The 57,578-nt window shown below is 32.3% G+C and overlaps 2 protein-coding genes across 2 annotated transcripts; both read right to left on the bottom strand.

The window, feature by feature from the left end:
• Positions 1–3,394: 3,394 nt before the first annotated feature.
• On the bottom strand, positions 3,395–12,023 carry LOC132719955 (protein dopey-1-like). Its single transcript, XM_060703916.1, has 5 exons — positions 12,006–12,023; positions 8,456–8,620; positions 7,814–7,979; positions 5,469–7,209; positions 3,395–4,292 (listed from the first exon to the last, which is right to left on the bottom strand). The coding sequence occupies exons 1-4, from the start codon at positions 12,020–12,022 to the stop codon at positions 6,817–6,819; spliced, it is 741 nt and encodes a 246-aa protein (XP_060559899.1). The 5' UTR covers position 12,023; the 3' UTR covers positions 3,395–4,292; positions 5,469–6,816.
• A 7,735-nt stretch (positions 12,024–19,758) lies between these two features.
• On the bottom strand, positions 19,759–45,479 carry LOC132719956 (protein dopey-1-like). The gene is made up of 19 exons (XM_060703917.1): positions 45,331–45,479; positions 43,640–43,850; positions 42,493–42,711; positions 36,379–37,003; positions 35,533–35,783; positions 34,783–34,935; positions 34,135–34,238; positions 33,624–33,776; positions 31,260–33,044; positions 30,399–30,609; positions 29,062–29,232; positions 28,431–28,559; positions 25,108–25,197; positions 23,172–23,312; positions 22,452–22,612; positions 21,623–21,828; positions 21,042–21,142; positions 20,473–20,582; positions 19,759–19,999 (listed from the first exon to the last, which is right to left on the bottom strand). Exons 1-19 carry the CDS (start codon positions 45,477–45,479, stop codon positions 19,759–19,761), a joined length of 5,211 nt encoding a protein of 1,736 aa, XP_060559900.1.
• Positions 45,480–57,578: the final 12,099 nt, after the last annotated feature.

Raw genomic sequence — 57,578 nt, 5'->3', positions numbered from 1 at the left:
CATTTGAAAAATGGATATGGATTAACCTAAACCAGCAAGAAGATATATCAGTTCTATCTAAACTAATGGCTTCATATTTTACGAATTTTAATACTTATCAATACAAAGTACATATAACAAAGTTATATAACTGTGCCATCCATTTTTCCAGTTATATAGGGCCTTTATGGTTAACCTATTCTGCAAGTTGGATTTATCTTAAATTTTAAAATAATCTGGTTTCCTTCAGGAACTTTGATTCCAATACATTAAGTGTTGAAGATTCAGCTGGTAAGGGTTGCAAGATTTACTTTTTTGAAAACACAGCAGTAACAGCCTATGATTTACTGCCACTATCACAGAGGCGACCTTTACAAATGCATTCCAAGAAAACAACAAACACAACCATACATAGTTAATGTTCTCCTTTATTTATGGTAACAGTATCATTATATAATCATCAAAATAGAATCCAAATATGAATAAATCAATAAATAAAATCTATGTAATATACACAACCAATCACCAGATGATTAATGTATATGTAAGCAGTGTGCCCAAACCTTGTAATGTTTATGTCTATTAAAAACCTTCGGCAATCTTTTTTATACTCGTCCTTGTACTATGTTCTTTCTCTTTTGTATCATAGGCAAAAATAAAAACACGTTCCTTGTCGTCACTATTAAACCCCCCCCAAACAAGTAACCAATGTACAAGCATCTGAATATGACTTTTCTATCGTTATCTTCTCTTTCCCTGTTGTCACGAGGGAGAACTAAAAAACGCCATCTCATTGCACAAGGTATCACCTCACCACTCAACTAAGCCATGTAGATTTACATATTTCAGAAAAGATATGCATATTTCAGAAAAGATATGCAGTCAATGGGAAAGGTATTTTTTCTACTATATTTCTAAAACAGACATAACAATCACATGGCATGGGCACACTAGTACTGAGCACATACAAAAATATGCACCATTCATGAATAATATTTACTCTTTTCAAAATAATTTAACACATATTACATTTTTTTGTTAAAAGACTACAAAAACAAAATCAAAAACAATAATTATTTTGATTTCAGACTTTTCTCCACAATAATTTGATGTGTTCTTTAATTCTTAAGTTCATAATTGCTTAATATTACAATCTATAATGTAAACATAAAATCTGCAAATTTGTATGGTTTTTAAATCTAAATTTGTGAAGCCTTGTTTCCTAGAATTATGTATTTATGTAAAATAAAAATTTATTCAATTTGATAGATACATGTACAATACTATTTCAGGAAATAAAGATGCCATTAAGACTAGTCTTCAAGTTTGACAAAAGAAGATAAAACAAACATTGAAAGATATGATGTGTTTCTGTAAAATTTAATGAAAGTCTGATATTTTGATAATACAGCAAACAAAGAATACATTTAATTTTTAAGCACAAAAACATTTCATAGCTGCAGAAAGCCCTTATTAAATTTCAAAGCAGAAATTTACTACAAGAAAAATATCTGTAAAATTTAACAACTACACATCACATTCAGGTATTTTCTAATGTTAATATGGTAAATAATTAATTCTTCATATGACATGAAAAGAAAAAACATTAATGAAACAAAACAGCACTTTAATGCATTTTACAGCTCACAAAACACTCAATATTGGTCCTGAAGTTCTAAAAATAGATAACATTTCTATAACTAGAACTATCGCTGAATGCGATTCATACCCCCACCAATGTCCTTGACAGAAGACAACTTGGAAAGGTGGTTAAGGGAATAACTTAAGTGACACAAATACATAAAAAGAAATTATCTCTGGTGAAAAAAAGACTAATTGTACAGGTAATAGTAAAAATATCTATTATCAAATCATGTTCGAAACAGTTACAAATAACCTTTCATTTTCCCCAATATACTAAACTTTTTATAAGTCAATTTTTGACCTTCAAGTGTGGCCTTTGACCTTCAGCTTGCACAAGGGTAAGATGGGTTCTGCACATCGCCCAATTGGAGTGAACATTTGAGTAAAAGTTTGAAGAAAATCCTTCCATTAGTATAGAATTTATAGAGCGGACACACATATTGTCTAGTATTGATTGTATGTAAATTTAAAGACTTAAAAAGGGGCATAACTTTGTCAAAATCCAATACAGAGTTATGAAACTTGACCTGCATATCGTAATTGTGACACCTCATATATCTTTCAAGTTTCAAGCAAATACCTATGCTAGTTTCCGGAATATTAAAGAACATGTTTAATCTAAGAACATTTTCCAAGTCAATTTTTGACCTTCAAGTCTGACCTTGACTTTAGCCTGCACAAAGGTGACATGGATTCTGCACATAACCTTGTTTAGGTGAACATTTGAGAAAAGTTTGAAGAAAATTCTTTCCATTAGTATAGGATTTATAGAGCGGACACAACATATTGTCTAATATGTGATTGTATGTAAATTTGAAGATTAAAAAGGGGCATAACTTTGTTAAAATGCAATACAGAGTTATGAAACTTGACCAGCATATCTTAATTGTGATACTTCATTTATATTTTTAAGTTTCAAGCAAATACCTTTTCCTAGATTCAGAAATATGCAGATATATGTTAAAAATTAAAGAACATTTTCTAGGTTCAATTTTTACCTTCAAGTGTGTGACCTTGACCTTAAGCCAGCAAAAGAGTGACATGCGGTTCTGCACATAACCTTGTTGAGGTGAACATTTGAGCCAAGTTTGAAGAAAATCTTTCGATAAGTGTAGGACTTACAGAGCGGACACGACATACTGTGTAATATTTGATTGTTTGATATTTGACCTTCAATTGTGACCTTGACCTTGAGCTGACACATGGGCAACATGGGTTCTGCACATCCCATTGTTGAAATGAACATTTGAGCCAAGTTTTGAAGAAAATCTTTCAATTAGTGTAGGACTTACAGAGCGGACACGACATATTGTGTAATATTTAATTGTTTGATATTTGACCCTTCAATTGTGACCTTGACCTTAAAATGACACATGGGCAACATGAGTTCTGCACATTCCCCTTGTTGAGGTGAACATTTTAGCCAAGTTTTTGAAGAAAATCTTTCCAATTATTGTAGGACCTACAGAGCGGACACGACATACTGTCCTAATATATGATTGTGTTTGATATTTGACCTTCAATTGTGACCTTGACCTTGAGCTGACACATGGGCAACATGGGTTCTGCACATCCCCTTGCCGAGGTGAACATTTGAGCCAAGTTTGAAGAAAATCCTTCAAGTGGTATAGGAGTTATAGAGCGGACACGAAAATGGAGACGGACGGACCGACCGACCGACCGACCGACCGACTGACCGACCGACCGACCGACCGACGCGACAAAGCGAATCCATTATAGCCCCCCCCACATTTTGTGGTGGGGGTATAATTAGATGGCATGTCTATAAATAGATGGCACTAAAGACTTCTGATGAACATCCCAAACTATATACAGAGAAACAAGTTACTATGGTAATGCATCAGGCATTTATAACCATTGGCTACCAATACTGAGTGAAGGGTTTACCTTTTGTCTGCCCCTACACTGCCATGTCAATGCAGTGGTTTTCTTTATGCGCTAAAATGGCCATGAATATGTCAAAACTGCAGTGCTAGATATTTTAGAGAGGATTTACCATATGACTGTCACTGGAACCAGGTACATTAACTGTATGTTTAAAAAATCCATTCCCATTGAGGAACTAACAGGTACATTCTGTCATCATGATGGAATAAACGTATATTTAGTTCTTACACCTACATTAATTTCCCAAATTTCTTACTTTGTGCTAATAATATAGGATAGGATAGGTGAAGTCCCAGGGTGAAGAAAAACATTAGTGGGTGGGTGGGTATAATATCTATGAGTTTATAGAAAGATATTCCCATGATGCAGTACTATAATGTTATATACCATACCCACATTGTCTTCTATATAACTTAGTTTGTTACAGGAGAAGTTTAAGTTTGATATAAATTCATATACATAATTACCCACAACATTAAACAAATACATCAATTTCTTTAACAAATAACAACTTTACTAAGTCAAAACATAGATACAGATTCAGTCATAACTAAATGTTAATATTTCCTTCCATAAAAGCATCACCAAACATATATGACTAACAATAGTACATATATAAACAAGAGCAAATAATTTGAAATAAGCCCTTTGTAAAAGTATGACTGGATGACTTCATTGAATAATGCAGACATAAAATTCGATTCTTGTTTGTACTTTGTAGCAAGAACTTTTGGCAACTGTTTGATAATGCTGGAATTAAACTAGAAATGTGTCCATAGGACACGGATGCCCCCACACGCCACTGTTCTGTCAATCTTAATACTTTAGGTCAAATTTTTTTTTTGGACTACATGTGCCACAAGTTGAAAACTAAAAATCAACAAAGGGCCATAATTCTGTTAAATTGATCGCAGCAAAAATTCCTTCCTTTACTACCATCTACACATGAAGGTTGTTCATCCCTGGAAGTTTAAGCAAAATCTGCCATCCGGTTTAAGAGGAGTTGCGTTCACAAAATTTCTGCATAGTATATAGTGAAAAAATCAACAAAGGGCCATAATTCTGTTAAATTTGGTCGCAGCAAAAATTCCTTCCTTTACTACCATCTACACATTAAAGTTGTTCATCCCTGGAAGTTTAAGCAAAATCTGCCATCCGGTTTAAGAGGAGTTGCCTTCGCAAAATATCTACATAGTATATAGTGAAAAAATAAACAAAGGGCCATAATTCTTTTAAATTTGGTCGCAGCAAAAATTCCTCCCTTTACTACCATCTACACATTAACGTTGTTCATCCCTGTAAGTTTAAGCAAAATCTGCCAACCAGTTTAAGAGGAGTTGAGTTCACAAAATTTCTACATTGTATATAGTGAAAAAATAAACAAAGGGCCATAATTCTGTTAAATTTGGTCGCAGCAAAAATTCCTCCCTTTACTACCATCTACACATTAAGGTTGTTCATCCCTGTAAGTTTAAGCAAAATCTGCCATCCGGTTTAAGAGGAGTTGCGTTCACAAAATTTCTACATAGTATATAGTGAAAAAATCAACAAAGGGCCATAATTCTGTTAAATTTGGTCGCAGCAAAAATTCCTCCCTTTACTACCATCTACACATTAAGGTTTATCATCCCTGGAAGTTTAAGCAAAATCTGCCATCCGGTTTAAGAGGAGTTGCGTTCACAAAATTTCTACATAGTACATAGTGAAAAAATCAACAAAGGGCCATAACTCTGTTAAATTTGGTCGCAGCATAAATTCCTTCCTTAACTACCATCTACACATTAAGGTTGTTCATCCCTGTAAGTTTAAGCAAAATCTGCCATCCGGTTTAAGAGGAGTTGCGTTCACAAGATTTTGGGACGTACGGACGGACACTCGGACGGACACTCGGACGGACAAGTGCAACGCTATATGCTCCCACTCTGTGGGGGCATAACAAAAAAACAATATTGTGTTTTTCCAAATAATGAAAAAAATCACTTAACAAGTATTACATGTATATATAACAAAACAAACCTGGAATTGAATCATAATTGTTTTACAATTAAGATTTGGGCAATAACTAAATAACAAAACAATAAGATATTTATAACAATTATTGGAGATACTGCAGTATTTCCACCTTACAGGAACATATATAAGGTATTTTCAAATGGAAAACAATCCCCCTTTTCCACTTTTTCATTATCAATAAATGTAACAATAAAAATTTAGTTTCAACTTTACATACAACATATTTCACAGATATATCATCTTTTTTTATCATAAACTTTTTACTGATTAACACGAAAGTCACACAAAAAATGTCAATAATTTTGAAGCTCTTTTTAAGTTAACTACATGTTATTTTATAACAAGCTTAAACTAAAAACTAAGCAATTTTTTTATACAAAATGTACATGCAGTCCCTTACATTTAAACTAGAGATCAGTTTGACACAATATACAAACGTCTTGACAATTAATTATTTACATATTAAGAATTGTTAGTGCGGTTAACCTTTAACCTTCTGAATTTCTTAAATGAACTTGTCCAACTTCCATTTTTGAAATTGTCCATTATAAACTTTAGGGATCTTTTGATAAAAAGTTTGTCAGTCAACAGTATACATCATAAATAGTCAGACTGGCCTAGCTTTATTCTAGTGGCAGATGGTAATCACTTTCAGATTCAGAATGACAAGTTTACAGTATCTTAGACTATGTTTCATACCTTCCTTTTCCTAAAATTTTTATTCCTGACCTGTGATTCTATTTCTAACAAGACTCATTTATCTCTCATAGAAATTTTTCATTGAGACAGAAAATGAAATAAACTTTATAGTTTATAGATATGTAAGAACACATTAAAGACTGTTCATCATAATTATGTAAAAACAATAAGAGATAAAATTGTATTATTTGACTATGAAGAAGTATATTTGTGCATTTGAAATGGAAATAAACATACAAATAGAAAAAAATAGAATCCCTAAAGAACGCCAAAAATGGCAAAAATATTAAATGTTGCAAGCTCGGTTTGATTGAGTCTGCTTATATTCCAAGTCTATTACTTTATTGTAAGAATTTGTTTTCTCTCAGAATTTCAAGCCATTTCCTTGGTTTGAACTTTACATATTGAAGTGTATTATGTACATTATTTTATACTCCTTTCATTTGACATGAAAGACTAAATGGGTAAAAATTAGGTGCATAGTGTCAAATAGTTTACAGATATTTAGAGTTTGTTAACTTTGGCTACCTGATGCCTTATATTCTGAAAGAAATATTTTTTTTTGTTCGTTTTTCAAACCATAGGTTCCAGAAAGTCTCTCATTAGAACTTCTTCAATATACTGCTGACTAGACTTGCTGTCCGATGATGCTGCTTCTATTTTTGGACTTTGACTGACTGGGAAAGCTGGAACTGATTTTGACTTGGGTATTCCTTGACCAATGGAATTCTTTGTCTCAAACTGGAGGGAAGTTGTCATTTCTCCATGCCCATTGGTTAAATTTTTAGACTGGTTATGTGAACTGCTGGCTCCAAGCTGCCTTACAGCCCTAAATAGATTATCAGTCTGATTAGCCAGACACAAGGTGTTAAAGAAGGGCTGTAACTCTTGTAGTGATCTCAAATGTGTAAAAGTCAGCAATGGTCTGCCTGGTACCATCTTCATCATAGGAATATCCCCCTGTAACTGAAATCAAAAGATTCATAAATCATTTAGGTCTATCATTAGTTAATACATTATAGATGTACATGTACTTTGTCTGTTTGTTTATCTTTTTTTAATGCTGATTTTAACAAAGTTTTTGTCATGCCTTAGCTGTCAGTTCACCTAACCAGCTTTCCTGGATAACATACCAGTAACTACTCCTTTCTTCAACTTCCTATCCAATATAACATCTGAATCAACAGTGAGAGACAAATGACAATTTGACTTAATGTCTAAGATCAATTGTCATGGCAGGATTAATTCTTGGCCAGGGATAGAACCAGCACCATTGGATTACAAATCAGATGTAAATCAATAAACAAAAAGTATACAACAATCCTAATGGTTCAAGTTTTTAAACTTCAATAAATTTTTGACTTTACTTTGTCAATTATGATCAAAGATAATAATGCAAAGACAACAATGGAGTCGACAGTCATACACTTGCATAAGGTTAATCGTATTACATGTACTTCTGGGTTGAGCAGTGTTTGCCTGGAAAAAAACCCTTATTTTCAGCTAAAGTTTAAATAATTTCCATCATTGTTTTTCTCTCCAAAGCATTATCGTCAATTTTAACACTTACCTTAGTATTAAGCAGTTTAGCTAATCGGATGATATGAGGTTTAAACTGCTGTCGTCCTCTAGGATTTTGTTTTCCTCTTGTTTCTTTCTTCTTTGTTTTGTCTTCTTCTTCCATGTCTTCTTCACCTTCCCCAGCTGCTGCTCCACCAATAAATGCCCAACGATATCTAAAATGTAACAATTATTGTGGCTTATATTTATTATAATAGTTGATGCCATCATAAATAATCTTCAAGATCCTCCCCTTTTAGCTAAATGACTTAATCTATATATCAATACCATTTTCAGAACAGATATTTAGGATTTTAAAATTTATGGGGGGTATGGGGCCAAATTTGGTTATTTTCAATGATTTTAAATACAACCTGCTCCAACACTGCTTAGGTTTCCCAAATCCCACCGAAAACTTTGGATTTTTTTCTTTAGGTTGTTACGCTATTTTAAACAGAATGTTTTTGGGTTTTTTATTTTGGTGTCTATCCTTGCATGAAATAATGCATGGTCACTTGAGATCTCCGCCAGTAAAGCTTGAAAGTCCCCAAAAGGCCAGTTAGAAATACATGAAATAATGCAAGGAGGGGCACCTGAGGTCTTCCTAAAATACTGAAAGCAGTTAACTTGAATTAAGTCAATGAACACTTACAGTTGAAACTGAGGGACTGTATCAGCTGGTAGAGACAAACATAGGTCCAGTAGTTTACAGGCACTCAGATATAACTGCATCCACGATGGATTATTGTGGGCATTTAACCCATTACCAAGGTGAGCCCAGCTCGAGTCCAAGGCTGCAATACGTTGAACTTGTGTCCTACAAATATATTAAAGATCTTTTTTAAACATGATAATCATCTTATTTTTTTATTTAGATGTCTTACATGCAGATTTAATATAATTATACATGGTTAACCGTTTAGAAAAGGGGTGTAACAAAGCCATTTATCAAATCTTATGCAAAAACATATCAATGTGGGTGGTATAAATAAAAAGAAAACTGCTACAGAAGGTTAATCTCTTAAACATTTAAGTAAAAAGATTATTGAATATTAATAATATTTGTGCTAAAATTTCTTTTAAAAGAGAAATAAGGATGTTAAAAACATTTTTTTTCTTTCTGAGGTAAAATGCGGAGGTAAAATGGATACGGAATCTTAGGGTGTGGTATTTAATTGTTTGTCAGTTGTTAGTGACTCAATCAAGAAATACAGGCAATTCAGCAAACTAATTGTTTCAGTTAGCAAAAACTAGCAAGCATTGCTGCCTCCTGGAAATTATAGTTAAAGTATCACTTATCACAGGTTCATGAAAGTCTGGCAAATAAATTCAAATTCTGTGCTTTATTGTTTTTTTTCCTTCTCTTTATGATCCAATTTTAACACATGTTTTAAGTCATATTACCTTAAAACTTTCCTGGATAACTATCCAGTAATTACCAATTTCTTTGCAAGTGACCGACTACTCATCCCAAACAATTTCTAAATCAGCAGTGGGAGATAAATGACCTTTAGACTCGACGTCTAAAACAATTGTCACAGGGAAATTACGCCTGGCCTAAGGATCTTACCAGCAATCCATGGATTACTTATCCAATGCTCTCCCTACTTATATAAGACTGTATGCAATGGTCTTAGAATATACATCAGCAATGGTCTTATAATATATGTCAGCAATGGTCATAGAATATATATCAGCAATGGTCTTACAATATATGTCAGCAATGGTCTTATAATATATGTCAGCAATGGTCTTAGCATATACATCAGCAATGATCTTAGAATATATGTCAGCAATGGTCTTACAATATACGTCAGCAATGATTTTAGCATATATGTCAGCAATGGTCTTAAGATTTATGTCAGCAATGGTCTTAGCATATACATCAGCAATGGTCTTAGAATATACAAGTATGGTCTTAGAATATATGTCAGCAATGATCTCAATGATCTTAGAATATACATCAGGAATGGTCTTAGAATTTACATCAGAAATGATCTTAGAATATACATCAATAATGATCCTAGAATATAATGTCAGCAATGGTCTTAGAATATACGGTCTTAGAATCTACATCATCAACAGTCTTAGAATATACATCAGCAATGGTCTAAGAATATACAAGTATGGTCTTAGAATATATGTCAGCAATGATCTCAATGATCTTAGAATATATATCAGGAATGGTCTTAGAATTTACATCAGAAATGATCTTAGAATATACATCAATAATGATCCTAGAATATAATGTCAGCAATGGTCTTAGAATATACGGTCTTAGAATCTACATCATCAACAGTCTTAGAATATACATCAGCAATGGTCTAAGAATATACATCATCAACAGTCTTAGAATATACATCAGCAATGGTCTAAGAATATACATCATCAATGGTCTTAGAATCTACATCAACAATGGTCTTAGAGTATACATTATAAATGATACATGCATCATGCAAACACAACATTCATCTTTTTATCTTGCCTGATTCCCTTCATAAAATGTCTGATATAATACTCTGGTTATGAAATTCATGAATACTGACAAGTGTAAACTTTTTTTTTTAGGGATTTTAACCCAAAAACTTTACACACAATAAATTTGGCATCAAGTGTGTTGGGCCTATATTGTCAGGGTTTAAACTGATGTATAATTATTTTGGGCAGAAAACTATAATCTCTTTGACCAGTCCTCCCCCCCCCCCCCACAAAAATTACACACACATTGTCATTATTAAAGCTGAAAAAATGTGGTTTTTTGTGAACAATTTACTTGTTCATTTGTGTTCTTTTCTGTTTTCAGAGTGTCATATATCATAACTTTTCTGACCAGAAATATTTGGATTATTTTCAAAATGACTTTTGGGGAATGGCCCATAACTCTATACATTGATACAAGTCTAGCTATTATTGTTTGATTATCATAATGTATTTAGCATTAAATTTATCCACATCTCACAGTTAAGGATGAGTGAAAAAAGATTTACAGAAACTGTTAGAGACAATAAAGCACCAATAGAAGCCAGTCAGTGATTGAAATATATTCAAACATTATACACAATAAAACTACTATTATTTTAATTAGAATATTAATATATAAATGTAAATAACTAAATATTTACACTGTTTCATGTATTTTCCTGTTAAAGATATAAAAATTATATATTTTCTATAAAATTATTATCAACTCTTGAATAAGCCTAGAGTTTTAACAAAATTTACATAGAAAAATAATACAATAACTAACAAAAAATAAAAAATAACAGAAAATTGTAAAATACTGCCAAAATTAATTATAACCACAAAAACAACATAAAAATACAATGTATGTACATTTAGTTGAGATCTTGTGATGGACAATACCTTGATTATATGTTGCAGTACATGAAATGTGAAATCATTTAACATAACAACTGTACAATTATACTTCCAGTCTTCAAATTTTCAATGAAATATTTTTTATTTTAATGTATGTCAATTAGGTAAAAGTAAAACAATTAAAGGTTTTATGCCTCAGAAATACATATTTTTTAATCCTTTTAGAAATGTCAGCAATGTTTTTAATAATCGCCATGCTTTTTGACATAGTTTTGTTACTCCAACAATGGATTAAGATAAGAGCATGTTTAGAAAAAGTAGCATTAAACCTGCAGTGATGTGTAATAAAGGTAGCAAAATGTGAACAAAGTAGTAATTTTACTTCCATACAAAATAATAATTCACTCTAATTGCCAAAAGAGCAAAATGGCATAGTTCATCTAAATCACAAATGAGTAATGTTTTGGAAACTGTACCAAGATACCAAAAAATATAAAGTTTTTGAGAAATACAATGCATAATGGACCTTTAAATACAACTTATATCATGAATTATTACAAACTTCCAATTCCTGGTAGTGTTTCATATCAGGATATGGGGGTTCAATTTACCCTTGATCTTTTTACATACAATCTATTTTTCTTACATAGTTTTACCGTTCTAATAATTTTTTCATTAACGCTAGTTTAGAAGTACAGTTATACATGTATATGATTTCACAGAGCATGTACAATACTTAATTGTGACTGCAACTCAGAAATAGATGGAAAAAAAAAAGGTGACATACTTCAAGGTTCAAGGTCAGTAAAATGGTTGTAAATAGAAAAAAAATGGAGAAAATAAAGGAGTAACTATTGACAACAGGAATCTACACATCTGTATACCTGGTACTTGCGGGCATAGAGCGGCTGTTATAAAAATGCAAACAACGTTAAATAAAGCATTCAATAAATCATCCAGAAGGGTTCTTTCAATCAAACAATTAAGGAAAAATTGTAAATAAACCATTCTACAAGAAATATGTCGTATGTTTAACTTTCAAACTCCTTAAATATCTATACAATTTATATGAACCTTTTTTTATATGAAATTCTATAATAAATCATTGTCAACACATACAAAAAGATAAAAAGACCCATTATTTAAACTGTCTTTACAGTACTGAAGCTTGTTTTTCAGATTCAAAATTAACACAAATGATAAAACATATTCAGTTCTATTTCAAAATACTTAAAGTTAAAAAAAGCTTATTGTTAGAAATCATACACTGAAAAGTATTGACTAAAAAAGACCTGTCTCCCTACTTTTCTCAATGCTGGATACTATATAAAGAAAGTAGAAAAGGGGGATAACTCTGCAAAAGAATTATCTGCTCTTGACAGCAAACAAGTTATATTTTATTATTTGAAGTGTATAACTGTATATCTGTAATGGTGAGGTTTTTGAAAAAAAATAATGATAAAATTCTAAGAAAAAAGGGAGATAATAAAGCAAAATTGAATTTCAAGGTTATCTGCCCTTTAGAGATGCATAGTGAACAAGTAATCTAAGTCAATGATAGCTTTTGATAAGTGAAACTTAACAAAATATTTACCAAGAAATTTAACGTTTAAAAGGGACATAACTGAGCAAAATTAATACCAAAGTTATCTGCCCTTTAAAATGGATTTAAACTTATCATTGAACATCTGACAGTGTTTGAGAAATGAACCATAACACAACGTTTGACCATGGCAATAACAAGAGCTGTCGGTAGGACAGCAACGCTCGACTATTCTAAGTGCTTGATAGTAAAAAAATGCTTGATACAGTTACCACCTCCTGTTTACAGGTTAGGGTAATGATGGTGAACAAGTGTGCAAAGTTTCAAAGCCATATGTCAATGGACTTTGAAAAATATTTTAACTATTACAAAAACTTTAACGTAAATTCTAAGTCGAAAAAAGGGGCATAATTCTGTCAAAATGCTTGATAGAGTTACCTCCTCCTGTCTACAGGTTGGGGTCATGATGGTGAACAAGTGTGCAAAGTTTCAAAGCCATATGTCAATGGACTTGGAAAATATTTGAACTATTACAAAAACTTTAACGTAAATTCTAAGTCGAAAAAAGGGGCATAATTCTGTCAAAATGCTTGATAGAGTTACCTCCTCCTGTCTACAGGTTGGGGTCATGATGGTGAACAAGTGTGCAAAGTTTTCAAAGCCATATGTCAATGGACTTTTGGAAAAATATTTGAACTATTACAAAAAACTTTAACGTAAATTCTTAGTCGAAAAAAAGGGGCATAATTCTGTCAAAATGCTTTGATAGAGTTACCTTCCTTCTGTCTACAGATTGGGCTCATGATGGTGAACAAGTGTGCAAAGTTTCAAAAGGGCCATATGTCAAATGGACTTTGTGGGAAAAAATTGAAACTTATTACAAAAAACTTTAACTTTTAAAATTCTAAAGTGAAAAAGGGGCATAATTCCTGTCAAAATGCTTTGATAGAGTTACCTCCTCCTGTCCTACAGGTTTGGGGGCATTGCATGTGTGAACAAGTGTGGCAAAGTTTCAAAAGCCATAATGTCAATGGAACTTTGAAAATATTTTTTAACTATTACAAAAAAAACTTTAACGTAAAAATTCTAAGTAAAAAAGGGGCATAATTCTGTCAAAATGCTTTGATTAGAGTTGGTACCTCTTCCTCTGTCTTAGCAATTTTGGGGTCATGATGGTGAAACAAGTGTGCAAAGTTTCAAAGCTCATATGGTTCAATGGGACTTTTTAAAATATTTGAACATTTTACAAAAAAACTTTAACATAATGTGGTTAGCGCCGACGCCGACGCTCTTGGTGACTGCAATAGGCTCTACTTATTCTTAATCGAATAGTCGAGCTAAAAAGGGGCATTACCAGATTAACTTTGGCAAAATGAAGGGATTATTTGACCTTGTATTATGGCATTCACATTTTAAGGAAAGGTAATAACAAGACATTGGATTTTTAAAGCTTTCAATAGTTTTCTAAGAAAAATGGACACAGACAAAAAAAGGTCAACTAAATCACCACTGGTAAGCCAAAGAGAACGTCATGATAATAGCTTGGCTTTTTGTAGAATAATGAAGGACTTTGACTTACGATTGTATTAGGGTTTTAAATGATAAAAAATATGATGCTTAAATATGTTATAATTAAACTGTCATTATTCAACTACACATTTAAAAGCAAATATGATTACATATCAGTCAACGTTCTAATTGAAATTCATACATCTTTTTAATACATGTACCTTATATTTCTATAAAAACCTTTGACCATTTTTTTTGAATTGACCTAATGATTCTTTGGATTTTTATATACCAGCTTGCCTGTTTAAATGTAAAAATTGTTAACAGTAAATTGTTTGACGAAAAAATGAACTTAGGGTTTGTATGGAAAAAGGATAAGAAATTAATAATGTTTTTTTCTCTGAATACTGGGTTTTTAAAAAAAAATGCCTTGTTATTATTAGCCATTGGGGCTAAAAATTTGAGGTTGGTGTATTTTTCCATTATTACTGCATATTAAGCAAAAGACCAACAATCAAAAGAAGCCCTTATCAATATTCTAAGTGTATATGTATTAATATTTGCTACAAGTCCAAAATGGTTAATAAACAAGAACAAGGAGATAACTTACACAAAATTCTTCTGTTTCTGTGGATAGTTCTTGTTCAATTTGTAGGGGAATTACATGGATCTGAAAATGGATGAAAACTATTTATAGGAACATGTATCTAATTTACTAGAAAACTAATTGTTATCTATTTATAGGGCCATGTATCTATTTATAGAATGAAATTTACAAATTTAGAATGTTTACTCACAGGGTTATTCACTTGCTGGAAAATATTCAATTAACAGCTAACTGTCACACAATTAACAATATTTTTTTTTTATAGAGAAACCATAACATGATGAAAAATCTACTCCATTTTTATTGTGATTGAAAAATCGGTAATCCATTTTTATTACTCCATTTTTTTGGAGACTATTAAATTCCATTTTTATTTAGAACTAAATGATGAAAAATCTTACTCCATTTTTTATTATGATGAAAAATCTGATCCATTTTTATATCCATTTTTATTGAGACCATAAAAATTTGAAAAATTTTTGTGTAATTGCATAAAAAAAAAATATATTATTAACTTTGAACTTGAATTTAATTTGAAAGGGAAACTTTAACCATACATCCTACATTTTTGTAAGTTTACGAAAAAAATTATAAGTGAATTAAGTAAAATTACATACCAATTCTGTAATAATTGTAGGCCACATGGGAATTGTGAATGGTTTGGGGGAGACTCGTAAACATGAGTACACGGAAACAAATAGAACACTTGTGCCATAACAAGTACCGGTTGCCCGTGTGGGTATACGGTTTAAACTTCTCAGCTAACTTCTCTACAAAATATTGTAAAAATTTCATGTAATATAAATGGTAGTAAAAGTATAAAGATTAACGCTTTTTATTGCCTCTTTAATTCAGGATACAAAATAAACGTTATCACATTAAACCATTTAAACATATTACACAAGTGTAATAACGATTCAAATTCCACATTGACATTATACAAAACAATTGCATTAAAAACATGCAAAATGTTAAAGCTTTACTGGGCAGGAAACCAAGTTTCCGGACAGAATTTCGAGTTTTTTTTAATATGTCTATTTTTTCTAATAATAAAACATTGCATTAATATAACTAACACACAAAAACCTGAGCTCTAACTACGTCCGATAACACATAATACTGCCTGGTGACGAAAAGCCAATGTACAAACTGAAGGATTAAAATTAGGTCATTCAAAAGTGTAAATTGTCACTTCTTGCCATAACCAGTTTCCGGACATATATTTAAGCGCTATTCAATCTGTTTTTAACTGATAATTATTCTTAAGAAAACAAAAAAATTTCTTTCTCACCATATTAGCTTTCTTATATAATTAAGCTGATTTACTGAAAAATATTTATAGATAGAAAAGATAACGATCACGTGATGGTCTCGGGAATGACTGAAAGGTGAAATGGTATTTTGTGTACTAGGGCAGCAAACAAAGTGCGGAAAGTGGATGAACCTAGCTAAACACCATTTTCCGATACGTTACAGATTTAGCTCTGCGGATAACACCCGATGAACTTAGAATGAAGTACATTTTGCATTAATTGCTACCCCAAAATTATATCCCGAAATAAACAAAATATTGCGCATGCGCAGAAACAAAGTTACATGCCCCAAGGGATATAAAGCTGTTTTTAAAACACAGGTAAGATATCCTCACGAAATTTAATGAATGTATCAACTTGGAAGGAAGTTTATTTTCTCAAACAATCAAACCAAGCGCATGTTCATGACATATAATACCGATCGTCATCGATAAAGAACAAAATTAAGCGTTATAATACTTGTCCGGAAACGGTATTGTCCGGAAAATGGTTCTCTCCCAGTACACTGTTAGGCCTTGCCAATGAAAAGTTATTATTTTTTTGTTTTTGAAAACATGCAAAATTGTTAACTTTAAAACTATAGGCATGGAAATTAGATTTTCTTCTTTATTTCATTGTAAATATTTCTTACTTTGGTAAGGGTAAAAATTTGAAAATTAGAAATAGTCATGTTATTCTTAACATATTTTTAATTTTTTTTCTCCCAACTTACTGATGACCACCTACCTTGTATTTCTGGTATAGATTTCTGATATTGGCAGGACTCGCTACAGAAACTGTAAATGCCAGTCTCTTCAAAAAATGCCGGCCTTCTGATCTATCTTTGTTCCTTATTGCTGAACAAATTCAAGTGAGCCAGTCTGCTGCCATTGATACCCTACGAATGTTAAAATTATTTTTGTTTTGTATATTAAAAGAGATTAAAATTATTTTGTTTTTGTATCAAACAGATTAAAATTGTAAAAAGACAAAAACTATCAACTTAAAGACAACGTATACTAACTACATTGTATCACTTATGTAAACCAAACAGACAATTTTTTTTTTTCAAAACTAGATTGAATAAGTTTGACCTAATCCTAAAACGCCTACATTTAAAGGCAGATCTTTTATCAACTTTCTAAAATAAGTCTTTTCTCATACATTCCTTTTGAGATCTTTATCATACCATTACCATGAAATCTTAGCAGGGCTCCACGCTGCGGTCGCCCATAGTCGCCATTTGCGATTATTTTATAACATTTTGGCGATATTTTTGCATTTTTGGCTACAAAATCGGCGATTATTTTTTACGTCCAACAGTGTATAATATAAATAAGGGTGTAAAAATCGATAAAAATGCAGTAGGACCAATTAAACACCTGCGGGTTGGAAATTTAATTGAGTGTCAACTTTTATCGGTCACGTGCTGCTTACTATATTGCCTTAAGGTGATAAAAAATTACATGCAAGATGTAAAAGTGTTAAAAACTTTAAAGACATTGTCCGCATATAATAGCCATTCAAAATATCCATCAATTGCCACAAAAAATGGTCTTCAAATTGATAAACTGGATATTGACCAACCCAAAATTTACCGTTTATTGCAGTAATGGCAAATTTTGAATTTTTTTGTTTTAAGCTGCTTAACTAAATCGCCAGTGGAAAACAATGATAAAAATATTTTAACAAGAGGGCCATGATGGCCCTGAGGTCGCTCACCTGTATATAGCCTCCCCCCCCCCCCCCCCGGCGCCAATTTTTACCCAAGGGCTTTTATTTGAACAAACTTTGTAGATATTTACTTAAAGATGTTTCATGTATAATATCTAAACTCAAGCTATTTGGGTTTTTTCAAAGAAGATTTTTAAGTTTTTGCTATACACATATAAGGAAAATCAATGACCCCCGGGGAAGGGCCAGTTTTGACCCCAGGGCTTTTATTTGAACATACTTGGTAGACACCCATTAGAACATGTTTCATGCTAAATATCTTAGCTCTAGCTCTTTGAGTTCTTTAAAAGAAGATTTTTTTAAGTTTTTACTATATGCATATAGGGAAAATCAATGACCCCCTGGGGCGGGGCCAATTTTGACCCCAGGGCTTTTATTTGAACAAACTTGGTAGACACCCATTAGAACATGTTTCATGCTAAATATCTTTCTCTAGCTCTTTGGGTTCTTTAAAGAAGATTTTTTAAGTTTTTACTATATGCATATAGGGAAAATCTATGACCCCCTGGGACGGGGCCAATTTTGACCCTCAGGGCTTTTTATTTTGAACAAACTTGGTAGACATTCACGGTAGAAGATGGTTTCATGGGCCAAATATCTAAGCTTCTAGCTCTTACGGTTCTTTAAAGAAGATTTTTTTAAGTTTTTACTATATGCATATAGGGAAAATCAATGACCCCCCGGGCAGGGCCAATTTTGACGCCCAAGGCTTTTATTTGAACAAACTTGGTAGACACTCACTAGAAAGATATTTCATGTCAATATCTTAGCTCTAAGCTCTTTGGGTTCTTTAAAAGAAGATTTTTTTAAGTTTTTACTACAGACTGCATATAGGGAAAATCAATGACCCCCCTGGGGCGGGGCCAATTTTGACCCTAGGGCTTTTTATTTGAACAAACTTGGTAGACACTCATTAGAAGATGTTTCATGCCAAATATCTAAGCTCTAGCTCTTACGGTTCTTTAAAAGAAGATATTTAAAGATTTTTCTTTCGGTTGCCATGGCAACCAGGGTTCTGCATGAAATGGAATTCTTTGAACAATCTTGATAGAGCTTCATACAAAGAGTATTCCTGCCAAGTTTCATTAACATTGGCCTTGCGGTATCATAGAAGATGTCCTTAGAATATTTAAAATGTGGACGGACGACTGACGACGGACGCCATTTGGTTGGCCATCCTAAAAGCTCACCTGCACTTTGTGCAAGGTGAGCTAAAAAGTATTAACTTCCTAACAACTTTTTGCACAACAACCAAAATTGTGAATATTTGTTCAGAAAACAGGAAAAATTCCAATTGTCACATATTTTCGCAACACCGATAATTTTGACCTAGATCTACTCCAGTTCTGTGTGAAATGTGGAAATTGACAGGGGTTATAGCTGACAAAATTTGATTGGAACAAACAAAAGAAATTGTATGATAAAAGCATTATGTAAATTTATGATGAATCTTTAATATTATTGATATACAGTAATTATACTTAACATTTTTATTCTGTTCTATAATAACAATTAAAGTTGTGGTATGAGTTTGCAAGTGTTAGTGATCAATATACACAAATGACTATCAGTTTATTTGAGAATCCTTAAGTTTTATATGTTATGTTTATTTAATGTTGTTAATTGCTAAATCGTGAATAGTCCCCTGAACTTTTGGCTATTATTATTTTAAGTTAAAAATATTGGCTATTATTTTATTTGAGCCAGTGTGAGCCCTGCTTAGTCTTGCAATATTCCACTGCACAAGACATTCGTTAGCATTTTACTGTCCTACGAGAGTTGTGTCCTACATTTTACCACCCCATGAGATTAACTTTGTCATACAATATACCACCCCAAAAGACCTAAATCAAAATCATTAACCATCCCATGAGATTTTTTTTATAAACATTATACCATTCCTCTTTCACATACCAATGATATATTATCAAGTTACATAATCCACTGATTCATCAGATTTGTATTTTGTATTCAAACCTACCCATGAGATCTTTGTATGTGGTTTTATCATGAGTCATGAGATTATCTACAATGGTAACCCAGTATCCTATACTCTCCATGTCCATCTGGAAGAAGCTGGTATCCAGCAGCAAGTCCAGGGCCTCTCTTCTCCATGCTTTCCTTGTATACTGGTAACTACTGATTGATGACAGGAACTGAGAGGCCACTCGTATACTGGGGAGATTATTTGTACTGAAAACAAAGAAATAGCATATCTCATTATAAATTTTTAATATTGTATGTGTTCCTATTTTGACATAAATTATTATTTGCAACAAGAATCTACAATATTTATGTTTTGCAATCCTTATGAAAAGTTAAATCTGTAATATGTTACCTTAGTGCAGTACCCAGTTAACTCCTTACATCATTTAATAGAAGTTAACCCATTACTGCACTAAGGTGACCATATATGACCTTAATTTACAGAGGTATGCATGGAAAGTAAAACATAAAATATAAAAAGATACGTAAACCTTTCAATTAGCTACCTAGACATGCCTAGCATGTGAAAACTTAAACTGAGCTTCAAAGATCAGTCTGGCAAGTAAAACCTGAAGTTAAGTTACAGAAAATTGCCTGAAATGTTAAACCTAAAATTGCTTTGACGATGACAAATCAACTTCAATTTTTTACCACTGGAAACTTTACTCTGAGAGACTTACTTGTGACTTTTGAGATAAGGGAATATATTATAGAGTAGTGTTGTAAGGAATGTAGGAACTTTGTCTTTCTCTTCACTTGTATATATAACATCTAGTAATGCTGCAGTAATCTGTAAAACATTAAATGATAGTTTTATCTATAATCTGCATAATTAAATATTGTACAATGATAAACAAGTCTTAAAACACATTTAACTAGTAATATCTTGTGTTCATTGACCATCACATTTTACACTTCAGTACTATTAAAAGTTAAACTGTTTTTTAGAGAATCAAAAATACAAGTTAGAATGTCAATATACATTAGTATATTATCTACAAATATAAATCCCTTAAAGAATCAGCATCTCTTTTTTTTTTTCTTATAATTACAACATTAACTAACTGCGTATATACAAAGACTCACCTGTCTGTATACATATACTGGTGGTATATACCGTCACCTTAGTGAAATAACAGATTAACTCCTATTAAATCATATAAGAAGTTAACGTGTTACTGCACTAAGGTGACAATATAAGACATGATAACAGCTACAATTTACAGAGAAAGAATCAATTTATGTTTACCTCTGCCAATGCAGCTAAGGCCTGTACACTGTATTTACTGTCAGCAGAATTAACTGATGTAGGTTCTAGTTCAACAACTCTCCTCTCCATTACCACAGAATCTGTAACAGAAATGACAATATTCATACAAACTATAAGAAAGTTAAGTGTCCTTGTCACAATGTTCATCTATTATTTGGTGATTATTTAAAAGATGTGAACTTTGATAATTTATATGTTGTAAAATATGTATGACAAAAAACTGAAACAAACTTTAAGTCAATGAAATGTTCTTCTATAATTAAAGAATCTGATTTTCAAATAACATTGATAATTAAACGTGCTCCAATTTAACAAAATACCATTCAATTTTTCAGAACAGTATATGATTTCACTAAGAAAAGTAAACGTAGTGTAAATCAAATATAAAACAGACTCATATGAAATAATATAAAGTTAGTGAAACTACTCATGTAATTCTAACAATTCTCGAGTCTCATTATTTCATTTATAAATCTTTCAGTATAAAGTATTTTTAAAACTAATTATACAACTCTAAAGAAAACAACAAAACTACTTCTGAAAACCATTCTGGTATCTACCATCATCATTCTGGTTCCCATCTTCGGGTTCGTCAGACTGTGGCCCGGGTTTTACAGCATAGTTTTTCCTCAACCATGTTGTCTGTTCAAGACTGGAACCAGCTATATTTGAGACTGCTTCCAGTAATTTCTGAGCTATTTCCTGGATTTCCCGCTTTTTCTTGTCAACCATTGATGGTGTCTTCTGTACAAACTCATTTAGTATTCTGTAATAAAAAAAAAAAGAGAAAATTTACAACTTTTTCAAAGCAACCCATTCAAAATTGTACCAATTTTTTTTAGCTCAATCATATCAATCAGATTTCCGATAAAAGTATATTGGATTTTGAAAAACAATTACCTGTGAAATATACTTAATACAACATTTACAAAAAAAGACTTTTTCCTATAACTTCAAAAGCTTCTCAGCAATATTTTTATTTTTAAAGTCTTCTAAAAGACTACTGTTTTAGATATTTAGTTATTGCAACATACAGTATATTCAAACATAGAATCTTCCAAAAGTTTCATGTGAACCTATGTGTTTCTGACAGTGTTACAAAACGAACATGTGTTAAGTTATATATTATTTCAGGTATGACTTTTACAGGGCTTCCATTAAGTTCCAAACTTTGGAAGTCAGAGACTGCAAAATGTCCAACATTGGAAATCACATTATATAGGTAAAGAAGGAAAATCATTATATTTTTGAAGTCACAAGCCAAAATCAGGGGTAAATGACTCCCAAACTTTCACTAATGGAAGCCCTGATTTTAAGCTCCCACTGTTATATTACTACTAACCATCAATTTCATAGAACTAGTCTGACAGAACTAGCGTAAAAACTTACAGTAGAAGAAGAAATTGTCCAGGAGCTACAAGATTAAGTTGTAGACAATCTTTGAGAAGACTGGACAAAGATGACCATGAATCTACCAGCTGATTGGCTGATGTCCTCTGTACATATGCATAGAAAAACTGTAACATGTTCACTTCTAATGGTACACCTTTCTGTAAAATAAAATTATAAAATCAAATACAAGGTGAATACATTAAAAGTTTATAGAACATTCAGGGCTACTTCTGAATTTAGCAGAAAGGTAAATTACATGCTCAGAATTGGAAAAATAAAGTTGTATTTTGGCAAAATGAATTGAAAATTTGATAACATATAAAACCTAAATGTACAAATCATTGTCATCCAGCACTTGTTTGATTAAATGCTGAGGTCATTAACCCTGATAAGGGGTCATGACCTTTTGTACTGATCATTCAATTCAAGGTGCCAGTGCTACTTGTAGATAATCTAATCTTAGTAAAGGATGAAAATTATTTTATAAAAGTTTTTAACATATGTCATTTTTTTTATTCTATTCCATGAGTTCAATAAATTTCTACTATGAATAGAAGCTAAATATCTAAATGCCCCAAAAAAATTGTTAAACTCAAGAAAAATGACCTTTTGTACTATAAAGTGTAAAGTGCCTTGACATTAATATTTGTTCAGAGTTTAAAATAGTTTAATAATATTCTACTAACAACAAGTTCATGTTAAAAATTATCAACAAACCTTGGTTCTACTAAGTTCACTAGATGGTGGATTATTGATCACTTCTTTCACTGTCTGGACCAATGTATCTGTTGGGAACACTTTAATAGCACCAACTAGGTCTACTAGTAATAGCTGATCATCACACAGGGTTGGCAAAACCTACAATAACAAATAAAAGTTGGATCTAATTATAACCCTGCACATTTCAATGAAGTTACCATTGTTAATGTCAATAACATATTGGTATTAAACCAATTCTTTAAAGAATTTCATGCAACTTATTTAATCTGTTCAATCAAACAAACACTTTGCTTAGTTCTTTCTCATATCAAGGTGTTGTTGTGTTTTTTTTTCCTTTTTGTATATATTTATTTGTGATGAAAGAAATATTATTAATATCAATAATTGGGGATTTTTTAAACTTAAAAGTCATTAAATAATAAAGTCTCTAACAGCTCCATTTAAAAAGCTTTTAGTATAAACATATTTTATTTATTAAATTTACAAGCATGTAACATTTTACATCACAATAGACTGGAAGCTTTCAAATAAAATATTATAGTGTATAATTATATAATATTGTGTATAAAATTTTACAATCTACACCTGAAACATTACAACTGTTGTTATAAGCAGGGTCCAGTAGAAGAACCATGACCTTGACTTTCATCAAAGGCATGGTTAAAAAGAGTGTTACAAGAATATAGAAACATTCCCCTAGTCTCAGTGAGAGCCATTTCTATAGCTATTTTCTTTTGTTTGATAGAGGGCTATTTGCCTCTTCCTCTATTGTTACAGGATGAACTCTATTGTTCTCTTTTGTTCTGTTTACAGTTAGATAGCCCTCTATCCATATTTGGTAGTGTAGACAGATGGACAGACGCTACAACAAATAATAGATGCCTCCCAATTTTGAGGGGACATGAACTATATGTCTCTTCATTTTGTAGGGGTGGGGGCATGAAATATAACAAACTTGATAAAACTTATATGTATAGATAATACTCCATAGACCTGTATAATGCCCAAGTAAGAGATGATATAAATGTAAACAGTACATTCTGAAGAAAATATTATTACCAAATATTGATGATTTATCAAACCCAAACCTTACAGGTAAACAAATAAAAACATAAATGTATGTCTGAAGATCCTTATCCAGTAACTTAACAAAATAAGAAATATTAAAGCAACTTAAAATCCAGTTACAAATTAATAATTCCACCAGTCTCCCAGTATTGAAGATAATGCTATCACTGTAATTTGCAAGTTCATACAATACAATTGAGCCATGCCATGACAAAACCAACATAATGCATTTGCCACCAGCATGGATCCAGACCAGCTTGCACGATCAAGATCCATGCTGTTCGCTTTCAGTATCACTACTTGTAACAGGGTTGTAAGCAACAGCATGGATCCTGATCAGACTGTGAGGATGCGCAGGCTGGTCTGGATCTATGCTGGTCGCAAACGCACTATGTTGGTTTTGTCATGGCGCGGCTCAATTGTTCACATGGATATTTTGACATTTTTTATCATTATATACATATTCAAGCAACTGATGATCCCTTAATAAATATACAAATGTATATACATTATCGATGTATTATTTGGAAGATTCGAGTTCTTAAGTCCAAAATTACTGAAGCTAGAACAAAATATTAAACACTATGAGTGTTTCATATTGTAGAGCATTGAACCACTATTGTTTATGCATAACTATGTTTGTAATACTGAAACATGGTTAAAAATAAACCAATTTTTCTTTAAATGATGCAAATTTTGAGAAACTGTATGATTTCAGGATTTCTTTTGAGGTCATAAAATTTATTCCATGTATATACTACAGTATATGATATTTATAACACCAGAAAGGGACCATACCCTCACATGCACCTTGGTTGATAAAAAAGTACCACAATAAGTTTGTTATGTAAACATAAAAACTCACTGTCCGAAGCGGGGAAAGTAAGTATGGGATTTTTACCAACTGAACAAAAACGTCTGTAACCAACAAGTATTCATAGCATGTTGGCTCCACCTGTAGTAGGAGAATATATATAGAGTATCAAAAACTTAAAATATGTATACATAGTGTTGGAAATTATTTTTTGTCAGATAGAATTGCAGTATTTCAAATGAATGGTAACACATTTACTTAAGTAAATTGGCTAAATTTAATCTATGTAGTAAATCGATAGTTTCATAAAAATAATTTCAAACACTAAATTTGTTAGTGTTTATTAAAAAGTATTTAGAACGTTAAATTGGTCAAACAGTTACTGACCAATTTAGTTTTATAAATACTTACTAATAAACACTAACCTATACTTAAATCAAAGCCTTTGCAGCTATTCCCCTTCATCAGCTTGAAGCATCAAACCATCTTAACAAAAATCTGAACTTTTTTCCTTTATTTTTATATCTGAAAACATTTGTGTTTAACCCCCAAAAAAACAAAAAAAAAACATTAATTTTTTTAACTAAAAAAACTTTCCCATTTAAAACCTTATAATACCATACTTGAACACTTGAAAAATTATACATATTATACATCATGTTCAAAACTGGACTGATATAAAGTTCCCGATTTTAAAAATATTTAGCTCCTTTGACAGAAGATGCAGCCGTTGTTATTAAGATTAACTACATAAAATATTCAATTGATAAAATATGAAAACAAGAGCCATGTCAACATGGCCATCCCCCGCCGAATGTGTTTGCTCATTGGAAGAATGTATATGTAGTAGAGCGGAATAATTCCATTTTAAGAGGTCTTTTGGTAAAGAAAACTGATGGCTATAGTGATTACAGATTTGAAACCTATGTGAATACTGATGGCTGAAAATAACAAAGGGCAATTACTGAAAAATAATGCAGGGTAGGTTATCATTCTTGTGTGCTGCATCCGTCCTCAGTAAAATCTATCCACCTATGAAGTTTCAAGTTGATACCTCAAATACTTTTTGAGAAAAAAATTGAACTGAAAAATTAAGTATGAAAAAGAACAAAGGGCAATAACTCAAAAATTATAAAAGGTAGAGTTATCATTCTTGTGCAGTGCACACCTCCTGAGTGAGATCTATACACCTATGAAGTTTCAAGTTGATACCTCAAATACTTTTTTAGATATATCTGGACAAAATAGCATAAAAAAACCAAAGGGCAATATTACACATGTATACAGTGAAAAAGGGTCAGATTTCTGCTAAAAGTCATCAAATCTCTAAATTCTGATATAAGTGCCATTGTCCTTTTTAAAGAACAAAAAAATAAACATTCAACATTTGGTTGAATTCCCTTCTAAAAATGTCTGAGTTATAAAAAAGTTTATGCCCAGCTACCCGCCAGCTGACATTCACCAATCTTAATTACCAGTTTTCTGTTGAAAACCCTGGTAAAAAATTATACACTCATAGAGGATATTGATCGAGTGTAATACTGAATTAGTTTTATACTGAATTTATTGAACGAGTTGAAAAAAATTATATTATGCGAGCCTCTATTGAAGGAGTTCAATAAAATTTAGTATAAAACTTGCATGAATTTGTTATTCTACAAGTATTTATCAAATACCAAATATAAAGACAGTTTTAAGTGAAAAAGAGCCATTTTAAATTAACGTGCCTATAGTATAACCCTAACATTTAGCTTTAATTGACGTGCCTATAGTATAACGCTAACATTTAGCTTTAATTGACGTGTCTCTAGTATAACGCTAACATTTAGCTTTAATTGACGTGCCTATAGTATAACGCTAACATTTAGCTTTAATTGACGTGCCTATAGTATAACCCTAACATTTAGCTTTAATTGACGTGCCTATAGTATAACGCTAACATTTAGCTTTAATTGACGTGTCTATAGTATAACGCTAACATTTAGCTTTAATTGACGTGTCTATAGTATAACCCTAACATTTAGCTTTAATTGACGTGCCTATAGTATAACGCTAACATTTAGCTTTAATTGACGTGTCTCTAGTATAACGCTAACATTTAGCTTTAATTGACGTGTCTATAGTATAACCCTAACATTTAGCTTTAATTAACGTGCCTATAGTATAACCCTAACATTTAGCTTTAATTGACGTGTCTATAGTATAACGCTAACATTTAGCTTTAATTGACGTGTCTATAGTATAACCGCTAACATTTAGCTTTAATTGACGTGTCTATAGTATAACGCTAACATTTAGCTTTAATTGACGTGTCTCTAGTATAACGCTAACATTTAGCTTTAATTGACGTGTCTCTAGTATAACCCTAACATTTAGCTTTAATTGACGTGCCTATAGTATAACGCTAACATTTAGCTTTAATTGACGTGTCTATAGTATAACGCTAACATTTAGCTTTAATTGACGTGTCTATAGTATAACGCTAACATTTAGCTTTAATTGACGTGTCTATAGTATAACGCTAACATTTAGCTTTAATTGACGTGTCTATAGGGCCATCCTTACAAAAATATTTGTTTGCAGTAACCCGACCCAGAATTTTTTTTTTTTTTTTTTTTTTATTATTGAACTGTACTCCCAAATAAACAATGGAATTTCAAAATGCTGGACAATTTATGCTTTGATAATCTGGTAACAATTAATAAATTGATAAATGAATTCTAATTAAATAATACGTACATTTTATTTCTTCTATTAACCTTTAAAAGAACAAAAACAAAGCACAAGGCATAATTTTCTGATTAAAAAAAAAATTTTTTTTATCCAGACCATGAAAAAAACTTTTGAGGAGGGGTAAATTTTGTGAGTAGGTCGCGTAACTGCAAACAAACATTTTTTTAAGGATGGCCTAGTATAACGCTAATATTTACCACATCCTAACGCTATATAATGAAAGTAATGTCACGTCAAAATCTATGCCTGGCCGTGCAATACAATTTTTAAAGAGTCGTAAGCACAGCACAGCTATGTGATAAAACAATGTATATTGATCAAAATGTCATTTCATCCTGAAATTTAACTTAGTATACACTTGGTACCAACTGAAAATTATGTATTAGCCTATAAGGAAATACAAATGTACATATTAAGAAAAACAAATGTACATATTTGGAATTACAGATGTACATATTAGGAATTACATATTTAGCATACATTTTCCATATACATGTATCATATAAGGGCAGGTTATAAGATAAAGGTGATACTTATACTTATTTCTTCTGTATCCATTACCTTAATAACTTTTAAACTCACATCACAATCTTACACTTATCACAAACAAGTACCAGAATGAGGTAAATTAGAATTCCTACCTTTCTGCTATTTTTAGCTGTAATTTTCTTACGTCTGTCATTCCATGCCACAGCTATAGCACCCAGTAAATGTAAACCATGTGGCAGAGATATAGGGCTAATAAACTCTAGGATATATTGTCTCACAACCTAAATACATAAATGTACATGGTTATCCAGTAACATGCAGGGTTGGCGTTAAAATATTTTTTGAGACAATCCATGCTGAATTTGAAGCCGTCATTTTTTGATGTTATCACATTCAACAAAGTGTGTTTTAAGGTCACCCAAAATACACTTGAGACAAACATTTTGCCCTACAGCACCTTTTTTATGAGTAAGAAATATAATTTCAAAAAGGAATTTTAACTAACTAATTAATTTGCATAATATTTCACAGAATCTGAGCACAGCAAAAATTATATTTTTAAAAAAATATATAATAGACTTATGATCATGAAAGTACATTAAAATATCATACTTCAGCATTTTAAAGTTGGAATTTGTAAAATTAAAATGCACCAGTCAAATGTAACTTGGTTACAATACATATGACTTTTTCATAGAATGCTTGTATAATAATGATAACAAAATGTTCATGTACACTGTAGCTCATACAGCAAGTTTATAAGCTAACCTATTAATTACAAACCTTTGGAAATCCCATGGTAAGGACTGGAGATTCTTCTTGTTTGTCTACAATATTAATTGCTCTCCACAATGATGCCATACATGCAATAATTCTTGGCATCACACTGAGTATACTGTTCCGTGCATCCAGTACTGGTGACATGGCGCCAAGATCTCTCTGTGGACTTGCCTCCTGTATCATAATGATATATTCATACTTTATCAAATAAACTGTGGTGCAGGAGTGTAATAAAGCCATTAAATAAAAACAATATTACACTAGTGTAATAACACTTGACGTGAAATCATTTGCGTTATATACAAACACAGTGTAAAAGCGCACTATAGGCGTGCATCAATGAAAAATGACTCTTTTAAACAGTTTACTGTTCTTATTTTAGGTATCTGATAAGTAGAATATTATATTCGTGTAGATTCAATACTTAATTTATTCAACTTGTTCAATAAATTTAATATGAAACCTACACTCATTCAATATCCTCTATATCACACTGTCTTATCTACATGTTTATGGATTCTCAAAATGAAATAGGAAACTCTTGAAAATAAATAATCGTGCAATGGTCATTTATTAGAATAGTATCACACATACAACATGTACAAAGTAAATTATGCAGCTTCAACAAAGATTTTTATCATATTATCCTAAGAATTCTTATCTCAGAGTAATTTAAGGAATACAGATATTAACAATAAGCCTGCTAGTGGAGACTGAGTATACCCATGTGACCAGTACCTATGTGGTCTGCACTGTTTGCTATTCATTCAGAATTTATTTTGTAATTTTCCTTTACATTGATGGTTTTCTCCAGATTGAAAGATGGACCAGTCCATTGGAGATATTTAGAGTGGATAGGATTAAGTTTGTTTAATCTATATATATCATTTGTGACCTAAACTATCCTATTGTAGATTCATCGAATGATGATGCTAGGTGACAGACAAACAGGTCACTTAAGGGTAATAATAATCTAGGGTACTATTTCAACTTTTTTTTGTCATCCAAGTTGAAATTGGCAATACTTTATACTTATATTTTTATATAATTATTATAATTTCATTATTGTATATTGTTAAATTAAATTCGTAATTTTCAATGGTTTGGTTAATCAGCTTACATTTGGACTCTACCATGTATGTATGTATGTGTTCTAGGCTTAATGAGGGTTCATCTGCCCTTTCAGGCACTGAGAGTGCAGACCCCAGACATGTCACCATACATGTCTTTAGATGTCATTTATATCTATTGGCCTCTACTTAATGCAATGAAAATCAATTAAATATCACTGTTATTACTGCTGTGGGATAAAATTGTTATAAATGTTAAACATAGATTACCTTGCTACCTCCTACTGGATTAAACACATGGAATAAATTGGTGAGAATATTTGTGTTTATTGTTGTTGTTGCTGTGTTGTTACCAGTGTTGCTAGGGGCCTGTTGACCAATAGAAACAGGGGACATGTTGTCTAGGAGACAGTAATGACACAATGTCATCAGACCACTCAACATGGTCAGCACATGGTCAGGTGGAATCTTGCAGGATGGACTGCAATAAATCAAATCTTACATTAATATACCAGTCATTGAATTTAAGATTTTGAATTTACTGGCCCGAATTATTCTACTATATATTTGACTAAATTTTCCTAAAGTTTACATGGCCCGAACTATTTTTTCACTGGCAATGGGCCACCGGGCCAGTGCTAAATTCGATGACTGTTATACAGTTTTAATTTCAAGTAGGACGGAATCAAATCTACAGGTAGATTTCATGAATTTGTTAAAATATCTAAAATTCTATGTAAAAAGGCTTTATACTTGTCAGAAAAATTAAAAATGATTTAAGTTTACTTCACATCTCTCTAGGTAGTGAGCTCAAGAAAACTTGACTCGTCATTTACACCATTATAAAGTTAAGTTAATAAGTGTTCATATTCTTTACATACTATAAGGAGCAAAATCAAATATCAAGCCACAGTAACACAAGAAAAACATGGAAGGTTAACTGTTATATATTCCAACTTGCAAGATGTTACAAAGTGCTTAATTATTATTGCAAATAAAGTAAATTAAATATTTTTGTTCTTTATTTCTTTCAGAACTAATGGAGAGAACTCTTGGTGCAAACATAGCAAGTTGGGCAATTTAGATTAATTTAACTATGTCAAACACAGGAATGAATGTATCTACATTTACCTTGACTTGCCGTCTGATTCATAATGAGCTGCCAGTGCTTCTATATTTCTACATAACTGAGATACCACTGTCATCACAATACCTGGCAGGTACTTGCCCATATAAGGTAATGCTGAAGTTACCATGGAAACCCAATGACGATGCATGTGACTTGTATGTGACTGTTTCAATGCACTGAGAACACCTGACACAAACATCCCTTGGTCAACAATGGGGTGACCCATGTTGTATCTAACATTCTTCATGGACGGCTGATAGTTCACTTTAAGTCTATCCCATTCAGATGTAGGGGTGCTTTCAGGCGCTGACTGAAATTTTCTGACCTGTTCTTCCAGCATTATCATTACTAGAAGCAGATCTAACAGTTTGATTTGGAATGCTTCTGTAGCAGACGGATCTATGCTGTCCTCATTAAAAGTGATTATTGCCTCGGATATTTTTTGTCCAAAGTGTTCATTATCTACTTTCCTTCTGCCATTATAAATTTCTGCCAAAATACAGTGTAGAAGAGCTTTCTGCAATTTACATCTTTGAAGCAAGTCACTGATGTAGGAAACAAAGTTTTTCCCAGAATCCCTCATCAAACTGACTATTTCTGACATCATTAAGGTCAAGGTCTCTGTTGCTAAGATGTGCACCTGTTTGTTACCTAGCAACTCCTCTAGGGACATTTTACTCATCATCAAGTTAGGGTAATAGCCTCTAATAAAGTACAAACAAACTGAGATAAAAATCTCGATGAACATGCTACTTCTGTAGTTTGACATCACGTCTGCTGGAATTTCACCGAAGAAATTTTTTCCAAAAACCGATTTTCGATGCCGAGCCAGAAGCAACTGCAGTTTGGCTAGTTGTGTTGATCTTAATGTACTGATGTTGGTTGTAACAAGAGCTGTAACCATGTGCCTGGGACATGCAACAAGCATTGCTTTCAGAGTGGATAGAGCATAAAGTGTTCTCTCATAGTCATATTTCTGTATGTACAGTAACATATGCATATGAAGTGTATGTATGTTTGTTGAATCTTTATCTATCTCTTGGAACATTGCTATATCTTTTTCACTCGGTGTAGGAGAATCAACCCTCTGCCTTTGAACAGAATTTAACAGATCATCGGCTGCTGTGAAGGAATTTACACTGTCTGTCCTTTCTGTTAATTTTTTTCTTTGTGTCTTTACAGCATCCTTAACGCTTTCAGTGCTCCCAGTCGCATTATCAGCACCATTCACTTTTGTTACATTCTGCACAATTTCATCTATAATATCCATAGCTATATTTTCTGCTGAATTTGTAACCGAATCATTATCATCAGTTTCATCTCCAGTTATTTCACCTTTTTGAGACTCTTCAGTGCCAGAGAATGATATTCCTTCCTTCACACAGGTTTGTTTGTCCAGCCTTTTAGCTTTAGAAACAGAGTTATCTCTACGTGAAGTAGCCAGACCTAAATCTGATGTTAAACCGTCTAAAGAATTTGCTGATCCAAATGGATTAATCCTTAGACTAACATTTGACGGATCTACTTTATCAAAATGTAGTTCTTGTTCAGACCTTGATCTCATTGGGGCCGTATGAGCACCTTTCTCACCAAGGACGGTGAGAGCGTATGACTTGAGTTCGTCAGAGAACTGTTTTTTCGGAACATCTTTGGTTGAGCTGACGTGGTATATGACGTTACCACCCTCACTGCTGATGGCATAGATGTTAGCTTCAAGATTTTCTTCACTGCTTTCTGATAGACAAACTTTTCTCGGTTGATGAACATTCACATGCTGTACTGATACCCTGCAAAATATTACATATATATTATTGATACAATTTCACATGTTTTGTATCTCTGCATTTGAAAAAAACTTTCATTTATGAAAACACTGTTAAATGTGTTTCAAAGTTAATCTATATTTAAGTTTTAGCTGTAATACAAAAATAATGTCAGTTTTAGAATTCTTCAAGAAAAATATGGTAAATGTGAAAAGCAAAGTTCATATTTATGATGGAAAAACAAACAGAATTGATTTCCTAAGTGACTGAAATGATTTTTCCATAACATCTACCATACTTCAAACTGTAAAATTAGAAAAGACAGCATTATTTTTTCCAGGAATAAATTAAAAATATTACAGCCTTGTCACTGATGACTAAAAAACATCCTGTTATCATTATTAGGGATTATCTAGAACTTTGTATTCGATAATCCTTCTTAAACACATCATCTAGAGGGTAGGCAGGTGCGTTTTTACTCCGGTACAGTAAAGTACGGAATTTAACAATACTAGATACTCTTCAAAGAAGGAGAATCATTATCTGGGCACTTCTAGAAACAGAAACATGGTTTAGAGAGAAAAAGGACAGAGTATAATTTACCTTGCAGTATCTGGGTGTAGTAACATTTGTATGAGAGGTTCCATAACTCTGTTTATATCTCCCTGTTGTATAACATGTGTGAGCCAGGTTGTTACTATCACCTTTAGTGGACTTGTCTCATCTTTTAAACTGTCCAATACCACAAACATTGACCTGAAATATATACAGCAGTTACGTTATAAGTTGGCAGTGAAATCAACTAAAAATGTCAGCACTCAATTTTTCTCAGAACTTCATAGTATCATTATGAAAAGTCAAATAGGAATTTTCTACGCTAACATTGGCTTTAATTATGTCAAAGTCATTGCATAAGTTATTAGATAAAGACCAAAATATATGATCCCAAATATATGTGTGAAGTTTAAAGTGAATTTCTGTAGTGGTTTGTGAGCTAAAAAGCTGCACAAAGAATCTTAATCAAGTGTACACCTACACCTACACATAAGTCAACCTAGGGTGAATAGGATAACCCCACTATTCTTAAAATAGTTGAATTAAAAATAGAACAAACCTGTTAAATGTTCTGAGTGGTTTGCCAGGGATAACATCAGTTTTCTTGTTTCTTGTAAGATGCCACAATACAGAGAACTTCTTAAACGCATCTGTCTGAACACTCTATTATAAATAATAATTAAATATGTTGAAAGCAATTAAATTAAATTTATATAAAATAAGTATAATGAAAATACAATGAATAATATAGTACACATATTAACTTTGAATTAACTAATAAATGGTAACTGTAACTTTTAGACATTAGAAAAAATATTTTTTATGACAAAATTCCAGTTAGATCATATGGATTTCAAGTACATATACATTGCACAAATTTGTAAAAGAACAAAGTATTTATTTGATAAAATATGCTATGGTAACAGTAAAAACTACATCAATTCATTACTACGGGCATATTAATCCTAAGCTTGCTGATGGCAATTGATTCCACCCATATACCCAGTGCAAGCCAAGATCATTAGGCACATCTGTGCCGTCTAATTGAGGTTTGCAGGTTTAACTATTCAGTACATATTTTGGAAATTGCATAAATGATGAGCGGTTTAGTCCAGATTTAAAGATGGACAAGTCCATTTAAAATATTTAGTATGATAAAGGTTAAATAAAAAAATTCAGTGAATATCGAACAGATATCTGTACTAACCTGAGAGTCATGAATGAGTTGTGTGCCTATGACATTTTCACAGATCCAACTAGATGGCGCCACCTGGTGTAACATGTAGAACAGTTTTACAGTAGCCAGGTGATATTGTGGTGTCCTTTCATCCAGAAAACTCCATAAAATCTCAGCAGACATCTATCAAAAATAACAATGTCATGAAAGTTAATGTATAAGTTTTTTAATAAAAGCTATATGCATGTATATGAATAATATTTCAGCCCAATTATTTAGAAAAGAAAACAATTCTTATTTCATTTCTAAAATAGACACTTGGCAAATACCTTATTGTCATTAACATTTTGCAACAGTTTCAAGGAACACATGTAAACTAAGCTCAAACTTTTCTACTAGCAATATTAAAATCATGTAACATATATGAACCATTTTTGTTATGCAAAAATTCTCCTAATCTTAACGTCACACAAAAAATATAAAGTTAACATAACTGATTTTCTTTCTCTCAGTTTTATACATTTAACCACTTTGTTATACTAATATGACTATGGTAACTTTGTAACTTTAAGGGAAAAGAAATAACCTAGGTTCTTTAGTGTAAATTTCTGTAAAAACCTGAAAAGTCATGTCAAAATATATGCACGGCAATGCAATACCATTTTAACAGAGTTGCAAAAGTGGCATGGGTATGAGATAATTATAAATAATGTGCATGTTGTTCATAAAAAGAAAAGCAAAGCTAATAAAAAAAATATATATATTTATCATGTATCAAACCTTAAAGAAATCTGTATGTTCAGACAGGAACTCAAGGTCCTCCCAATGCAGTGTGGGTAATATTTGAACAGTCATGTGACCAGAGTCTGACTGGTTCCCAGGACTGTCAGTTCTGTGTTCTACTTGAACAGACTGGGTCAAGATGATCAGATCCAACATGGTTGAGATGGCCGAGCTCTGCATGTGAAAATTATTAACAAAACAACAGCATGTAACCAGGTCTTGAACCCATAATGGAACTGTTGAGCTTTCTGAAATGATGAATACATGATCTTGTAAATCTTTAAACAAACAATTCTCAAAAAGAAAAAATAATAATAATAAAGAGTATAGACCTATATATGTTAGGAACGAAACTGATCAAATCTATTGCAATAAATGAGAAGATAATCATAGTTTGATCAATTATTTCACTTAAATAAATCTCTTACAATATATCTGGGACATAATATAACAAGACAACTTCAGGATGGTGGCGTGTGCAGCTGATTGGATAAAAAGATACTATGGCACCAACCTCCACTTGGTCTTTCTTTTCCCATTATAACATATCCCAGAACATATGTTACATTACCTAAATCAATGAAATGTCTTACATCAAATAATATACATTGTACATTGTTATAAATCGTTTATAATGGAAACAGTTTTGTTCTAATAAAATTTCACTTTAGCACATCATTCTATATCAAAATGTGATCCAGCCACATTTTCAAAACTTGTTGCATGTATGCAACCTTTGTAAAAACAAAACCAATTTCATAATAATTAAATGGTAACTTTATCTCCCTTGCATCACTTATATCATAAACATATCTTCTTGTATAAAATAATTACAAAATAAACCTTTTGATAGTTGTCTTCTTGGCAGTCTAGTGTCAGCACCATACATAGGAAAACTTGCAAACTCTACTAACAGATGACATGCTGATGAAAATGTATTCAAACTTTCTTCATTCTCATTCTCAAGAATGATTTTTCTATCACAATTATCACTGTTATTAAACAAGTCTTCGTCTTCTGAATCATAACTCTCACAATTTGGCTGACTGGTTACAATGCTTCCAAAATAAGTTTCTGCCAAGTTTTCAGCCCTTATGAATTTTTGGGTCACTAGCTCATGGAAAAAGTGTTGAAAGCAGTCTGTGCATTTCTGCATCAAGTTTGCAGTCTGGTTCTGTTTGGAATGTTTTCTAGAATGGACCCCTCTAGCCTTGGCACTAGAACCAGTCTCACTTTGCTTGACTGGTTTGCCATTTTTATTGGTAAGAATATCACTTTTTCTACTGCAAGAACTACCAGTCTGTGAGTCAGAACTTTTATCACTATCAGGGGAACTTAACATATTTTCTTCGTCATCGCCCCCCTTTAATGATTCAGCTCTTTTCAGACTTTTATTCACTTCAAGAGCTTCCTCTACTGACATAGGCTTTACAACATCCGTCTTTTGAGGAACCACTTCATCATTCACCTAAAATAACAAAAACCTATTATTAGAATGGTATATTTGAAATTCCTAGAATAGGGAAAAATTATTATTAAGTACATGCATAACACTTCACATCAGCTATGTGACACTAAAGAAAATGTATAACGTTTAAAATTTATATATTAAGCAAGAAATTGTGCAACATAAGAATTAAGAGAAAGAAAATATCTATAAGAGAATTCATTCACTAAAATGAAAAAATAAAAACAGTAAAAATGGGATTAAAACTTAAAAAAGAATTTTGTGCACAAAAATTCCATAAAGCAACTATTTTTTGCTAATTTTACATTTTATGAAAATAAAAATTTAATGCTGTTGAAAATTACAAAACATAAATTTTCTAGCAAATAAAGGAGGTAAAACCATCATATGACTGACACCGAAATAAAGAACTTCCCACTTGAGGATTAATAGCATGCAATTTGATACCAAAAACATATCACAGGGACAAAGCAAGCAGGTTTAACAAATAAACTGGCTCTAATACCCACCAAGATTTAACAAGAGCTGTAAGTAGAACAGCATGCTCGACTATGCTCAGTGCTTGATAGTAAAACAAGAGTCTGAATAATGTTAAATTTTCTAAGTTCGAAAAAGGGCCATAATTCTATTAAAATTCATGTTAGAGTTATGGGCCTTTCATAATGATCTCCTTTTATGCTTTCAAATAACAGTCTGAAGTTTCAATCCATTCCCTTTAGTAGTTATTGAGATACCAACTTGCACATAAAAACTTAACCAAAGTGTGACACTGACACCTGTGTAAATACAATTTTCTCTCCCTACAAACCAAAGTGTGACTCCAATAGAATAGCTCTTCCTATGCCTTAAACTGATCAATGGCAAACTAACTAAAGTTCAGACTTTATGTTTGTATACAAAGTGTAGTATAATTTAGGAGCTGATGTTTATCAGATTGGACCAATGGCAAAGTAACATGGCCATCTGTAGACAAGACTTAACCATTGTAAAATTGATAGGGAAACCTGAAATTTTTTTATAGTAAAAGGAAAGCAATGCTACAGCAGGAGTCAGTCCGTGATGTTATGTCACTTTCTTTGTTAAGTTTGTATCCATTTGTATGAATAATAAATACTGCTGAAAAAGGCCAAAAGATGGAAAGCTACAGCAAACTTACATTAATTAGTGTTTTTAATCATATCTATTTTATGTATATAATTATGAAAAAGGAAATTTTAATGTTAAGTATTAAGTAAATCTGGATATACATGTAAAAGAAACAGGTTTTTTTAATTTTTATTTTGTGATAGAGCCTAGATTAGGTACACTAAAAAGTTTTAAAATTCAAAAGCATAGTGTATGGTGCCAGTAGATTTTTTATAATATAAGACCAGCAGAAAGGAAATAGCGCTATTATAGCATGACAATTTTATATCTATTTCTTGTTTAGATACCTTTTATAGCTTCCAAGCTTTTCTAATAACTTCACATCAACCAAAACATAAAGGATGCTAATTTGTGTGATTTGTACATGAGGAATATATTATTTCGGAATTCTAGGTGAAGTGGACTTCGCTTTTTAGTTAAATTATGACAAAGTAATGGCATTTAGGGCAAAGTTATTAATTGGCCTTGCCCTAATAGCGGGCCCTGTTTATATTATCAGAATCTACTCTAATAAAATATCCTAAAGACCATTAGATACTTATTTTAACTGTTTTTGAGCAAATAGCTACCAAGTCAGTAAATTAGCTTAAAGACAAGGAAAAACTACAGTTTATGTGACTAATACATGAGCTGCAGAACTTTATATTAAAACTTTATTATTTTAAAGTTAGGAACAGAAAAAAGCATACATTTAGGTACCCTCTATCCAAACAAACAGTTGTTTCTTTTCAGTTCTAACCTGTTCTTTACAAGTAACTTGTTCTCCATAAGTTATCTATCCCCCATTAGTAACCTGTCCCCTACAAGTTATCTGTCCCCCCATTAGTAACCTGTCCCCCACAATTAATCTGTCCCCCCATTAGTAACCTGTCCCCCCACAATTAATCTGTCCCCCCATTAGTAACCTTTCCCCTACAAGTTATCTGTCCCCCCATTAGTAACCTGTCCCCCACAATTAATCTGTCCCCCATTAGTAACCTGTCCCCACAATTAATCTGTCCCCCCATTAGTAACCTGTCCCCCACAATTAATCTGTCCCCCCATTAGTAACCTGTCCCCCACAATTAATCTGTCCCCCCATTAGTAACCTGTCCCCCACAATTAATCTGTCCCCCCATTAGTAACCTGTCCCCCAAATTAATCTGTCCCCCCCATTAGTAACCTGTCCCCACAATTAATCTGTCCCCCCATTAGTAACCTGTCCCCAACAAGTTATCTGTCCCCCATTAGTAACCTGTCCCCCACAATTAATCTGTCCCCCCATTAGTAACCTGTCCCCTACAAGTTATCTGTCCCCCCATTAGTAACCTGTCCCCCACAATTAATTTGTCCCCCCATTAGTAACCTGTCCCCCACAATTAATCTGTCCCCCCATTAGTAACCTGTCCCCCACAATTAATCTGTCCCCCCATTAGTAACCTGTCCCCCACAATTAATCTGTCCCCCCATTAGTAACATGTCCCCCACAATTAATCTGTCCCCCCATTAGTAACCTTTCCCCTACAAGTTATCTGTCCCCCCATTAGTAACCTGTCCCCCACAATTAATCTGTCCCCCCATTAGTAACCTGTCCCCACAATTAATCTGTCCCCCCATTAGTAAACCTGTCCCCCACAATTAATCTGTCCCCCATTAGTAACCTGTCCCCCACAATTAATCTGTCCCCCCATTAGTAACCTGTCCCCCACAAGTTATCTGTCCCCCCATTAGTAACCTCCACCCACAAGTAACCTGTTCTCTACAAGTAGCTAGTTCCCCACAAGTGAATTATCAACTTCTAAGCCTGGAAACACTTGTGTATCAGATATAAAGCAAGAGTAATCTTTAGAAACTGGGTCTCCTTAAAAATATTCTGGAGACAATATTTGACACAAAGTTTCAACTTAACACCTCTTGGCTGATGATTTCACACTAAATATTCAATTACAGAAGTTGGCTCCATATCCTTTCGACGGCCATCCGCTATACCCGTAGGACGGCCAAAGCGTAAGAAAACGTATCGAATTTTTACATTTCTGAAAGCCAGTCTTATTTTACGACAGACGTCCATAGCGTAGTTAAACATATCAAAAATATATCTTTCTAGAAACCGTAGCGTAAATCAGCGTAAAACTTGAATTTTGTGTCATGCAAACCCGTAAAAACCTCGTTTTCGTACATTCTGGTTTTTTAATGTGTTTATGAAAAATCAAAATATTACGCTATGGCTGTTCAACTGGATATGATAAACAACAAAGCCATACCATATAACACTGTTAATATTACGTTCAACTGCAATAAACAGACTCACAATCCTTGTTTTTCAAAACAAGTTCTGAACGTTTTAAAACGGTAAATTTTACGTTATTTACCGATATAGCCCATTAGAATACCCTGTTGAGTAAAACCTCCACAACGTTTTAAAACGTAATTATTGAAAATCAATGAAAATCAATTTTTCTCAGGAAGGGTGATTGATACTATGCTTTTCAACGTGAATTTAGTAAGTTCAACTTATTTTTGTTTCAAATAAGAGAACTGCTTACAGAAACTCCGTTTGATGTATGAATAAATGCATTTTAAAATACTATACCATTTAGAAGATTTTCTTCATTTAATTTTGATATCGATTTGATTACCTCATTAATGAAAAAGTGTACTGTATATCTAAACATTTACTATATCTGTCAATAAAGGGCACTATACAATTAACATATTTGGTGTTTTTATTTGAACAACATTTAACAGAATGAAATAAATGAAAGGTAAACTTCAAGAATTTAGTCATTTAAAACTAAATTTTGTTGGCCTTCCTACGACAAACAGTAGTGGCTTTCAGGAAGCTAAAAATTTTATACCGGTTTATTACGTTATAGCCTTCTTATGACTATAGCGCCCGGCTTTTGAGAAGTTGATTTTTCGGTACGTTTTATTACGCTATGGCCGTCGAAAGGATATGTATATATTGATTATATTCAGTTGAGTCTCTTTTTTTTGCATATACTTATATAATAATACAGGCAAACAAATTATGGTAATTACCAAAACACACCAGTATAGAGCCAGGCTAGTCTACACATTCATGATAACCTGACCAAGCTCTATACTTCTGGCTACTTATTTTGAAAACATCAATATTGAACTTCCTCATGATAATATTAGTCTGTTAATAAGTCAAAGACCAACAAGTTCATTTTCACAAATTCAGCTAATATATCAAGAGTCAGGAAAACTTATACATCTCCATTAAAAGGAAATCAGAAAATGGATGAATATAACTTACTTCTCCAATATAAAATCCTGGTGTTCAAATTTATATACAGATATGCTATACCCATATATTGTTCATTAAATTTCAAAATATATGTATTAATAATACTGTAATAATAGTGTATATTACATAACTGCTACGTTAAATTTTAGAAATGCATTATGTATTAAAGAATACACTCTTATTTGATAAAACTGAATTCTAAATGAGATGTTGAAACCTCTGAATATAGGTATAACTAAGCAACATATTTCATTACATACTTATAATTGAAATATTGAGAAATATTGATGAAGTAAAAAATGTATTTTCATTTTCCGTATTTTCCCTGTAAAATTTTTAATTTTCACTGCAGTGAAACATATTTTCCATATTTTCACTGGTGTCTTGCCAGACTACTTTCTGCTATATTCAGCCAATATACAAAATTTAAGGGAAAGTCTTTCAAATTTTGATGTCAAAAAAGGGAAAATTGTTTATAATAAACAGAAAATTAAATTTGTTTCTACAAATACAGGATTAATTTTCATCTTGTGGTATGAAAATTATCATATTTCACTTGTGGCTACCACTACTCTTGAAAAATTTATTTTCATACCACTCAATGAAAATAAATACTGTATTTATAGAAAAAAATTGAATATCTTCTATATATTTGTGTAATAAGCAATGAAATATAAATAAAACAATGAAATATATATTTTCCTACATAAAAATGTCATGCAAACTTATTCAATCCATAAAAAAATTGTCTCTTTCAAGCAAATTGTTCACACTTCAGATGCATTAAACAAAATATGACTTGTTTTTAACCAGTAAAATATATTCTTAACCCTTACCCTGCTGGAACCGAAAGTAATTAACATTTACCACCAGCACAGAGCCCCGCCAGCTTGCACATGTGGACAGTCTGACCAGGCCCTTACTGTTGGCTGACTGACTTAGCATACAAAATTATCAGGAACTCAATTCAGGTACTCAAATTATAGTACAAAAAAGTTTTAAGAGTAAAATTATTTCATGTGAACAACTTGCTTTCATTAAAATTGTGAACAGCATAAAGAGGAGTGGAATGTGAAAGCAGGGTTAGTACCTCCACCTTTTCTACAACATCATGTGACTCATCACATGATAGGTCATGTGACCAAGATGTTGTCATGGTTGGTTGAACCTTGGATAAAATCTTGGTACACAGTTGTAGACTGGTGATCACATCACTATCAGACAGCCGGTCACAGTGTTCTGTCAGACTGGTTATTATACTGCATAGCAGACTGGGTAAATGTTCCGTCTGGGTCTCACTGAATGTTTCCTAAAATAGAAGTCTTATAATCACAAAAATTTCTACACAATAATGAAGAAAGATGCAAATGATTTAAATATTTAGGATGAATAAAAGATTGGAAATCTCAAGAAACACAGTTATCATTCAAACAAATATTTTGTCTACTTTTTATACTTCTTGAGCAAAATATAATTGTAATAAATTTCAAACTCATAAAATACAGTACACATCCTTGTTCTAAATTTGAAAATAAATAAAAATATTATGGAAGAATTTTCTGTTGTACTGTAAAAGAGAATAAAGCTACATCTTATGAAATATTTTTATGAAAATTATCAACAGTAAAATTTTATTGCCTCCTTAAAGCAAGGACAAAATATTATGTTAGATTCTCTAAAAAGTTGTAGCATAAGATGTCTCTGTTATTTAACACACTTGAATACTGTATGTTAACACAGAATGAATTGAGCCGTGTCATGACAAAACCAACATAATGGGTTTGCGACCGGCATGGAACCAGACCAGCCTGCGCATCCGCGCAGTCTGATCAGGATCCATGCTGTTCGCTATCAGTTACTCTACTTGTAATAGAGTTTGAAAGCGAACAGCATGGATCCTGATCAGACTGCGCGGATGCGCAGGCTGGTCTGGATCCATGCTGGTCGCAAACGCACTATGTTGGTTTTGTCATGACACGGCTCAATTGTTCTTGAACAAAATATTATACTGCCATTTTAAGTTGGGCAAAATATTTTGTGCATGTGCCATTTACTCAAAAGGAAACATAACCAACATACTTCATCCATACAGGAATTTTGGTTCAAACTGAAAATATTCTTTTCAAGTACTCAATATTTTTTTTGAAAAACTGCAGTGAATGGAGATATAGCTTTATATACCTTAAAGCAAAATATGGTTCCAACTACTTTACAAAAGGATATATGTTTCAGCTTACCAACGATACAATCTCCAAAAGAAAGGCCACTAACTGACTGAGTTCTGCTACACTAACAAACTCATCATTGGTCACACTGTGCCTAGACACCGACGAACTTTTGACGCTGCAGCAATTTCCTTCCACTGTTTGAACACGACTGATCGTACATTCTAGCTGCAAAGTCCCAGATAAAATATGGCTCAAATGTACCAAACAATAAATTTGCAGTTTTCAGTAATTCATCGTATGCATTTGTCTCCCCTTTTACCTTCTTACTTGTTTCTGTCAGGGATTTTAAGGTGGACATTTCAAACTCTCTATGAAGACATCTAAATATTGACAAAAGAACACTTTCTAGGATAATTGGACCTATTTCTGGTTTATCCAACAAACTGATCAGGATCCTGAAGGCCGAAGGACTGCAGACTTCACACTTGAGCTTCCCGTGTCCATCAAAATCTTGTTTCTCGGTCAATTTATACTTCAAAGCTTGAATTAATAAGTCTTGGGATATTTTTCAAAGTAAGATATCTCGACAACTTCAGAACCATCTGCATGGGCGTGAGACCATGTTAGTGCTTGTCCCTAAAAGCCAGGCATAGAACCGTCTGTTTAACGACATGTCTCTCACGTAACAACACGTTGATGGCGTATTTAACGATCTTAGCCATGTCAGAATGTGTAAGCTGGCTATTGTGCAGTGGAAAGCTAATCTATTGCATGCTTCTTTGAACTAGCTGTCCTGGACTGCAAAGCCTCCATCAGTACAAAATACATGAAGCATCACAAATCCAAGGTAAAACACATGTTAAGCTCACATCAATAATTGAATTCAGTATTTGAATATTTCTAGTAACATACTTTTTCATCAAAAAATTGTATAAAGGTTAATAGCTTGTGTGTATTGTAATAAAACTTGGATCTTATTTTTAAAAAAAATTGACTAAATAAAGTGCATTTATAAATTGAACCACAGTTAAAATGATGATGTTTTCTGCGTATTTACGGAATCTCTTAGGATGACGTCATTTTAAGCCGTTTTGAATTCATACTGCTAAAATAGTTAGGGATGAAATAAGACATTTATTCCATGTGAAAAATTGAATTTATTCGAAGATAAACCATTTTAAATATGGTAGTATAAGCAAGAAAATGTTTGACAGATATCCTGATTCAAACCGCAACATGAAGATGTTATTAAATCTTATTTAAGAATAACTGTCAAAATGGCAGCCCAAGGGGGTAATTCATAATATATGAAAAACTAAAGCATTCTTATATTTACCATTGAGGTTGATATTTAGTCCAATCATATGAAGTTGCATCCTCCATAGTTTGTTTTTTATTTAAAGTTGTGTCAGTAGGAATATTGTGGCAGGAAGACGAACAGACGGACAGCTGTGTATTACACTTCCCATAAACTGTTGTAGAAATATGAATAACCCTTGTACCTTCATCAATCTCTTAATTAACAAGTTGGTCCTGGGTTTAACAGCTAAATAAATATAATAAAAGTTGCAGTCATTTTTTTTAAGTAGAAAAGGCTATCCATCAACAAATATTTTACCTACTGTATTGAATAATCTTCAAAAGTTTTTACTTTAACTATTTCACTGTTAATTCTTTTATCATTTTTCATTTGCATAGTTATTTTTTTGCAGCCTGAACCTACACATATACTACAATGCCTATTGACTAAAGTCATTTACCTATCAAAGAAACTCTGATCCTTCTCCATCCCTGGTAGGAGACCTAGCAACAGCCATTGAGACCAGGTTTGATCCTCTGTCTCAGCGTTGGACAAAATTGTTTTTCTCATAAAATCATCAAGAGGACAGGCTTCACGTTCATGCAGCATGTGACAATAACGGAAATATACCCTGCTAATAAATGAACAGATCCTGCGCCAGTCTCTTCATGTGCCAAATTCCACTTGGAAGTTGATGTTCATATGTTTCCAGGGCTTTTACATGGAACACCACCTTGGTAAAGGCAGGATGTAGACATTTCTTGCCAGTTCTTTTTTTCCCAATTGTGGGGACTCTCTTTGGGAATGACTGAATATTTTACATGAGCCAACAGAACCTGAAGAAACACCATAAATACAATGGTAAACATTAATGTTAACACCTTTCCTAAAAAGTCATTACCTATAAAATAATGTATACCATTTTAATGAAATCATTCTATTCTACAACCAACCACATTTTTTTAAATATTTAAAATTTTTCAATAATTTCTTTATTAGTTGCAAAATAATTTAGTATTATTTACAAAGAAAAAACGGTTTTATATTTTTAAAAGATATCAATTAAAAATAAAAATTAATATAATATCAACAACAAAGGATATTTTCATTTTAAAAACTGTACACCTTATAATACATTGTGAAACATGAAACTTGTTCATTTGATTAAACTATTAAAATTATATAAATATACTCAATGGCGTTGTACACAGTAATATAAACTAATATAAAACCAACAGCAATAAAAAATTTCATAAAACAAACAATATATTCTTATATTATACGCAATATTTAACAAATGAAATGCAATTTTGTGAAATATAATAATGATAAGATTAAATTCTAAATACTCTATAAGACATAAAATAAATCTCAAGTATTGTTTTAGAAAACTCAAAAATAAAACACTTGATGAAATAGTGAACATCAGGTGTTCTGAAATATTTTTTTAAGGTGTTCTTGTTTAAAGGACAAATTGATGAAATAAATTGTCACAATACATGAGACTAATCTACATGACAGAGATTAATTTTTCAAATCAGGTCTAATAAAACAATAGATCAAAATAACTTACTTTTGTTTATTTTCCCAGGGCAGAAATCAGATCTGCCCACTCACTAGTAGAATCAAAGCTCTTTAAAAGCCTTCTCTTATTTTGTGTAATGTAATGAAAGCGATATTATGCTTGATCCAGTTTAACAGACTCACAACTCTTCTTGCCAGGATTGACAAGAGCACTCAATCTTTCTGTAGCCTGAATAAATAATTCATCCGGGCTATATTTACATCTAACAATAGTAAGGAAGTACTTATCATAAATACAAAACTATATATTACTACTTACAACTGTGATATCACAAAGCGGGAATTATTTGAGGGGCACAAATATCAATTGATAATATGAGAGCTGATAAGAAAATGTCTCAATAGCAATCCTTTGGAACAGAAGCTTAACATAGTACATAGATCTACGGGTTTTTATTGATTAAATATGTTCATACTAGCTCCACAGGAGAATTATTAAATTATTACCCTGTGATTTTTGCTTCATAAATGTTTCAATAAAAAACGGGTTAAATGAAGGGATAAAAATATGTGGCTTTGAAGCGGAAAGAAAATGTAATTTTATAATACATTTGGTACTAGTGGATTAAGATTATCTTAATCCTCGAAATACAGAGGCTCATCCTTGAAGGTTAAATATTTGGGAGGATAGACTTCTTCGGATGAAAATTTAATATGTTCATAAGGTGAGACCACAAACCTATGTGCCGCATTTGCATTCAAAACATTCTATGGGCTCTGTACAGTCTTACAAACTTATGTTAATTGACCAATACAATGTAAAGGCTCTGTTTCATTTCCAACTAGTTTAATTTTATTAACTTAACTATTAAATCTATTTGTATGTGACACACAATGATTAGTCGAAAACAAATGCTGTACATGATTTGCAGAAACTTAGCGACAATCTTAGATCTTTATCATGAATATAGTGTTCTTCTGCCAAGCAGATGATCGGAATTTGGTTATGTTTTCTGCAGAATAGAACCACAGTCAATGATGTTTGCGACTTTAAACTTATCTTAATTTGGTCAGTTAGGGACTGTCAATATGATGGAAATTTCTGCCATGTATCGATGAAGGATACAAAATATCGACGATACATCGATATGATCAAACTTTGATAGTAGAAAACAATGAATAAACATTTATATATGTGTTTTCTAAATTTCGGATCATGGTGGTGTATGCAGGCTTGTAGGCCTATTACACATTACAAATACTAAAACTAACAGGAAAGTTTGTTTTTTCTGTTATTCTTGTCACTGACATTTGAAAACGGAGTTTAAAGGGGGACTTACACACTGAGGTTTTTTTGACATTGATGGACTGAAAAATATTTTTGTTCCAAGATAAATGGTACAATTTGTTGTGTGTAGGATGTAGACCACGAATCTTGCGTAGGTCACACTTATCAGAATCATTCGCGCACTCGTTTTTCCATAATTATTATCTCAATTATTGTAAAACTAGAAAATGTGTCCAATAAGGACTACGGCATTTGCCCCCACACGCCACAGGTTCTGTCCAATCTTAATGACTCTAGGTCAAATATTTTTAGACTACATGTGCCACAAGTTGAAAACTAAAAATCAACAAAGGGCCATAATTCTGTTAAAATTTGGTCACAGCAAAAAATTCCTTCCTTTACTACCATCTACACATTAAGGTTGTTCATCCTTGGAAGTTTAAGCAAAATCTGCCATCCGGTTTAAGAGGAGTTGAGTTTCAAAAAAATTTTCTCTTTATAGTATGTAGGTGAAAAAATTAACAAAGGGCCATAATTCTGTTAAATTTGATCGCAGCAAAAATTCCTTCCTTTACTGCTATCTACACATTAAGGTTGTTCTTCCCTGGAAAGTTTAAGCAAAATCTGCCATCCGGTTTAAGAGGAGTTGCATTCACAAAATTTTCTATATGGTATAGATAGTGGAAAAAATCAACAAAGGGGCCATAATTCTGTTAAATTTGGTCGCATCAGAGCAAAAAATTCCCTTCCTTTACTACCATCTACACAATAAGGTTGTTCTTTTCCCTGTAAGTTTAAGCAAAAATCTGCCATCGGTTTAAGAGGAGTTGCGTTCACAAAAATTTCTACATAGTATATAGTGAAAAAATCAACAAAGGGCCATAATTCTGTTAAATTTGGGTCGCCAGCGAAAATTCCTTCCTTTACTACCATCTACACATTAAGGTTGTTCATCCCTGTAAGTTTAAGCATAATCTGCCATCCGGTTTAAGAGGAGTTGCCGTTCACAAAGATTTTGGGACGTACGGACAGACAGACGTACGGACGGACAAGTGCAACGCTATATGCTCCCACTTTGTGGGGGGCATAAAAAAGACCCAAAATGAAAAGCGTTTAAAAAAACACTTTTCACTCAAAATTAGGCTAAGAAAAGCATAAAACTACGATTTTCGATTTATTTTAAAGTATATTTCTTAACTATCTTTGCATATATTTCTGTTTTCATTTATGTAAAAGAATTCTAATGTTATGTTTTTAGGCTTTTAAACCTCAGTGGAGTCCCTTTAAATTTCAAGTTAGCCAAAAGAAAACTAGGAAAAAAGTGACTTCTCTTATAAGCCAAAATAGAGAGGTATATTAACTAACAGAAATAAAGAAATTTCAGCTTGTATCGATATGTGAAAGTGTGTTTGATATTGTATCGGATGATGAATATCGATGATATATCGATATCGCGATATTCAATGACAGCCCTATTTGGTCACCAAACATGTACTGTATGGCATCTAAATGGAATTAAGCTGAATATATGAAAATATATATATATATATATATATATATATATATGAATATTATTAATATACTTATGTTCTATTTACTTGATTTTTAAAGCTCATTTTTTTCTGCATTGAATAACTATTACAACTTTAAAAACGTACATGTATTATACTATACTGTAGAGAGTGCATACAATGCCATTCAACCTTATTGTCCACAACATATCAATCATATGATTTTGTAAAATCAGCTTCTAGTAAATTTTCGCAGAGGTGTGCGTTAATTGTCATTTAACTGTTAAGTTTGGTAATTTCACTCTGTAACCATTATGTGAGCAACATTAAAATATGAGGTCTACAGACTGAAATCAATGATGTAATCAGCAGCTGTTCATCAATGAAATTAATTATTTTTTACTTGACTCACTTCTTCTTTTTTTAAAGCCATTTGCTTTTACTTGTGTTAATCACAAATATTGAAGTTTACATCAAATAGCTAAAGTAGCACATATTGAGTCAATCAGACAGAGACAATGCATTAATATCAATAAATTGTCATACATGCCCACCTCAGACAGATGAAGTTATCATTTAGGCAGTCAATTGGTTTTGTATACTGGTATAAGCACTGTATATAGCGATGACGTTCTGATTGGCTAATGATAATAGGTAGTCCGCATATGGACAGATACCACTTCCAGTGTTTTTTTCCCCCTACTTTGGTAATGGTGCCGGTACCGGACAGATTGGTAAAAAAAATCTAGCGGTTTGACTCAAATGGGAATTTACACAAGATGCAAGATATTCTTTGGGAATTTCTTTATCCAGGGAGACATGAAAAATTATGCATAATAAACACTTTAAAACCATGTATTATTAACTTTATGCTTCTTGAGGTTGAAAAAAAAAGATAATCATAACAAATTGTACATAAATAATGTTAAGGTGTGAAACACTAAAAGTACGAAATTAAACTAGGTACGAATATCACCAATGTGGTTATACTACTTGGTTTTTATCGCATATCACTTATTCAATGGCAATCCTGTTTTTGTTTACCTTTAAATTTGACGATTTTTGAGGAAATTTTCAGTGTTTATTTGGGAATTTTATCAGTCATGAATTGGGAAATTTGTTGTCTATTTTCTATTGGGAACGGTGCCGTTTTTTCCGGTAATCAGTTATATAAGGAACAAAAACACTGACTTCCTAAATGAGATCACTGAGTAAACATTAAATTGGGACTCTATTTTTATGACAAATTTGACTTTGTACTCTTTCATATATCAGAATAGATTGAAATTGGTTTATACAAAAGAAAAGACTTGCTGTCCTAGATGAGCCCTAATTTACCTGAAAATAGAGTGTCATCGATAGAGACAATATTGATATATCATGCATATTTTTCTATCGATCAATAATCGATACACATTTCAAAAAATTGATAATTCTGACTACTTATTTGAATATCAAGAAAATTATGAATTCACCCAAAACATATACAGAAGGAGTTTTCTATGTCTAAAAATTATGCTGTTGTTATATATATGGAAAGTCTGAGCGGGGCCAAAGGCCCAGCAAGAGCTGTAGCGCTCTTAGATAACATGTACAATGCGTATCAATTCAAATGAAATCAAAATTAAACATAAATGAAAATTTTTCAAAAAAATATATATCCTACACTTAATGAGCTGTGAAAAAAATCCTTAGTTAACTAGGCCCCGCTATTTTTGAAAAATCTTTGGGCTAAATATCGACATCAGAGCACTTTTAATGAGCGTCTACATAATTCAGACTATTGCTAGCAGGCGCATGCTTAGTAATCACTTCTGGTGTAAGAATGATGTACAAAAAATCAGAAAATAAAACCTGCATTTCATTGATAAGAATTATAGTAATGATTATAAATATAAAAATTTACTTTAACTTATCCTTTATTTGATAAATTAGCACATTGAAAATAACATTAAAACAACAACTGTGATTAGAGATTAACAAAAATGGCAGACGGGATTTTCCAAACGCCAAAACAGTGGCCCCCTTTTACATTCGGAGATTTTCGGAATATTCCGAGCACTCCGGTGATAGGTTGAACACCACCAATTTATTTGTTTTGTTTATGGTACAAAATACCTGCAAAATAAGATCTGCTTTACATGTACACTAAACATGTTATGCTAAAATCATAATTCATAAGAGCTTTTCACCCCATACAGGGTTTTACATCTCTTTGAAATTTTAGGGGTCCAGTGGATGCACAGCCTAGAAAAGTAGGGGTCCAGGCCTGAATTTTAGGGGTCCAAAATTATATCCACTATAAAAGACTATGAAGACCACTCTATTTTGCTTAAAATCGTTTATTTACCCTGTAAGAAATATGCATGTATATTGTACTGTTTTCATAAGAAGTATATGATTTCAATATCTTTTATCACTAGGTTTTTTATAGCATTTTAGTAGCCCTTTACAATAATATCATGTGCTATTTCCAAGGCTTATAAGTTTTTGAGTGGCTGGAATGTCAAGTTTTAGTAGCATATTTTGTTATTGACAAGGTGATTACACCAACAGACTGAAAATTTGTACTGATCTATTTGTAAATATTTTAGCTGAACAAGGAAACACACAATAGATATCTTTACAGACCAGTCAGCTAAATATGTTGCGTTTTTAAAAATATCATAAAACAAAAGGCTGACAAAACCGCTTTTGCACCTCCTCATAAGCTGGGACATACTTGATGTCCCAGTCATAAATTAAGTTCGCCGAAACCATTATATTTATAACACCAACGATAATAACATACCCAGTGACTTCATTTCTAACACTTTTTCATATAACACTTTGCAAAAAGCACTGCATTTTTTATTATCGCTGTTCATGTACAAAATACAATCGCCGAACTGGTAGATCGACATTGGATACGCTAACCAATAGTAATTGCTTGTTATAAATAGTCCGTCTAAATATAGCAATAGAAAAACCAAAAACAGCTACCAAAAATAGATTTTACGGTAAACGTCATCAGTTACTGTAGCTTGCACGATAAACGTCATCAATTTCTGCAGCGGGCACTTGCAAATAGCATGCGCAGTAGATTTCAATTATGTTAACTTCCAAATAAACAATGCAAGCATTAGGTATAAATGGAATTTTATGAGCTTCGAGAAGAAAGAGATAAAATCATGTCGGGTCAGAAACAATAATATCTATTGGCTAGAATTATTTTTGTGCGTACACTTGGACGCAAGTGGATAACTTATATGCGTACATGTCAAAATTTATGCGTATAGGGACGCAGAATTCTGCGTCCCGTAAAACCCTGCCCCATAGGTAGCACCTAATTTCATATTATAGTGATAATATTTCACAGCAATGATGATAAAAACATATGCAATGAAGTCCAAAAAGGACTATTTTATGTATACATCATGTCTAATCAATTTTTATTGTAGCTGTTTTATCTTTGTTGATCTTATACTTTATGTTATATACAGTTGGTTATAAAAGCTCCTAGAGCTTATGTTGTACTGTTGAAAACTTGCCGACTTGAAATAAAACTTATCTCTCTATCTATCTATCTATGGTCTGGAAAAAAAATCATGCAATGGACTTTAACATGAACAGAACATGTTTTTAACTGAAGTAATATGAAAGTGAATGACAGACGAGAAATTATGGTATTTATTCATATGTATCTGTTTATTGTTGATATTTGTCATCCAATATCTATGTATTAATTATTGATATGCTTTGCACTGAATAATTTAATGACAGCTCTACCTGAAAATCAGTAACAATTTTTAATGTGAAAAAAGATATCAATCAATCTGACCATGTTGGTGATCATGAATATTGTTATGACATGAAGGTAAATAACACTAATTTATTCTGCTTTAAACAAAAAACATCTAGTGTTTACTTCCGTGTGACAAAACTACCAAGTAATCTGGCAAATATTTATCCAATTCCTTGAAGCAGATGTCAATTATGTAAATTCAACAAACTTTAAAGTAAAAATTTCAAAAATCTCTTTTAAAATTCAATATTTAATTAAAATGCAAATAAAGAATAAGATTTTACTTAAGTCTTGAACTTCTACATCTGTAAATTTTTACACATTCTTGATTTTTTTCTAAAATTGACAGTGACACATCTTGTATGAGAAAACTACATTGACACCGTTTATATATTAAAAATATAACGAATGTTATGAAGAACGTTATCATCTTCAAAATATATATTTTTATAAATTCATTCTAAACGCAGATGATAATTTGTTAAAAATGAGTAAAAGTCTTCAAAATATCATAGATCTGTGACTTATAATAAAAAAATATAATCATATTTAATACCATCGCCTGTGTGGTTATTAATTTTAATGGATAATTGGATGGATGAAACAGAATATTCGTAAATAGCAAATTTTTATAAACAACCCGCAGTTTCACGTGTTTTTCAGCAATTAGACAATTTAAATGGATTTTTCATCAGGTTCGAGTTTGCCAGGTGGCGGAGGTGCTGACGTAGATCGTCAATTAGCAGCAGTTAAACAACAACTTGATTTAGAAATGATGACAAGAAAGTTGCAGGTTAAAATATGAATTATTTCTTGACCTTGACATATCTGTTCAAATGTTGCATGATATAAACCATAATCAGATAATGTCTTTATTAATGTAAATGATATATATGTTTGATGTCAAAATAACTAGTCCTTAATTTGAATTGTTTTTCAGCCACATGTCCAGTATCCAAATATACTGTAAGCAGCCCCCATCCTGGAACCACCCCATGGTTTTTTAGACAGATGGATATTATCAAGATCAGTATATATATACACGTGTAGACTGTAGTCTATAGCCGGGCAAGTCAAGGCCCAGGCCGCTTCCCCGTATGACTCGGTATAAACAGATATTAGTGTCACAAGTTAAGAAAAATGAGCAGCCTGACCGGGATACAAAGCCGCAACCTGCGGAATACCATACCAATTCCCTAGAGACTGAACTACCAGCTGCAATACATGTACATGCTTTACACTATATCCCCTAAACACTGCTTAAATAGTGAACAGTTCTGAAGCATGACATACATTGCATGCTACATTGAAATTTGTCCTCAAACTCTTAAATCTGCAAAAAGAATAATGTGAATTAGATTTGGAGATATATACCATCACGGCCTCAGTTGGGCCCCAAATGTCACATGTAATAGATATACCATTGCTGCGTTGACGATTTCTGGGTTTGCGTAAATTATACCATAATCACGTGCCCTTACTTATGCCTTGATCTCACGAGACGAAGTCGAGTGAGGTTGCATAAGAAAGGTCACGTGATTATGGTATAATTTACGCAAACCCAGAAATCGCCAACGCACCAATGGTGTATCTGTTTTAACCTATAGCTCCGCCCAGAAACACTTACTCCTTCGATCTTAATTTGCATAACAGAAATGACGTAAAATGAGCTGTCAATCAAAATAACATGACGCTACTGTTCCTATTGCTCCGCCCAGAAAAACTGAAAATTATACCATAGTCTGGGTATGGTATAAGTAATAGATATACCATTGGTGCATTGACGATTTCTGGGTTTGCGTAAATTATACAATAATCACGTGACTTTTCTTATGCCTTAACCTCACGAGACGAAGGTTTGCGTAAATTATACCATAATCACGTGACCTTTCTTATGCAACCTCACTCGACTTCGTCTCGTGAGGTTAAGGCATAAGAAAGGTCACGTGATTATGGTATAATTTACGCAAACCCAGAAATCGTCAACGCACCAATGGTGTATCTGTTTTAACCTATAGCTCCGCCCAGAAACACTTACTCCTTCGATCTTCAAAACTGAAAATTATACCATAGTCTGGGTATGGTATAATTTACGGTTATTGGAAATTATACTTGGAAGAATTTTACATAAGAAGCGCTGAAGAGCTATAGGTTAAGGTGATGAAAAATGTGGAGCCTGTCCAGGTATTGAACCAGGGACCATGGAATACTGTTTTGCGACTGAGCTATCCACCTGCTTACACATAACTCTCCTAAACATTGAACATTTCTGAACGGTTACATACTGTAAGCTTGTTAGTCAAAATATATTGGCATGCCAAAACTGAATTCTAAGATATTTTTGGTCTGGGTCAGAATCTGCTTTTGTAGAAGGCCTATAGACAAAATAGCACAATATCTCACCGCATAGTACAATTAATAGTAGAGCTGTCATTGATTCAGTGCAAAGCATATCAACGATATATTGATATGGGATGACAAATATGAACGATACACTGATATATCGATAATTAACTATAATTACTTGTCTTTCCTTCACTTTCATACCTGTTTAAATGATTTCTGTAAAATACATGTTCTGTTCAGTGTCTTTTGTATACATTGTAAATGCCCATTGCATGATTTTTTTCCTGACCATCTTTTGTTATCACTGCTATGAAATGTGTCCATAACGTAACAACAGCTTAGTGTTAGACATGGACGCCTGCTTCGGTATAATTATGTTTTTGGGTGAATTTTAATAATTTATAGACATCAAATATAGTTAATCAAAGTTATCGATTTTTTTCCAATGTGTATCGATTATTGATCAATAGAAAAATATCAACAATAGCAGCTATGTGATGGTTTTATTGAAAAGAACCGTTTGATATATGTGGCATGGCCCTATATTGGGCCTATAACATTTTTAGATAAGATTTTGTATGCAAATTCTACTGAAGGGAATAGGTTGAAACTTCTATCATTTATTTGAGAGGATAACAGGAGGTCACTTTTCAAGGTCCATAACTGACAATATTTTAACAGAATTATTATTTTTGAACTTGCGTTTTACAAAATGTATATTATCCAGGCTGTTTTACTTTCAAGCAAACACACTGTCCTGCTGACAGCTCTTCATGATACATTTGTTTTGGCTATATCTTGGATTAAACCCTGGAATCTAATCAAGGGTATATTAGTAATATAGTAGGCTCATTCTACATTGTATATTACTACTGCATAAGATATAGACATAGGAGTCTACTCCTGGAGAACAGCATATGAGCCGTGTCATGACAAAACCAACATAGTGCGCAGTCTGATCAGGATCCATGCTGTTCGCTATCAGTTTCTCTACTTGTAATAGGGTTGGTAAGCGAACAGCATGGATCCTGATCAGACTGCGCGGATGCGAAGGCTGGTCTGGATCCATGCTGGTCGCAAACGCACTATGTTGGTTTTTTCGTGACGTGGCTCAAATGTCATTATGCCCCTCTCTGCCCAGCTCTGATGATAAATTAGATCTAAAATACAACATTATTTGTAATTTTACAACCATGTTCAATTAAATTTCAAAAGATTTTAAGTTGGAATAAGACTTGGAGTGCTTGGTTATGTTATACATGAAATGATGCTTTTTTAATTACATTTTCATTTTTAAAACAAAAGGCCAAAAAAAGAAGGCAAACAAAAACAGAAAAAGCCAAAATTTTTCCCCAAATCCACATCAACATATCATTGAAAGTGTGTTTTATTGAAAATTCTGTCAAGTTTTAGTTTTAGGACATAGTAAAATAACATATTTGGATCTTAAAAATCCCCATCTTTACTAGGCATGAAAATTATAGAAATTTTTGACTCCACAGATACTTCCACCTTTATTTTTCATTATATTTTTCATGATGATTTTTAAATTGTTGCTGATGGGGATTCAAACATTGAATACATTTCTTTCACATTCCTTTATTCTATCATGACAAAGGCGGTAACTCCAAAATATTAATTGGCAATTGATTAATAGTTAATTATAATAGAATATTGATTTTCTTCCCATTCTTTTGGCACAATATGAATAAAAAGTGAGATATAGGAAAAGATGTCTCAGCACAACTATTTTAACATATTTTATACTGTATTTATAATAAGAATATACAAGCAGGGCACAAGAAGCTTGCAGCTGCTAGGAGGTTGGAGCTCAGGTGTAACAAGAGATTGGTGCATAATTTGTACTTCCTAAAAGTTAAAAACACACACAAATGTTACGAGCCAGGCGTAACGAGAAAGAAAAGCCAGCAACAAACTTGTAACAATAACAAATTTATTACAGAAAAATTATTAAAGAAAAAATAAAATAACAAATTATCTTTACAAATACCTGAAGTCCAAATAAAAATTACAAATGTCTAGTCTGATCCTGGAATGATCCTTTTTCAATAGCACAGTTAAATCCAAGTTAAATCCAAGAACACTTTAGAATAAATTCCCACAATAAAATCCACAAGAATAATTAATAATCCAAGCTCCAATAAATCACTTAATTTCCAAGTTGAATAATACTCCAAATATATATTGATGACTTAAAAGATCACTGATGACTAAAAAGGTAACTGATGACTTAA

The sequence above is a fragment of the Ruditapes philippinarum genome, unplaced genomic scaffold (assembly GCF_026571515.1).
Source record: "Ruditapes philippinarum isolate M1 unplaced genomic scaffold, ASM2657151v2 ctg5456_1_1_1_1, whole genome shotgun sequence".
NCBI classification, from domain to species: Eukaryota; Metazoa; Mollusca; class Bivalvia; order Venerida; family Veneridae; genus Ruditapes; species Ruditapes philippinarum.
Note: the sequence above shows the minus strand (reverse complement) of the source record. Positions and strands in the feature narration are given on the sequence as shown.

What these genes read in the sequence shown, in the direction of transcription:
- LOC132719955 (XM_060703916.1), bottom strand. An exon ending in ACAGTCCCTCAGTTTCAACT is followed by an intron (nt 7,980 to 8,455) that starts GTAAGTGTTCAT and finishes GTTACATTTTAG; the next exon opens with ATATCGTTGGGCATTTATTG. An exon ending in CTAAACTGCTTAATACTAAG is followed by an intron (nt 7,210 to 7,813) that starts GTAAGTGTTAAA and finishes TTTTGATTTCAG; the next exon opens with TTACAGGGGGATATTCCTAT.
- LOC132719956 (XM_060703917.1), bottom strand. Translation starts at nt 45,479, where the DNA reads ATGCTGCATGAACGTGAAGCCTGTCCTCTTGATGATTTTATGAGAAAA. An exon ending in CAGCTAAAAATAGCAGAAAG is followed by an intron (nt 25,198 to 28,430) that starts GTAGGAATTCTA and finishes CTCCTACTACAG; the next exon opens with GTGGAGCCAACATGCTATGA. An exon ending in CCTTAGCTGCATTGGCAGAG is followed by an intron (nt 20,583 to 21,041) that starts GTAAACATAAAT and finishes AATGTTTTACAG; the next exon opens with ATTACTGCAGCATTACTAGA.